Source organism: Phragmites australis, chromosome 20, assembly GCF_958298935.1.
Source record: "Phragmites australis chromosome 20, lpPhrAust1.1, whole genome shotgun sequence".
NCBI classification, from domain to species: Eukaryota; Viridiplantae; Streptophyta; class Magnoliopsida; order Poales; family Poaceae; genus Phragmites; species Phragmites australis.
In genome coordinates this window covers 6,213,268-6,284,169 of record NC_084940.1, presented here as the reverse complement: position 1 = coordinate 6,284,169, position 70,902 = coordinate 6,213,268, and the positions used below count along the sequence as shown (strand labels likewise).

At 44.7% G+C, this 70,902-nt stretch overlaps 6 protein-coding genes across 6 annotated transcripts in view; 3 read left to right on the top strand and 3 right to left on the bottom strand.

Moving 5' to 3' along the window:
• Positions 1-4,500, bottom strand: part of LOC133901872 (uncharacterized) — a 4,704-nt gene extending 204 nt beyond the window's left edge. The window contains exons 1-5 of the mRNA XM_062343407.1: positions 4,029-4,500; positions 1,698-1,807; positions 1,235-1,600; positions 392-1,136; positions 1-235 (exon numbers count right to left, since the gene is read on the bottom strand). The exon at positions 1-235 is cut by the window's left edge and continues 204 nt beyond it. Coding sequence (XP_062199391.1) covers positions 222-235; positions 392-1,136; positions 1,235-1,600; positions 1,698-1,807; positions 4,029-4,263 — 1,470 coding nt within the window. The 5' untranslated portion in view covers positions 4,264-4,500 and the 3' untranslated portion in view covers positions 1-221. The remainder of the gene's footprint in view (positions 236-391; positions 1,137-1,234; positions 1,601-1,697; positions 1,808-4,028) is intronic.
• A 13,361-nt stretch (positions 4,501-17,861) lies between these two features.
• Positions 17,862-19,934, top strand: LOC133901881 (F-box protein At1g10780-like). The gene is made up of 3 exons (XM_062343416.1): positions 17,862-18,825; positions 18,929-19,209; positions 19,306-19,934. Exons 1-3 carry the CDS (start codon positions 18,063-18,065, stop codon positions 19,540-19,542), a joined length of 1,281 nt encoding a protein of 426 aa, XP_062199400.1. The 5' UTR covers positions 17,862-18,062; the 3' UTR covers positions 19,543-19,934.
• Positions 19,935-21,122: 1,188 nt separating this feature from the next.
• On the top strand, positions 21,123-32,724 carry LOC133901407 (uncharacterized). The gene is made up of 7 exons (XM_062342785.1): positions 21,123-21,417; positions 21,468-21,702; positions 21,755-22,042; positions 22,573-22,696; positions 29,686-29,842; positions 30,143-31,166; positions 31,254-32,724. Exons 1-7 carry the CDS (start codon positions 21,123-21,125, stop codon positions 32,722-32,724), a joined length of 3,594 nt encoding a protein of 1,197 aa, XP_062198769.1.
• A 5,116-nt stretch (positions 32,725-37,840) lies between these two features.
• LOC133902524 (mitochondrial phosphate carrier protein 3, mitochondrial-like) lies at positions 37,841-40,823 on the top strand. Its single transcript, XM_062344140.1, has 6 exons — positions 37,841-38,156; positions 39,398-39,759; positions 39,861-39,904; positions 39,999-40,213; positions 40,312-40,436; positions 40,534-40,823. The coding sequence occupies exons 1-6, from the start codon at positions 37,914-37,916 to the stop codon at positions 40,607-40,609; spliced, it is 1,065 nt and encodes a 354-aa protein (XP_062200124.1). The 5' UTR covers positions 37,841-37,913; the 3' UTR covers positions 40,610-40,823.
• A 5,612-nt stretch (positions 40,824-46,435) lies between these two features.
• Positions 46,436-49,687, bottom strand: LOC133902523 (G-type lectin S-receptor-like serine/threonine-protein kinase At5g35370). Its single transcript, XM_062344139.1, has one exon. It carries the CDS (start codon positions 49,634-49,636, stop codon positions 46,823-46,825), a length of 2,814 nt encoding a protein of 937 aa, XP_062200123.1. The 5' UTR covers positions 49,637-49,687; the 3' UTR covers positions 46,436-46,822.
• A 19,977-nt stretch (positions 49,688-69,664) lies between these two features.
• The window catches only part of LOC133901885 (heat stress transcription factor B-4c-like), a 1,772-nt gene continuing 534 nt past the window's right edge, over positions 69,665-70,902 (bottom strand). The window contains exon 2 of the mRNA XM_062343421.1: positions 69,665-70,857. Within this exon, the coding sequence (XP_062199405.1) occupies positions 69,964-70,857 (894 nt within the window). The 3' untranslated portion in view covers positions 69,665-69,963. The remainder of the gene's footprint in view (positions 70,858-70,902) is intronic.

The window sequence follows — 70,902 nt, the reverse complement described above, 5'->3', positions numbered from 1 at the left end:
AATCCGACCTCAGAAGCTCCAGAGTCCGCCATGTGGTTAAAGTTACAGATAACCACAACCCGACCTTTGCAGTACCATAGCCCATGATTGCGATTTATGGTTATGTTTGAAGCAGCAAAATTGCAACCACAGTGGCCTTGTTTTCGGGCTAGATTTTTTTGATAATGCCTGACCAACAGTCGAACCAATCCAAGCATCCGATCAATGAACCAAGCATAACTTCAGGTATGGAGAACTGCATGTTGAGACACAAATAAGATCTATTTTGTTCAATAAACTAAAGAAAGGATTGTGGACTGAAAGCAAACTGATTCGGCATAGATAAAAGGAAAAAATAACTGATAATCCAACATAAAAAAAACGCACTCCAGAGATGAAGTACTAAACTTACCATATGGAGATGGAGCAATTGAAGGGAACTTAGATGTCCTCCTGTTTCTCTTTTTCCTTGGGGGCACCGAATGTTGAAACACAGGCAGTGAGGGTGAAGGTATTGGCATCATTTGAGAAGTTGGTCCAGGGGCTGTTTTCGGAAAGTGATTGGGGGTTGGTAAGGGACGGGGGGGATCTACATGAGCAGGAACTGGTGGAAACGTTGGAGGGGAAGGAACGACAGATGGCTCTGGCGAATGCCTAAACGGGGGCAGCCTAGGGTCCCTATCGATGCAAGGTGATTTTACCATTGGACTACCAGCTGGAGGAATGCGGTTACAAGTGGAACATGGAAAGCAAGGGTGTCTGCTCCATAGAGGGGGTGAAGCCTGAGGAGGGAGACTCGGGTTCATATATGTTGGAGGTGCAGGGTAGGGGATGCTCCCAAATGGTGAGAAGGATGGTGTTGGCGAAGGTGATGGTGATGCAGATGGATATGTAGACGGAGATGGTGAAGGAGATGGACTAGGAGATAAATCTGAGATCTTGTGTTGTAGGTATGATGACAGCTGAACACCTTTTACTTTACCAAATACAGAGTGATTAAGCCCAAGGTTCCTCGCATTAAGTTTTGAGATTAGCTTGGCTAGTTGTTTCAATCTATCTGGTAAAAGATTACTGCTTCCATCTAACACCGATGCCTCGACAGTTGCTGGAGCTTCAACTGAAGAACCAATCTCATTCCTTAACTGCAAAATTATTTTCTGCACATATGTGACAGACAGTGAGATTAAAGCTGGAGCAATGAAGCCCTTTAAATATGCAATTACAACCTCTCTGGAAGCAACTAAATAAATAATACCTCATATGACCTCAAGTTCAATCCAAGCTTTAGCTGATCCTTTAGCTCTGTAAGATTACCCAAGATCTGATAAATGGAGTTGTTCAGCACAAAGTTGAATAGGGGGTCCGCCCATATAGAACCAGACTGCGCAGGAATCACATCAATTCCTCCAGGGAATCTCAACAGCTCAAAGGAAGATGGATGCCCGAACAGTGATGGTGTCAAGGATAGGTTCACCTGCTGGAGCATCATCTCTATTAAGGATGACCTCAGCACACTTAGGGCTGGTAAACTTATTGAAGCATCTTTTGGATAAGGAAGAACACCAAAAACAACATGTGTGGAGTACTTAGAAGTTAAAGGGCGCATTGAAACAATGGAAACCTGTGCAAAAACATATTTGAATTAACCAACAATGCAAGCAGACGAAATAAGAGAGAGAGAGAGAGAGAGAGAGAGAGAGAGAGAGAGCATCAGGCACCTTGCTATTAGGTACACCAATCTCTTCAAATATGTCACTCCCTAGCTTGTCTATGTGAGCATTAAGGAATGATGCTGGCTTTTCCAAAGTGAAACCAACCTTGATTTCAGCTGAAACAAAGAAAAGACTCTTTATCAATAAATCCATCATAATGCCTCATCAACATGTGGCTGTTGGTCTTAAAAAAAATGTAATACTGTAAAGTAGAAATTACATAATAACCACTTTCAAAAAATAAACAAGTTCTAGTGAATATTTGCTGAGTCAGCAAAGATAACGGAAATGCCATGAATAAGTTAATCTATTGAGACAACGTAAATACAGCCAAGCAGCAAAAAAAAAAAAAGGATGCATACTCCATGACGAATGAAAATGGCTAGAGAATGATGAGCTATATATGCAAAAACAACTAGGGCTTTTCCAGGGATGGGCACGCAAATAGGCTATAAAAACCATGGGTTAACTACACTAAACCGTGCCGCGTATGTAAATGATTGGATCTCTAGTTTAAACTGTTAGTATTTACTAGTGAGGATACAAAGATATAAACAAAAAATTGCCCTTTAATTCAACACTAATGGAGGAAACATTGACCATATTGGAAATAGAAAAAAGTAAATAGCGGGAACAATTGACAAAGGGAATGTCAGGATTCAGGGCCCATTACCATATACAAGCACTAAAGTTACTCTATATCAAACATTATAAAAGGTTCCTTAAATACATTACAAGATTATATTTCCCTGCAACATATGAAATGCTTTATTCGTATGATTGTATCTTCTTAAATCCCTAGAATTTAGGGTTCCCAAAAATGCTAGCTGAGGCAGCATGGGTTTATTTATGGGTGAGCTAAACAACTTATGCTAATCAAATCTTGATGGCACATAATGGGGGTTTGAGAACGTGAGTTGTTCAAGCCCCCTCAAACAGGTTGCCAATATCCAAACCCGATGTGAACGTAAAACAATGACAATCTTTTACGTTTAAAACATTCTCTACAGCCCGTTCCTCTCAAAATAAGTACAATTTTCATTTGAACCTTATATATCTTCACATCATAAGAACAGATATCCCTTCACTGAACATATGGAGTTCTTACTTAATAAATAAGCTTAAGCATAAAGCACACACAACTACATAAATATGGAATGTAAACAGCAAATCTTTATGAACAACATATGGACAAAGGTTCTCTGGGAGCCTCAAATGCTATATTATCTTATTGTAAACTTATTCAAATAATACCGTGTAATAGATTAATTATACATGTATCTTCCTAGAAGTGATTCATTACCTGAAGACCTAATGTGTATCTCCACATACTGAGGAACACTTCAAAGCTAAATCAAATGGGTCATGACAATGTTGAGATGAAGCAAATGGCATATTTGTCAAGCATCCGCTCATTTTAGATATTATAAGACCAAGTATCAGAACCATACATTCGAAATGATACAAGCATTGAACAATTCAAATTAGAGCCCTACCAGAGAAAATCAGATGAAGTAAACTAAAATCTGAATCTCAAGACACCACTGCTAGCTTATATAGTAGCAATATAATCCATAAATCCCAACTTTTGTTATTACGACAAGCACCACTAGGTCCAGTTCCATAACATCAAATCACACATCTAAACTGACAAACACCAGCCTGGAAATCTACACGCTGCAGCACCAGAAAATAGATGAGAAAACAGTACCTAGCTACACGCTGTAGCACCAGAAAATAGATGAGAAAACAGTACCTAGCTACACGCTATACTAAGATGTGAAGATGGCTATATTATGTAGCACGACCCGTTATCTGGAACTATATATTGAGGAAGATGTGTGTTTAGATGAGGAGAATTTTCTGGAATTTTTGGGATTTAATTCAAATCCTAATGACATCTCAGAGATTTCATATCAACATAAAAAATACCAAGTACAGCGAACTTGCGATGCCTATGTCTCAGCATAATCCAAAATTTAGAAGCTGCAACATATAATAACCCAATACTAACCAGGCACCACTCCTTTGAAACATAAAACTGTAACTCATTGAAATCCTCACTAGAAAACAATAAATTCCCAACAGCCTCACAGTCAAACGACAAAATTGACTAGGAAATGGTACGAATCCTAGCTCAATGAAGACGGGATCTAAGTATCGAGCACCGGGTCAGAGATCCCGGAGCAGCAATTTATCGCCCCATCTTACCGATCAGCCTCCTCCAGACCTAAGCAAACGCTGAATATACGAGCTGCCCCAACTTAAACCTACGAATCCCCAAACCCTCGCATCAACCGGGATCAGAATTGAAGCCACAGGAGTCCAAGAGCTCACAGGCGAGCACGTCGGGGTCGTCAGAGAGGTACCCCTCCTTCCGTGACGGCACGAGCAGGAACAGCGCAGGGATGAGCACTCCCGCCGCGAGCAGGAGCACGAGCACGCACCGGAAGGACACCGCCCGCCCGATCGCGCCGCAGGCTCTCCCACCCGTTCCTCCTCTGCCTCTGCCGCCGGCGATCTCGAGATCTCCCGCGCCGCCGGAGAGCTCCACGTCGACGGGCTTCCCCATTCCGAGCGCATCTGACTCACCCGGCCACTCCCTCTCTCCTCCACCTCACTACCGCCGTGGCCGCCGCAACCGACCCGCGCCTGCGCTGCGCCTACGGACTCGCGACGGCAGCGGCGGCGGCGGAGCCCGGGTCCCTCGCTTCGGCTTCCGCTTCCGCTCCCGGCCGGTGCGACTGACCAACAACTGTCGGTTGAGTCCGGGACGCTCCTCGCGTTTCGTTTTTTAAAAAAAAACTGTCCCCATACCACCCTCTTCTACTTACTAAAATACCACTCGACTATGTCAATAACATATAACTATCTCAATAACGTACGAAATTTGACTCCATATATTAGACACATCATTAATACTTTGACAATATATAAATCTCCATATTGGTATGAGAGTAATTTTCTCTTTTTCTTTGCTCAATGAGGGCTCTCGCTCTCGGCCTCAGCCAAAAATACAGGGGAATTTCGCATTTCTACCTCAGCGTTTTCCCCCTTGCGTAGCGCGTAATCCAAGCACCATTTTCTGGAAAATATTCGTCCTCGTCATCCGTCTCGTTTGGGCATTGACTCTCAGGTGACGTATGTTTTTAAATATGTATAGTTTATTTGGATAGTTCATCCCTCCTTTTCAATATATATCTATTAATTTTTTTATATATTTATAATTTTTATCTACTTTTTACCTAAATCTTAATATAAATAAAATGTTTCTAATAAATAGTACATCCGCATAGCATAACAGAATTTTCGTGTTGGAGCTCAGGGCGCCTTTTCTTTCCAACCAACAGGGGAAGTCCCACGGCTCCTTCCCTGCCAGCCCACTGCGCATGTGAGGGCATGTGGCTCGCGAGGGCCGCCTGCCAATTTTGTTTTGGTTTCGTTTAAAGAATCGTGTCACTTGTCAACTGGGAGGGTTCGTGCACACTTGCACCGCACCGGTTGGTGCACCTGGCTCGCATTTTTTTTAAACTGGGTTTAGAGTGGCCCGGCCGCCTGATTAGTTTTTGGGTTGCTGTTTTTTTTTCTGGGTTATGTCCGGTTTCTAGTGGGTTTTGTTTCCTACTAACTTGTTTACTTGCGTGTTGCTGGCAGGGAACAAAGGTTTTAGCATTTTGAAGGGGAAAAAAAAAAGAGCTATAAGGATTTTAAGTCCAGGTAAGAGAGACTGTTGTGCAAGCTAGTTGCTATTTTGAAATGAAGAAGGGCATCACGAGATCGTTGTAACAAAATAGTACTAACACGCATGATGATGGATTGATGATACACATTTACGCTCATATGATGATGAATAATAAGATTAATAAGTTGATGGAAAAAATAACCTTCACTTAAGAAAATGTTTTTTTTCTGTTGTTGATGGAAGTGGTGAATGGGCGAATTACACTACACAACCATGCGTAAAGCTTAACAACAACTAGGGATGAAAACGAAAAAGGTAATTCTCGATATTTTAGAGATTATTTTTGAACTTTTTTGATCGTGTAGCTAGAAACGATATATCAAAAAAAAATGGAAACAAGAAAAAATTGCGAAAATGATAGCAGAAAAGATTTAGGCAATTTCTAATCTTTTTCGAGTTCTTCCATTTTCGGCTAAGAATTAGCTCAGAGAATTCCTGTTTCTCCTTCCCGTAGTCCATCTCAACTTGGGCATGGCCTTTGATCCCACAGGCAACATGCCTCCCAGGTTATCACCCTCCCAGCCGAGTCCCCCGTTGTATATTCGCCAAGTCGCCTGTGGTAGGCTGACGATCGATCCCATACAGTCGGCTAGTCCAACCCTAGATGGGTAGATAGTCGCTACTGCTAGAGCGCCTCCCTCCGCATGTCCATAGGCAACCAGATCCCACCTCCAAGATCCACCACTCGAGCCCTCGACACTCTTCACTATTACAGAGCTGACCCTTTATGCCCATCCATTACTACAGGTTCATAAGCCGCGAGGGAAGAATCAATCATTGTGGCTTATGCTGACAGTGATAAGGATCATCACTGCCGGTCGATGGTTTGAGTCGGCAGTGATGCCCAGCTTCCTCATCACTGCTAGCTTAAGGCACCCACTGGCTATGATAGCAGGACATCGCTGCAGACTCATATAACCAGCGGAGGAGCTCTGTAAAAGTCGACATCTCCTTCCCCAGGCCCGAACATAATAGAGAAGAGCTCTGTTATTGTTCGGTGATGGTCATTTTTGGTCACCAAGTTTTTGGGGGCTTTAAAAATTTGAGAAATACTCATGCTCTTGGTGTTCCAAAGTATACAACTTCATCTCCAATATATTTCTAGTTGAATTTTATTTATTAAATTGCTCTAGATTTTGAAATGATGGAGATGAACCTATGACCATGATGTTTTAAAACAATATAGATACAATTATACCTCATTTATAATATAAAAACTTCAATTAGTAGCTTACAATGGAAAGCACATTTATTATTGATTTAAATTAGCTATACTTATGAGTATATTTATTTTTTTATTTCTAATGAATTAGAAAATTAGCCATAAAATTAAGGTATATAGCAAGCTTCAATTATATTTTGTATACTTTAATTAATTAGCAAGCTCCAATATGGAAACTTTAGGTATGAGCATATTTATTTTTGTTTTTTAATGAATTAGAAAAAATAGCCAAGATATTTAAGTATGTAGCAAGCTCCAATTATATTTTTTTATATTTTAATTAATTAGCAAACTCAAATATGGAAACTTTAGGTATGAGCGTATTTATTTTGTTTTTTAATGAATTATAAAATTTTTCCATGATATTTAGGTATGTAGCAAGATCTAATTATATTTTTTTATATTTTATTTAATTAGCAAGCTCTAATATAAAAACTTTATGTATGACTATATTTATTTTCATTTTTACTAATTAGTCATATATAAGGGGGTGAATAATAATAAAATTTTCTATGGATGACATTAACAAACACTCATCGAAAGCAAATGCGAAAGCGTACAAAAGGTGGCTCCTCCACCCTAGGCCAATTGCTGGTAGCAGATCGTAAGGTTATTTATTTGTTGGTGATTGCTTAATCTTCTAGATATTTTGAAGATGGATTTATAATAATGATATAATTGTAGATGGACATAAGATGGATATACGATGCGAGCCGTGTGAGCGCAGATTACAAGAATGCCATGGAGTATTTCCTAGTAGCAGCCGCGATGCACAAGTCAAATATATAATATTAATACATATGTTGTCCATACGTCGATTGCAAGAACAAAAAACAATTTGCCACCACCTAGCAGATACATTCCCACTTGATGCCAAGGGTCTTTATGCCTGGCTATACCTGTTGGATCGAGTACGGTGAAGCTGAGATCGTACAAGAAGGACAACACATTGACAATGAAGATGAAGACTTATGCATCGATATGTCGGCTGACGAATACACCGATATGCCACCTGTTGAAGACACATTGGTCGATGATGATCTAGAGCATATGTTGGCTGATGACGACAGCGACGATTTGGAGTAGATGTTGCACGATGGGGAGGGGAACTTTCACCAATGAAAGAGATTTTTAAAAGTTTTAGCGTATGGTAGAGGACTCTAAAACACCGTTGTTCTTGAGCTGTGAGAAGGGGCACATAAATTTGCATATCGTGCTTTCATTGCTACAATTGAAGGTAAGCAATGTATGGTCAGATATAAGCTTCATAGAGTTATTATTGTTCTTGAAGAAATTGCTTCCAAAGAGAAATGTGTTGGCAGAAAATATGCACCAGCCCAAGCAGGTTGTGTGCCCGCATGTCCAAATGATTGCATATCGATGTTTACCTGAAACAATTAATAGAAGATCTTGTAACACTGTGGAACGATAGTGTGTGGGTATGAGATGAATATAAATGAGAACTTCACCCTACGCGCAATATTGTTCGTAACAATCCAAGATTGGTCAGCCCTTCTTAATCTATCGGGCCAGACTATCAAATGCTACTTTGCATATGTGCATTGCTTGGATGAAACAGAGAGCTTGTTGCTGAAGAATTGCTGAAAAAAGATTTCTTCACAAGGATCATATGTACCGTAGCAACATGAGAGTTTTAATGTGAAAGTTTAGACTCGATCACCTCCTAAGCATCGCACTAGGAGATAGGTATATAAGATGATAAAAAGTCTTAGGGTTATCCTTGGAAAGGGATGCGGGAGTACAACTGTTCTGAAATCTAATCTTAGAACTCTTATGTTTAAAAAGCAATCTATTTTTTATGACTTTGCTTTTTGGCTAGATTTGGTGTTCAACACACAATGGATGTTATGCACATTGAGAAAAATGTGTGTGATAGCTTGATTGGTATGTTACTAGATATACCTGGTAAAACAAATGATACACTCTAAGCACGAAAGGACTTGAAACGTTTGAAACTCAAGCAGGATCTACATTTCGAAGATATGGAAGAAGACGACATATATCTTAGTCCCGCTAGCTATAGTCTGAGCAAGGTAGAGAAAATTGCAATGTGTAAGTACTCGCATGAAATCAAAGTTCCATTCGGTTACTCCATCAACATAGAGAGACTAGTAAACATGCAAGATTTGAAATTAACTGGCATGAAGTCTTATGATTGGCATGTGATCATGACACATATGCTTCAAATTGCAATTAGAGGTATTCTGCCACCGAAGGTCTGAAACTCAATCATAAAGTTGTGTTCATTCTTCAACGTGATATTACAGAAGGTATCAATCCAACGAAGCTAGATAAGCCGCAGAAAGATACGGTTGAGACTTTATCCCAGCTTGAGGTGTGTTTTCCTCCATCATTTTTGATATCATGGTGCATCTCATTGTTCACATTGTGAAAGAGATACAGATTCTTAGTCCTGTGTTTTTCCATCAGATGTACCCTTTTGAGAGATTCAAAGGAGTTCTGAAGAAATATGTTCATAACCAAAATGGGTCGGAAGGTTGCATGACTAAGGGCTAGAGAACCAAGGAGGTCATTGATTTCTGCGTCGACTACATGAATCTCAAATCAATTGGTGTGCCTGTATCTCACCATGAGGTGATGCTACAGTGGAAATGGACAATAGGTGTAAACTCATTCCGCACTAATGACCCTGTTTCATTCACACAAGCATATTTTGTAGTTTTGCAACAATCAGTTGTAGTAGGCTCGTATGTCAAAAAATACCAGAAGATGCTACGCTCAAGAAGGTGGCTCCTCTGATCTAGCCTAGGTGCTAGACGGAGATGTGCCGCCGTCAAACATCGAAGAAGGTAGCTTGAGTACCTACCTCAACGTGGACCAAACCTATATTAATGGAGGCGATGAGGTAATTCATAAAGAGATAGATGTATCTATTGTACATATGATCATATAAGTTCTCAATAATTTTATCGCTTTTGTCTAGATGCCTGATGCTCCGAAGGTTCACGACAATGATCAATCCCATGAGCGGTATCGTGTCTGATGTTCCTCAAAGATGCATACATGATGATTTATGATCATAGAGGACTCACCAGTAGGGGAGCCAACTGCACTAGAAAAAGTTCTAGGACCGTACAAGTTAGTTTGTGGGATAGCTGTTAAGGATCACGTGTCATTAACTATAGATTATGGACTGGCAAACGAGGTGATCCACACGTGGTTCCTGATTCAATTAAGAATGACATCTTGTGACCCATCATATTAGAGAAATTTGTGTTCCCTGAAGAGACATATATGGAAGTATTTAAGCGTAAGGCGCTAATGATCATAGACCTTTCATTTAAGAATTGGAAGGGCACACTGAATAGAACTTATGTGCAGAAAGGTACAACGCCAGATTTTATCAAATGGCCGCAACTGAAAGATCATTTGTAAGCCTTTGCAGATTAAAAGTTGTCAAAAAAAAGCACAAAAGTTGAGTGAGGTGAACAAAGCAAACTTGAAGAAGAACATTTACCCTCACAAAGTCTTCAGTGGTGGGTACATGAGGAAAGAACGACTGTGGCAACAATAGCTAGATGAACAGGGAGAGAGAGGTGTCACACCTGAGACGGAGGGATGGAGCGAACGATCAACACACTTCCTTGGTGGGAGGGGTGCTTCTTACTCGGTTGATGAAAGCTTATGCTTTACAACCTATAAAGACCAGAAAGTGACGCAAACTCTTGCCAAAAGGCTTATGAATGCCCACATGTAGTCTGCAAAGGGCTCTTTCATGCCAGATAGGGATAGGGACGAGCTCGCCTTGGTCCTGGGAAACAAGGAGCACATTGTCGCATACGAGACATTGGTGTGATGGGTTGGAAATATGAATTCTCAGGCGCCGTCGACAGTTACAAGAGTCAAAAGATATCCCAAACAGAACAAGATGCAGAATGAGCTAGGATGATGGACATGTTTGAACTTGCGCTACAACATGAGAGGGAACATACAGATGAAAAAATAAGGCAAGTAGTACAGGAGGTCATTAGGATTGAATGGGGCGCCATTGGGAGCGAATAGGAACAGCCAATAGCGCCTCCTAATATTGTGCGCTTCAACCCTGGTGGTCATCGAAGTAGCTGTTCATCCACGTGAGTTTTAGGAGCTAACTCCATCACTTATCCCGTGGACCATATCACAACACGGACACTATGTGAACTACACATTGGTGCTAAGAACATTACCATCAAGGTCGTTTCCGGCGTGGCTTATCCCTACGACATCATGAACTTTTGCATGGACGTCCGATATCGGGGGCTATGTCATGGTCAAAGTAGACAAGATAGTTGACCATTACCATCATATTGAGGTGGACTACCCCGTATAGGAGGGGGCGAACAATATAGTAGAGAACAAGCACAAATTCATCGTGTGGGAGAAAACCTACATAGTGTTTTCACTAGAGACAAGTCCCGAGAATCTCTACTCTCCATGACACCTCAGGTCATCATCGTCTCGTAGATCTCCCTCTCCTCAACCATCTCATAGAGGAAGTCCACCTCATAGGTCATCACCTTGAAGAAGTCCACTGGCCAACACCATTGTCACGTCCCAAATTCAGTAATCGCGTGATTAAGCTTAATCATGTGTCATTAGCGTCATAATTAAATTTGAGGGAAATTATTTGGCACATTAGAACAATTTGTTTAAAATTATTTGGATAAGAGAAATAAATTGGGGGGGAAAAGAATAGAAATTGCATTGAAAATACCTATTTTCTCTAACATGTGGGTCCCACTAGTGGCCCCACCATCCCCCCCACCAAATGGGGCAGCCCCACCTGCTCCCTCTCTCTCCTCCCTCACTCCCCACATCCTCCAAGCTGCAACAACAGCAGCTCCTCCTCTCTCCCTCTCCCACTCAAGCTCACACCCCCTTTCTTCCCAAAATCCGAGCTTAAGTGGAGGATTCAAGATATGCATGTGCTACCATTGCATTCTCTAGCTCATAAGCTACTCATCTATCAAATCCATTTTCATTTTCGTGGTAGAATCGAGTAGTTCTTGAAGTTCTTGGCGTTCTTGAGTTTTTTAGAACAAAAATAGAGTTTTGGTCGAAAATGAGCTCTAGAGTCGTGTTGATAGTTGATGAGTAAGTTCTAGTACCCTTAGACTATCCCTAACATGTTCCCTTTTGGCTTAAAAAAGATAGCAACTCAAATCAACCAAAAATCCATTCAAGAACGATTTTCTAGGCTGGCCCGGATACTCCAGACTCACCCAGATACTCTGGGTTCAACAGAAATTATTCGTTGAATTGTGTTCAAAATTGGTTAGGGTTTAAGGTGCGAGATTGGTTTAGAACCTTTTGGATAGGGCATATGCACGTTTGTGTAGCACAGATTTGTAAAGTGAGTCAAATCACCTGAGTGGAAAAATCGTGAAGAACTATTGTTGTAAATTTGTGTAGCACAGATTTGTAACGTTTGTGTAGCACATATTTGTAAAGTGAATCAAAGATCTCTTTTGTTGTAAATTGTTGAAATCAGTTGCATGCTTAATACTTGTAATATAAATGTTTATTACTCGCTATTTATTAAGCTATGTTGTGATGTACATATTGGAAGCCATGTGTTTCGATCCTTGGGCACAAAACACATGTCAGGACTACTGAGATGATATTTTGGTTAATCATCATGGTTGTGATTATGAATAATGATCCTCCTGGTGATTAATTAGAATATTATTTAGACGGTTCCCCACAGCGTGGTATCAGAGCCTAGTTTAATGAAGTAGCCTAAAAATAATTAGAGCGTTGTTTAGTAAGTAGTTAACTTCACTAAGCAACTCACTAAAATTTCCTTCGTGCATTTTCATGATCAATATGTATGAACCTGCTATATTATGCCCCTAAGTATAACGTATGTAGTTGTGATTCTTGGTAGGGTGAGATGCATTTGAGAAAGATACGTGTAGTTCAGAAACGAGCATGCCTTCATGTTTCATTGCTTATTTTTGCATCATGCCTTTGATCATGAATTTTCATCAATTTAAAGTATACGGATCCAAATAAGCGAGATCCACCATAGCAAGTAGCATTAGTTCTAGGGCGGAATTTAACCTTCACCTTTCTTCCTTTCTCATCGTCACAACAACATGAGAACCCGTGGCAGTTTGGGAGATCTTCCCGAGGGTTCTAATGAGAACAATCCTCCGTCACCTCCACCGCCGAACATGGCGGGTGTCCTAATGCAAATCGAGCAAAACCATCAAGCTCAGACGACGCTCCTCGAGGCTCTCGTGCCCAACACGGCTGTCGGTGGCACAGGAACCAGGGGTCCCCGAGTCCCGAGGCCAGAACAGCAGAGTGCCACGTGGCGCCCTCCTGCGGGATCACCTTCGCAAGGTACGAGAAGAATAAGTCCCGGGAGAGGGTGCTCGGGGCCATGAACAGTGGTCCCCGAGTACCTGAGTTTCCCGATGACCCGAGAAGACCAAGTGCCGGGAAGAGAGTTCTCGGGGACCACTGTTCATGGCCCTCGACGATCAGAAAAGCCAAATACTACCCAAGATTTGTGTAGCACAGATTTGTAAAGTGAGTCAAATCACCTGAGTGAAAAAATCGTGAAGAACCCAAGATTCAGGCATCCTATGGGATAACAACCCTATGTCCTATGTATTCTTTTACGGATTGTATGAAACTGTTTACAGATGTGTTCCTCTCTTCTTACAAGCTCGATCCTGCCCTATTTATATAGCGAGAGTGGTGTACATACAAACAGACCATGACAACAATGTAACCGATCTAACCCTGATGAAACCAACTACCCCTAACTAGGGTAGGTATGCAGACCCTACACTAGGCAATCGGCATGTCCTGTCCTGTAGCCTCACGCCGCATGCCTACTTGTGATGCCGTCACATATGTCGTGCGACGCCATGCCTGTCTGTAACACCATCATGTAACTTTTAATGGTATGGGATGTGATACTATCCATCTGCGCTGACCAAGAATTCATTCGCTGGAGGAGGTACCTGGGGAAGAAAAACACTTGAGTAGATAGCATTTATTGTGACTTGATAGGTTAAGATAAAATATCTACCCTGCGAGCAGCGCAATGCTTACCTCCACGACAAGGGGGCTGGTTGTGAGAGCCTTGCCTAGTCATGCAATGGGGCCATGGTGTTTAAAAAAATATCTACTATTAGCTGGCACTCCCTTATGCGGACTCCTATAACAGAGGACCCTTTATTTTATACATCGATAGCATGTATTACGAGGGAGAGAGAGGAGAGAGAGGGGGAGGAGAGAGAGGAGAGGACATAGAGAGAGGAGAGAGAGGAGAGGAAAAATAATGTCGACTCAAAGATTCAGCCGATAATCATTTCACGGGTACCACTACCGGCTAAATCCTTGAGCCGACAATGATATCCACTACCCGTTACCTACTATCGGCTTGAAAAGTGGCATTGAATGGGGTTTTAGAGCCGACAGTGATAGGGTTTTCTGTAGTAGTGCTTCCTCCTCCGCCCTCCCCTCACTAACGTGATGCGATGTCGCCCCATCCGGCTCTCTCCACGTGACATGAAGCTACGCATGTAATGCGACGCGATGCCACTATTGATGCCACGAGCCCACGAAGCAACAGAGACAAACTTACCCATAAAACAACTAGGGTTAGATATCACAATTCATCTTTTATGGTTTGCTATTATTTGAAATCTTCGGATCCGTTATCTTCCACTGTCATATACAAAACCCTTGCGTTCCTGAAACAATTTAGTTATTGTAATGAAGCTTGAGGTTCGGTGCTTTCAGGTTTGAATTATTGATTTTTGACTGATACCGGCATATTTCCATCCCGTGAACACTGTTTCCGGTTTTCTTGTATTATCAACGTTTTATTTGTTTTCGACATTATCATTATTGACTTCATTTCTAAGAGAAAATACTTAAATGAATGTGGTTTGAGCCTTTTCCAATGTTTTTGTATGTTTTCATCCCTAACGGCAATACCATTTTGTACCGAAGCACCGTTTACTACATTTCTATACCATTTATTTGTTTTCAATATATCATTATATATCTTGATCAGAGCTAGATTATGCTAGAAACATACACATCAAGAACAACAGATATAGGAACCTAAGATTTCCAGAACCCTGAGGAAAGGTGTGTTGCCTTCTGGAAGGATCTTTGTCTTCTTTATATCATTATATCCTAGGGTCAGAGCTAGATTATGCTAGAAACATACACATCAACAACAGAGATAGGAGTCTAAGATTTCGAGAACCCTGGGGAAAGAAGGTGTGTTGCCATCTGGAAGGAACTATTATTATCATATGGAAGTTGTTAAGAATTAAGATTGTCGCATTGACTAGACAATGTCACCATCACTAGGTACGTATTATACTCTTATCTATGCATTGGGTTTGTCCAATTCACCATGTTTGTGAGGCGATGGCAACCAGCTTATGAGACTAGAGTGCCCTTTAGCTGTCATGCGTATATAGCATTATTTTTATTCCTGTTGATCAATAGTAGCTAAAGCTCTTGATCTAAAAAACCAAACGAGTTGTGCACGATTTCTATATATATTCTGTTGATCAATAATACACGAGTGACGTCCTTGTCTCAGTTGTCAATGCCCTTTACCCTCCTCGCGTGACCCAACAAAATTCTTTTACCCTCCGGCTAAAGAAAATTTTCCTTTGTGTTGCTTGCTCCAATGGCATGGTTCAATCCTAGCAATTCGAGACTTAGCCTGCTCGAGCTGTGGATGGACGCCGGCTAAACTATCAGTATGGAAAATTAGCCGCTCGAGTAGGAACTAGCTTATCATCTAAGGATTTGTTTGACAGAATTTCAACTTCAAAAATTCTAGAAGAGTCTGTTTGGTAGATCTTAAGCTTCAAACTCGGTATCTATAGTACTAGAAATTCATGAAATTGAAGCCAAAGGTACACCAACGTTATTTGATCGATGTCGGAGTATTAAGTAAGAGTCCATCTTGGCTAACAGATCATACGAGGGATATCGCGACCGGCGGATGATATTTCTTGAACACTAGCCCCTCGCGCGACCAGCTATTGCGCTGGCAGTCAGACCCCAGGAAGCCCACGTAGCAAGCCTACGTGGCTATCCACCTGGTGATCAGACCGTGGTTGAGTTCGATTAGACCGCGAGAAGAGTTTTTACTGAATTTTATTCTAATTTCCCCTTTCTCTTTCTTCTTTCTTTTCTTCTTTTCTCTAAGATATTTAGGGTCTTTCTATCTTTTACTGTACCATTTTCACTCTCAAAATATCCAAAATAATAACTAATCGTATAAAACATACCATCATAATGATTATGCATACTTAATCTCGTAATTAGCGTTTTAGGATGTGATAGCTATGAATTACACAACTCCTGTAACATCTCCCGGTTGCGCAAGTTTTATGTGTAGGGTTGCTCAGAGACGTGCTTGTTTCTCTATTTTGCAGAACCTTCTGGATGAGCGTGGAATATAATTTGTAAGTTTTTCAAAAAAGTAAAAAAGACCAGACTCCCTGTTTTGCAGGATTTCACGACCAACAGCGGACCCCTGCCAGATTGGCTATCCAATAACAGCACGCGACAACGCTCGACGACCACTATGGGACCTAACGGCCAGGAAGTTAAAACAACCAAGTGATCGAGAGCTCTTGAACAATGTGGGGTCGTTGCTTGCGCAATACCAGTGGTACGAACGACTCGAGATAAGGACCACAAGGCCTTAAGTCCCCACTCGTGTCGGACGCTAGTCACCGCCGAGGGACTTGTCGTGCTAAGGGATGTCTAACTAACGAGCATTGCGAAACAGTCAGAGCCTACTCGCCTTGACAACACGGGGAAAACAATGGTTCAGACCAGACGGTCCAAAACCCGCAAGGCTCCCGGGTGGTCTTCCAGCCATCGGCGAGGCTATAAAAAAGGACCAGAACATTTTTATTCATAAAAAGATAGATTACAGGCGGGTCGATTACATTTGACCGGGTTAACTATCATATTACATGCTTGTTCTTTCCCTCTCAACTCAAGTGGCTAGAGCCAAGTTGACGGAAAGGTCCCGCCTAACTCCTGCATATCATAAAGATTCACCACCTCACTCTCGAAAATAATGAGGAACCTCAACCGGCGTGGCATCCGAACTGCTCGAAATCAAAGGGGGCACGCATTGGGAACCGAAAGTCTCTCGAGCCCAATGGCAATCAATATTCATCTCTCTTTCCATTTCAGGACGCTTAACCTCCCCATGTGATGTGAAATTTAAAGTCAAACTCTGAAAGCTAAACGGTGTCGACGACCACTCTCTGGGTGGACTATGTTCCCACGGGGTACAAGTGGTACGAACAGACTTGACTTCAGGCACGGGGAAGCTTAAGGGATGTTACCATAGAATTGAGTAAGGGTTATGCTAGCTAACGGGTCTCACGAGGGATGTGACGACCGGTGAATATTTTCCGAACCTTGATCCATCGTCCAACCAACCCTTGGCTCGCACGAACAGCGTAAGGTTTGCACGAACAAACTCCTTACGATATAATATGGTCCCGCGATCAACCTTTATTGATCGCGATACGTTCATACCTAGCCTGTCTAATTGCACTTATACTCCCTCTGATTATAAATGTAGATCGTTTTAGTCTTATCAACTATTATCTAAATATAAGTCATTCTCGAACTTCTATGCACTTTTTTTCTTTTGCTACCCTTGTTTAATAAATGCCACCATTCTCACAAATGAATGAGTTCTCTTTTTCAATACAGAATAAATAAAGGACAATAAAGTTATTTGAACTATTTTCTCTGTGTATAAGTCTAAAACGACCTATATTTACGATCGAAGGGAGTATCTACTTAAGTATTTTTTTACCGAAGCACCTCCTCCTGTGAACGAGCCATTCATTTTCATTTTAAACTAGAATAGAGCTATAAACTCCTAATCTAATATAGATGTGGCAGTTAAATTCCTACTCAAAACTGAACTATAGTAGTACGAGGAGTATAAATTTTTCTCGGATATGCGAAGAAATCAGCCTAGAGTAGGGCTACACTATCAAATCAGCGCAGAAACCCAGGAGCTCCGACAAGTGACAACCAATCCAGGCCCACGGCCCAGCTCCCCGCGTGTCCTCCGCACCAACGCTGCTGCGCCGCCGCCAACGCGGGAATTGCGAAGGGAAAAGAAACCCTCAGAGCCGCCTTCCCTCGTTTCAAACTCGTCGAATCCGAGCGAACGGTCGCCGAAATTTCAAAAACCCCACGCCCAACGAGCGGGCTCCTCCCCCTTTTCAAATTTCAAACCCCCTCCCCCACTCCCATCCCCACTCGAGCGTGCAATTTATCTATCCGTCTATCCAAGGCACCACATCGCATCGCGTGGCCTCTCGTGTGCGTGCTGGGGCATTTCGTCGAGCGGATGGAATGGGACGGCGACGGCGGCATGAACTCCGTCCCGGACGGCGTCGTGCAGCACGTCCTGTCGATGCTCAGCAACGTCCGCGACGTGGCCGCCTGCGCCTGCGTCTGCCGCCGCTGGCGCGACTGCGTGCCGTACCTCCCCGCGCTCTTCTTCCCGCGGAACGCGTTCGACGCGGCCGCCGCCGCCAGGGGCGCCGCGGACGAAGCCATCGGCCGGATGGTGGCCGCCGTCGCGCGCCTCAGGGAGCTCGTCATCTACTGCCCCTTCTCCATGGCGCGCCTCCCCGCCTGGATCGCCGCACGGAGCGCCACGCTCCGGGTGCTCGAGCTGCGGATGGACGCCGCCTCCGACAAGGCGGCGCCGGACGGCGGCCACCTCGACTGCATTGGCCTGGCAGCGAACCTGGAGGAGCTCCGGCTGTGGGGCGTCTCGCTCACTGCCGCGCCGGCGTGGGGGCGGATGGAGCGGCTCCGCGTGCTGGAGGTCGTCGGTGCGCAGCTGCGGGACAGCGCGGTCAAGGACGCCATCGCCGCCTGCCCCAACCTCACCGACCTGTCGCTGCTTGGCTGCGACTGCTCCGGCGCGGTGAACATCGAGCTTGAACTGCTCGAGCGGTGCCGGCTCGACATCCTCGGCGGCAGCAACTGCTCGCTCCTGCTCGCTGCGCCTCGCCTCGAGTCGCTCGAGGTCCAGGGCTTCACCTGGATCACTCTGCGTGGTGGCCACAGCCTCCGCCGCCTCTCAATCGCCAAAAGCACCGGTGCGCCCCTCATATACTAATCCTTATTCAGTAATTGGTCATTGTCCCAAGATAGTTCGTGTATTTTCGATGTGATTTGCAATTTCGCGATGAAACGATGCAGGGAGGGTGCACAAGGTGGACACTGGGAACCTCCCAGATCTGGACCACCTATCGCTGCGCGGCGTTCAGTGGAACTGGGCCGCGGTAAGCTCGGTGCTGCAGTGCGCGAGCGAGGTGAAGCACCTGATGATGAAGATCGAGTTCTGCGGCGACATGGACGCGCTCCAGCCGTTCCCGGAGGTTGATTTGGTCGACTTCTTCAACAGCCACCCCAAGCTCCGCAAGTTTGAGATCCATGGCGCCATGTTCGCTGCCCTGTGCCAGAAAAATAGCCTGAAAAACGTGAGTAAACAGTCATGGCATCGACTTGCTTATTGCTGTATTGCAACATTGTTCCTAATTTGATTCGTATGTCGAACATATCCCTTGTGCATGCAGTTGGATCCAAGGTTCCTTATCCCTTGCTTGGAAGAGGTTCTGATCACTGTGCGCTCGCCGCTCAATGCTGAGCAGAAGCTGAACACTCTCGAGTCGCTTGTTAAGTACGGTGTGAGGCTGCGGACGATGGTCATCAGAATCTCGCAAATGAAGAATTGCCATGATGCTGCTGATGATTTCTTTGAAGAGATTTGTAAGTTCAAGTACATGAACTACAAGAAAGTGCGAATTGAATAAATGGAGATGCTGTTGTGATTCTTAAGATTAATTTGATCGAGGACTTGATTTTTTATTGTATTCCCAGAATAATTTTATTGTCATTGTTGACAGGGGATTAATGTTCAGTCCTTCTGAGTAGCTTATGAAGTTATGTTGGTTGTTTGATACTCATCTAATCCATAGTTTGTGGACTAGAGGGTGTTGTTGTAACAATTTTTATTGAGTATTGTGATTTCAAACCATTGTTGAAATCAGTGTTCATAATTTTGGCCGAATTTCGGTCTTACCAGACCCCCCAAAAAATGGACATATCGGGCATACTGGTATTAGGTTTGAACAAAATTTGGCCAAATTTGAACTAATTTGGAATTTTCAGTAAAAAAACCCAAATTCTGGATTTTTTTGAAGAATTTTGGACTGAATTTAGTGAAATTTGAAATCGGCCATACTGGCTGGTCCCCATTTTTTTTTTCCTAAAACAAAATCCTAAACCTCGGTTGAAATCTTCTGTATTGCCTTTGCAAACATTTCTTTTGTGAACAGGTGCAACCATTCCATTCCGTCTCCAATGTGCAAATGCTCATGATTTCCTCAACTTGTTGTTGCCTCGAGTTGGCCAACTAGGTCGTGCCTATTGAGCTATTACAAGACCTACTATTATAGGTATGGCCTAGGCATAACATGCATAGTTGGGTCTGGGTTGATGCTTTGACATGATGTGCTAGCTTTGCCACCCTGTGCCACCGCTTGCTTTGCAGTGTTGCTAGCTTGGCCTGTCAGGCCTAGTTGGATAAGTTTTGTGCTGTCTTTCTTGACCCAGACACACCTTTCTCCAATTAACCCTTTTTGCTTGGTGACTCAGTTCCAACTTCGTAATAGCAAACAACTCAGTTGTTGATTTCTCTGAGCTGGCAGTGCATTTGGTTCCACAGTCTGAATTAGCAGATAATGCAAGGAGAAAACGTCAATGATTTAGGATCAACCCATAGCAGTGTGAAGTTACTGTGCTACAAATGCAAATAATTTGGGCACATGGCAACTAAGGGCAATGAGAAAAAGGATAAGGGAGGGAAGTTGAAATTGTATGGCTTTGCTATCCCTGATTAAGGTTTTTATTCTATCAAGATTCCTAGGGAGAAGCAGTTTAACACGAAGGCAGTGGGGATAGTGAAGATCATAGAAGGTGAGACAAATGAGAAGAAAGTGGAGGAGGAAATGAAGAATTTGATTGAGGCCAAATGGGATTGGCAAGTGAGGAAACTTTCTTCTGTTGAATTTTTGGTGGCATTCCCTAGTAAAGGTTCTCTAGAAATTTTCTCTAAACTATCTAGTTTGAACCTGAGTCTACATGATCTGAAGGTGCAAATTGTCAAATCCACAATTGATCACGAGGCTTTCTCTCTACTTCAATCATCTTGGGTTAAAATATATGGGTTAAAATCTCTAGGGAGGAAGAGATTGTGAAGGAAGTGGCTTCTCTGGCAAGGGAGCTAGTTGAAGTGACACTATCAATTTGGTTAGAGCTGGACTGGTTTGGGTCAAGATGAACTGCAGGAATGTAGATAATTTGAGGGGTTTTGTGGAAGTTTTTTTTCAATATGGTGGGTTTTGAGTTAAGATTTATATATGAGGATTACAAGGTAAAAGGTCCACCTCCACCTCCTAGTAAGCTTGATAACAATGATGATGATGATATGGGGGAGGATGGTGAGGATGAAGATTTTGAGGATGATTATTGGAGGGGGAGGGATAGATTCAGGAGGCCTGATAAACATAAGAGTGATAAAGCTACTTCTATTCCACCTTCCTCTCAGTCTTATGGAAAAAGGAATGATAATGAGATTCTTGTGGCTGGCAATGCTCTATCTCCTACCAAGGATGGTGGAGAAAATGGTATGAAGTTGGAAGTTTGGATTGTAACATACTTAATCTACTGTTGGAAGGGTGTCCTCAAAAGGTGGTTTCGCTTGCAATTAGCAAAGCTGTTATTGAGGATCAAACCAAAACAACTGATGAGCTGAACCTCATTTCACAAGTTGAAGAATCTCAGGACCAGGAAAGGGTGGAATTTATTAAACCTGTGGATAAGGATTGTGAAGTTGACATTGAGAATGTTTTGTCATCAGAAAAAGAGTTGGTTCCTTGCAGTGTGGACAATGTTCCTATGGGGAGCGGCCTGTCTGCAGCTAAAGTTTTTTGTGGGTGAAGAGAATGTTCTTATGTCTGACAGGGTGCCTGAGAAGGCTGATATCACTGACCAAGAGCCAGGGGAGGCCATTGTAGATATTCCTGATGGTATGCTGTTGGTTCATAACCTGGAGGGGCCTTACTTTCTACCAAAGGGAAAATGGCCTATTCTTACTACATCTGGTGGTGCCGAAATCAATGTGAGTATGGAAAGATGCTCTGCAATGCAAGAGATTGGTGATCATATTCCTAGGGTGGACTCTATTCTGGATGACAACTCTATTGGAGGTCTTGAGGAGGTGATGGAGATGAATCCTTGTGATCAGGAGTGGTCTGTTGCACTAAACAACAAGAAGAAATCTCCTACGTAGAAGAGGAAAAAGGGACATGTGGTTACTTCTCGCGAAAGTGAAAGAATTGTTAACCAAGGGGGATAACAGTGGAATCTAAGGCAGCTAGAAGAGTCCAAGTCAAGAACCTTAATATCTCAGGTATTACTATCTCAACTACCTCATTTACTATTTTTAATGATGTAGATGATGATTATTTAGAAGTTACTAGTGAGGTAGGAATTGTTTTTAATCCTGTGGAGGGGAATGTATTTAAGTGCTATAAAAGTTGAGGAAATAGCAACAGCTTCTATAGCTAAAGCTGAATACAAAGCCTATCTAGAAAAAAGAAGAGATCAAAAACAGTTATCAGAAGAGGATTGGCAGTTACTGTAGATGAAGATGGTTGATAATGAAGATAGAGCCAAAGAGCAACCCTCATACCTTTTTACCAGGAAGGGACCTGGCAGAAGGAAGAATGAGGGTAATAATCATAAACAGAAGAAATGAAATTTCTCTTTTGGAATGTTAGGGGTTTGGGTAAATTTGATAGAAGAAGGCAGGTTAGAGAGTTCATCCTGAAGGAAAGAGTGGATGTTGTTGGTCTGCAGGAAACTATCAAAGCTGACTTTACCGATAGGGAGCTATCTGATTTGGTTGGATCTTCTCCCTTTAGTTGGCATTGGGTCCCTGCCCATGGGACATTCTGGTGGTATCATCTTAGGGGTTAAAGATGAACTACTAGAGGTTGAAGGGAAAGACTGTGGTGGGTTTTTTTGTTAGTAAGGTGTTAAGGAACAAACTTCTTAATTTTAGGTGGGAGCTTATTGTGGTTTATGGTCCCGCACAACATATGAGAGCCTCTGATTTCATCATTGAGCTATCTAGGAAATGCATTTTGTGCTCTCTACCTTTGGTCATTGGAGGTGATTTCAACTTGATCAGATGTTCTAAGGATAAGAACAATGACAATATTGATCAAAGGTTGATGGAAAAGTTTAACATGTTTATTGATCTTCACTAGCTGCTGGAAATCAGAAGGAGTGGGCCTCGGTATACTGGACTAACAAACAAACTTGCCTAGTTATGGTTAACTTGGACAAGATTTTTGTGATAGCTAATTGGGAACAAAGGTTTCCCTTTTGTTTTTCTTGGAGTAAAACCAGTGTTGGCTCTAATCATTGCCCTATTTTCTTGGATTCAGGGCAGAATTCAGGAAAGAGGCAGAAATATTTTTATTTTGAAAAAAAAACAATGGTTGTTGCAAGATTGTTTTAGATATTTATTGATAGCAAAATGGATGGAGATCAGAAATAGATTTAGACAATACAGATACTCCTTGGATATTTGGCTTGGGTGCCTTAGTTCATACAGACAATTTTTTAGGGGCTGAACTGCTAATTTAGGGGGTCAATACAAAAGAGACAAGGCTAATCTTTTATTGCAGCTTGAGGTTCTGGATAAGAAAGGTGAGTCTATGGTTTTATTGCCTGAAGAATGGTCTCTTAGGTATCATATTGAAAAAGATTTAGAGAAAATATGTACCATAGAAGAGTGGTATTGGCAGCAGAGGGGTGATGAGACCTGATTGACAAAGGGTGATGCTAATGCTGAGTTTTTTCATGTAGTTGCTAATGGGAGAAGAAGAAAGTGCACCATTGTTTCTCTAGAGTCTGAGAATTGAACTATCTTTGAAAGTGAAGATTTGGTCCAGCATATTACTGGTTTTTACATGAATTTGTTTGGTTCTGTGCCTGATAAGGATGTCAGGCTGCAAGCTAGTTTTTTTTGGGGGTGGGGGGGGGGGGGGTTAGAATCTGCTCTCTAATGAAGACAAGGATCTTTTGATCAGACTCTTCTCTGAGGAGGAAGTGGAAAAGACAATTTCTGAAATGAAGATTGATTCTGCTCCAAGTCCAAATGGTTTAGTGCGACCTTTTTCAAGAGGTTTTGGGGGCTCATTAAACCTAAAATCGTGAGGATGGTGCTGGACTTTCAAAATCACATCTTGGACCTGAAAAGATTGAACTATGGTGTCATCACATTGATACGAAAAAATAAAGAAGCTAATAACATTAAACAATATAGGCCAATTTTTTTTTTCTTAATTTGGATTTCAAGATCTTCTCCAAGCTTATGACAAGCATTATGAATCTGGTTGTTCATCAATGTATTAGTAAGAGTCAGATAGCTTTTATTCAAGGCAAGATATCCTCGACGGTGTGGTTATGCTTCACGAGACCATTCATGAGTTAAAGAGGTAAAAAAGGAAAGGGGTAATCTTGAAGCTAGACTTTGAGAAGGCTTATGACAAAGTAAGGTGGGGCTTTGTGCAGGAGGTCCTTGAGGGTAAGGGCTTCCCATAGGACTAGATTGATTGGACGATGCAGACTATTCAAGGGGGAGAGTCTGTATTAATATAAATTGTCAGAGGAGCTCCTATTTTAAAACATATCAAGGGTTAAGACAGGGAGATCCTTTCTCTCCACTTCTCTTTAATATTGTGGCTGACTCCCTGGCTGGTCTTTTGGATAAGGCTAAGGGCAAGGAGCTCATTAAAGGTTGTCTTGGACCACCTTTTACCAGGGGGTTTGACTCATATACAATATACAAATGACACTGTGATCATGACTGAAGGTGATGATAGTTCCATTCTTTATCTCAAATTCATCTTGTATTATTTTGAATGGTTGTCTAATTTAAAGATTAACTACCATGAGAGTGAAGCCTATGTGTTTGGTATGGTGGAGGATGATCAGCACATAATTGCCAATATGCTTAATTGCAAATTGGGTAGCCTGCCTCTGAAATATTTGGGAATCCCTATTGATGACCATGTGTTGGGCTTGATGACTTTTGGAAGTGTTGTGGAGAAACTAAGAAAAATGCTTAATCCTTGGAAAGGTAAATATTTGTCTTCAAGGGAAGTCTCATTCATACCAATTCATCTTTGAGTGCATTACCAACTTATACCATGGGTTTTTTTTTTATCTTTTACCGAATGACACTCATATGAAAATGGATACCATATGAGCTAATTTTTTCTGGAGAGGGGCCTCTGGAAATTTTAAGGATCATATGGTGAAATGGAAGGATGTTTGCTGCCCAAAGGACCAAGGAGGTCTTGGGATTGTTATAAGAAAAAATTGAATGAATGTTTGATCACCAAATGGATCTAGAAACTGTATAAAAATTGGAATGAGGACCGGTGTCAGATGTTAAGAGCTAAATACATGTCTGATGGTGACTTTTACAATTCTTCTGCTGCAAAGGGTTCCTAATTTTGGCAAGGGTTACATAAAGGAAAGCATCTTTTCAAATGGGGGTGCTATTCATCATGTTGGCAATGGGAAATTGACACTGTCGGTGAATCAGGAACCGGGGGTCCCCGAATCCCGAGGCCAGGCCAGTAATCCGCCACGTGGCGCCATCCCGCGGAGTTTCCTCCGCGAGGTAAAAAAGATTAAGTCCCGGGAGAGGGCGCTCGGGGCCACAGTCAGTGGTCCCCGAGTACCCAAGTTCCCCGATGATCTACAAAGTCTAAGTACCGGGAAGAAAGTGCTCGGGGAGGTATACGGTGACCCCCAAGCACCCGAGTTCCCCGACGATCAGGAAAGCTAAATACCGGGAGGAATGTGCCCGGGGCAGCGAGCGGTGGTCCGCTGGGCACCCGAGTATCCCGAGGACCCACTGAAGGAAGCTCCGGGAGAGAGTGCTCGGGGCTGCGTGCAGCAGCCCCCGAGCACTCGGTCCCCCGAGGATCCGTACAAGCGTGCCCGGGAGAGAGTGCTCGGGGAGGTGAACAGTACCCCCGAGCACTCGGTTCCCCGAGGATCAAGAAAGGGCATTCTCGGGAGAGAGTGCTCGGGGAGGTGAACAGTGACCTCCGAGCACTCGGTTCCCCGACGACTCAGAGAGCCCCCTGACAATGGCCCCCGAGGGGCCCACTAATGAGGTGTCAGCCAGTCAAAGGCCCAAAGCCGCATTTAAAGAGAGCGCGTGGCATGTCACCTCCAACTGCTCCCGCCACGCTCGGTGTCAGTTCCTACCACATTCTGGCAGAAGGGCGTGGGGTCATTAAATGCATGGGTCCCATCCTGTGCCATCCGGCCCGTCTCGGGATAACGTCGTTAGGGCCGAGGCGTTCCGTCTGCCACGCTGCTGTGGCAGGAGAACAAGATAGGGCGGGCACGCCGGGCCGCTCTGCGGTTGCCCGGTGGGCCCTCTCCACGGCGTCCGTTGCCAGTGCATTTATGGTGACGGATGATCGGGTGTGGGACGCATTTTCCACCCCCGGTCACTTCGCACAGAAGTGATGATGATGCCCTTTCCATTTATGGTATCTTGGAACTCGTGCCCCCCTCCCGTTCGGGGCACGCTACTGTCGGCGGGTATTTAAAGCCGCCGGCAGCACGGACAGAAGAGAGGTTTTTTGGAGAAGTTTTTGAAGCAGCGAAGAGAAGAGAAGATCGAGAGCACCCAAAGCCAGCAGATACACGCAGACCGAAGAACAAGGAGCCCCAGGCTCTAAGATAGATCAACATTCTTGTAACCAGTAACATCCTTGAGGGACATTCTCAAGGCATTTATAGTATACATACAGGAGTAGGGTGTTACGCCTCCGTGCAGCCCGACCTGTCTAAACACCAGCGCATTTACTCCGTTCCGCACTAGATCATTCCGCCTCACCGGCCATCGCATTCATACCCTTTTATTTCTCCGGTGAACATATTCAGGATCATCCCCCCGGCCGAATCTCTAAAAAGGGGTCCCTCAGGATCCCTGCGACAGGAGTTAACCCTCCGACAGACACAGTCCTAGAATAATGTTTGGTTTTGACAAACAACGCTGAGGATTCAATTTCCTAGGATTTTCACTGCATGTTCTAATCCTACTACTAAGGTGGCAGACTATGCTAAGGAGGGTTGGAGTATGGATTTTCGAAGATTTTTTGGGGAGTTGGAAATTCTGGAATGGGAATCCTTGCAAGTTCCACTGAATGACGTGTGTCTCACGGGTGAGATGGACAGTATTGAGTGAGCCCTTCCTCTCTCCAAGAAGTTTACTAACAGATCCTTGTATAACTTTCTTTCCTACAATGGTATACAACAATGATTATTTCAAAAACTCTGGAAGTGCAAATTGCCTTTGAAAATCATAATCTTCCTTTGCCAGTTGTTTCAGAAGAAAGTTCACTCTAGCCATCAATTGAAAAAGAGGCAGAGGCGAGGTAGTGAGTTTTGTGTTTTGTGTAGGTGCACTGAAGTAACTGATCACATCTTTTTCAATTGTGTGCTTGCTCGTTTCTTATGGAGAATCTTATCGGAAGTTTTTGGCTGGGAGGGCTAGCCAACATATATTGATAACCTATTGTAGTAATGGATCATTAATAACTTTGGCGTTCATTACAAATTAAGTCTTTTTCTGTTTGCAGATTTAGCTTGGGCTCTCTAGAGCATGAGGAACAGGATGGCAATCCAAAAATAGGATGACATTAAAACAGGATGGCATTAAAAAAAAGGATGACATTAAAACAGGATGTAATTTCTTACTTACATAGGTGGAAGCTAATTCTTAAGGCGAATGACAAGGAGAAGGTGGACCAAATCTCAGCAAGGTGCTGCCCTGGATAAAGAACTTCCATCCCTTTTCGTTACATATCTCGGATGTTATGATTCTGTAATAGTGTAGTTGGAGGGTCTCGTATCTAGTCGTTGTGAGAGGTTATCTCTTTTTAACTTTGGCTTAAACCCGTGTTTCCAGTGATGTAAGACTTGGTTTCGCTTTCAATATAAGCAGGATAAATCCTTTTGTCCAAAGAAAAAGCAGTGTGAAGTCAAAAACAGTAGGTTTATATGTTTTGTGGTAGACCGAATTTGGTTCAACGTCCATTTCATCATCATCACATACATACCTTGCCCACTGACTTGAGTGAGTCAATCTGCTCCTTGGATGCATCCGCTACCTGGTAGGCAATAAAGAACAAGAATAATTCAACGGTTGAACACATATCGTATTTACCAGACTCATCTTGCGGTATAGTTTCCGTTCGCTGATCTTTTTAATTATAGAATAGGCAAGAGAGCTACTTAACACTGATTCCAATTATTAATTTTATTTTCTCAACCATGAGGAGAGACACCTCAAGCATTTTTTAAATTTAAGGTAGATCGAACGCTGACTAACTAGAAAACTCGCTCTTCTTAAGGAGGTAACCACAAACTGGTGCGCTCCGGGTTCAAGCCTAGGTGGCCACCCTCTCTACTGGAGACACTAACCAAATGAGCTACTACTCAGTTTACTGATTTCAATTATTGCTTGTTCAAAAAAGAAATAACTAAGTAAGTTCTAGAAATTGGTGGAACATGTATATTTTCTATCTTTATCAAATGTTTAGCTCATGTTAGAATCTTGGGGGAACATGCGTTCCTTGTGTCGCAAAGACACAAACTTGATAATTTGTGCAATTTGTATAATCTTAAACAATCAAGTTTCTTATGCTCAAATAAGATCCAACATTGTTGATTTGAAGCCTCGAGGTATTTGTCGTACCTAGTCGCGTGACACTTCGTTTGGATAAGAGACAGCTTGAGAATAAAAAGAATAAAAATAAAAAATGTGCTAAAATGATCAACTCTGTTATAGTCACTTGATCTAACTAAGTCTTGGTTTCATATGTGAGCGTTTGCAAAGCATTATGTCTTGAGTGCTTTTTTGTCTAGTTTGGGATTGAAGTTAGCTAGTTCTTAATGCTTGTATTGCCTCAGTATGAGTGGATTCTTATGTGGTGATCTTATTTAATATGATTCGGCTATGTGAATCTAAATGAGGCCCTTCAGTTTAGCTTGTGTAACTGTATGTTTTTGAACATTTGTGCAATCGGGAGCTCCTCATTCCACTCCTCATAGCCCTTTGAAGTTTCTAGCTCTTGCAAATGCTTTTGAAAGCTATTAGATTGCATGTTCATGCATTGCATGGTACTTTTATCCTTGATGTTTGCATTGCCAAAGAGGGAGAACATTCGCTATACACAAAAAATTTGCTATACACAAAGAATCTTGCATAAATGAAATATAATGAACCTATGCATTCATCAAGGGGGAGCATTTGAGTTTTCATCACAATTTTTGGGGTTTTGCAATCTTCTTATGCCAAGTGACATCTTCTTTTGCTCTTTCTTGAGTTCTTGGTCACTTGGATGAGTTTCTTGGGTTTTCTTCAAACCAATTCTTTGTACTTTGTGAAGTTGTCAATACACTCATCAAGGGGGAGATTGAGAAATCAAGTTAAAATATCCTTGATTTGTATGTGATGAGTGATTTAAAATGGTGTTAATTTGGTTTGATAATTTTGAGATTGCATGGGCATGGTTATGTACTGCAGTCAGGGGCGGATGGACCATTATGGCGTGGTATGGCGCCCGCCATACCTTGATTTTAGCCCAGCCATTAAGCCTACTGACTCATATGAATATTACCTTTAGTATTTCAGCAGCCCAGTAAGACAGCAAGGCCGCAAGGCAAGCCCACAAGCCAGTTAGTCAAGTCTGTATCGATTTAGCACTCCGCAGGCTGCAGCAAGTATCAATTCTTTATTTCCTTCCGTGACGATACGGCTGCGTTTGATCTTGCACCATTGCACGCAGCGTGCGGACGGCGGCGCCCTGCGCGGCTTGGCCTCAGCGGCGCCTCTTCTTGCCCAGTCGTGGCCGCCGCGCTGGATGTGGAGCCGTGGAGGGCTCTTGCGTGAGGTGGCTGTGGAGAGCTCCTGCGCGCGGTGCGACTTGTCCTCGACGGCGCTCGGTGCGGCTCGGCCTCGAGGCCTCGACCTCATCCTCGCCGGCGGTTCAGCAACATTGAGCTCCTCCCGTAGGCAGTAGGCAGCGCTCGGCCACCCGGGAGCCCTGAGGGCTGAGGCCACAGGCCAGTGCAACTGCGCAAATCACAAGATGCTACCTCAAAACCAGAAAATTAAGGGCAAATCTAAAACTAGAGGTAGTTGGAATTTGAAAACAATTTATTTGTTGTCGAATCATTAAAATTAGTTGTGCCATTGTTTGATTATTTGCTTTTTGTTTATGATTTTACCATTTTGGTACGCAGATATAAAGAGCTATTTTAGCAGCTCGAACCTGGGTGCTCATACAAGCGGAAACAATGCGAATACTGTACAAGGAGAAGAGCCCCATGGCCAAGAGGATGTTAGAGTTGAAGTCATAATAGCCGCACAAGAGGAAGAGGTCCAAGAAGAAGTTCGTGCTGAGATTGAAGATGTCCATGAAGAAGCAACACCGGCAGATGTTGAAGTTGGAGGTATCAAAGAGTTTAATCCGGATCACATTATTGTTGATCCAGGACTTCGTATTCCAATTGATAATTTTCATCCCAACATAAGAGATAAAGTTAGAATGGCTTTTGTGGCGAAGGGTCCGACTCAACCAAATGGTCCTAATTATCCTCGTGATCAATATGGGAGGAGCTTTCGTGAAGCATGGTATGAAAAATATCATTGGTTAGAATATAGTGTGGATAAGAATTCGGCTTATTGCTTCTATTGCTTTCTTTTTAAACAAGATCCCTTGGATGAAAAATTTGGTCATGATGTCTTTACGAAAAAAGGGTTTAACACTTGGAAGAATGCATACAGAATATTTCCTCTTCATGTTGGTGGCCCTAGTAGTGTCCACAACCAAGCAAGGACTGCATATGAAGATTTTCAAAATCAAAGGACAAGTGTGAAACATAAGGTTACAACTTATACCAAAGAAGCAATAGCCAAGTACGAAACTCGTTTGGATACATCTTTGGGTATTGTAAGTTATCTTGCATTGCAAGGTGAGCCATTTCGTGGACACGATGAATCCTCTTCTTCCTTGAATAAGGGAAACTTTCTAGAGTTTCTTGATTGGTACAAAGAAAGAAATGAGGAAGTGAGGCTTGCATTTGATGAGCTATGTCCTATAAATGCCCAAATGACTTCCCCAACAATTCAAAAGGAACTTACAAAATGTTGTGCAGTGGAGATCACCAAAGCAATAAAGGAAGAGATGGGGGGTTGTCTATTCTCTGTTCTTGTTGATGAATCTCGTGATATATCGGTCAAAGAACAAATGGCTGTGGTTGTGAGGTAAGATTTTGGTTATCTTATGTATTTATTCTTTTGGTTGAGAAATTTTTTTGTTCTAATCAACTAATTGTATCATTTGTCATATAGATTTGTTAGCAAAAAAGGAGAATTAATTGAAAGATTTTTGGGTATCAAGCATGTCACAGACACAACATCAGATGCATTAAAGAGAGCATTGGTTGAGGTGCTTGGTGAACATGGACTACTCATTGCAAAAATACGAGGGCAAGGGTATGATGGAGCTTCTAATATGAGGGGAGAATTCAATGGCCTTCAAAAGATGATACGTGATGAGAACCCATATGCTTTCTATATACATTGCTTTGCTCACAAATTGCAGTTGGTAGTTGTTGCCGTCTCAAGATGTTGTTCATCTATTGAGGATTTCTTCGACTATGTGGCCTTGATTGTGAATACCACTAGTTCATCTTGTAGAAGGAAGGATTTATTGCTTGATAAGCATCGCAGAAATCTTTTGGCTAAGTTGGAGAGTGGTGAGATGTCAACAGGAAGAGGGAAACATCAAGAAACATCCTTGGCTAGACCTGGAGATACAAGATGGGGCTCCCATTACAAGACTTTACTTCGTATTGAATCAATGTGGGATTCAGTGATAGAAGTGCTTGGTATCGTGCAAGAGGATGTGCGTAATCCATGTCGAGCAGGAGGTTTGGTGCATATAATGGAATCTTTTAGCTTCGTGCTCATCATGAAGATGATGTTGCAAATCCTTCGCATTACAAATGAGCTATCTCTTCTCTTGCAAAGAAAGGATCAGAATGTTGTTCAGGCAATGTCTTTGGTTATTGATGTGAACACACGTTTAATCAACTTAAGGAACCATGGTTGGGAGCCACTATTTGAAGAATCCAAAGAATTCTGCAATGCAAATGATATTCCAATACCAAATATGGATGAAGCGGTACCAAGATGGGGCCGATCAAGAAAAGGGGGGAGAAACAACATCACTCAAGACCATCATTATCGTGTTGACACCTTCTATGCTGCTATAGATGCTATTATCACCGAGTTGGATCATCGCTTTAATGAGGTATCTACAGAATTGCTTGTTAACTTTTCTTGTCTTGACCCAAGAGACTCCTTCTCTAAGTTTAATGTGGATAAGCTAGCTCGGCTTACAGAGATCTATTGTGCGGATTTCTCCTTTGATGAACGTAAGGGTATAAAAGATCAACTCAAAACATTCATTATTCACGTGCGAAGACTCGAGGAGTTTAGAATTTGTCATGATCTTGCAAGCCTAGCCAAAAAGATGGTTGAACTTGAAAGGCATATTGTATTCCCTTCGGTCTATCGCCTCATCGAGTTGGCATTGCTTCTACCGGTGGCGACGGCATCGGTTGAAAGGGCCTTCTCGGCAATGAAGATTATTAAGACCGAGTTGCGCAACAAAATGTCTGATGCTTGGTGTAATGATTTGATGGTGTGCTACATCGAGCGAGGGATATTTAAAGGACTTGATTTTGGTAAAATTAAGAAAGAGTTTCAAAAGAAAGGTAGGCGAATACCATTGCCTAGGTCTCCTAGGCGCAATTAAAGCTTCCATATCGGTATGTCTTTTGTCTTTTACTTGCCTATTATATGTTTCTATCTCAAATATGATACTACTAAATTTTTTGATGTCCAACTTTCATTTTATATATTTACATGTGGATTCTATTTGGTGATTATATTTAGTGTCATATAATTTTATTACTATATAGATAACTTTTATTTTACACTATACATTATTGTCTATGCTACCGACTCCGCCATACCTAAAATCTAATCCTGCCTCCGCCACTGACTGCAGTTATGATCATAACTAACTAAAGTTACGGAGAAAATAAAGTTGACATGTTTTTCTCCGAGTACAGGAAAATTATACACGCCAGATGATCCGGTGCTGAAGAAAATAAACTCACCGGATGATCCGGCGTTCATATACATATGCCAGAGCATTTCCACAAAGAAACAAAAACTTAAGTACACGTCTGATGGTTCGATGTTGGGCATCAGTGAACGTCGGAGTTTTTTTTGCAGAGAGGTTGCAAGTCGATTATGGTGAACTTGCATGCACCAGATGGTTTGGCGATGAACATGTATACGTTGGAGTATTTCATCCCAGAGGCAAAGATTAAAGTATACACCGGATAGTCCGGCGATAAATGGAAGTGAATGCCGGAGCTTGTCTTGCATAGAGTTTGCAAACTGGTTCTGGTGGACTTGTACTCGCCGGATGGTCCAACATTCAAAGGGATGAACGTCGGAGCATTTCTTGCGGAGAGGTTGAAAGGTGGCTGGTCCGAAGAAGAAGTACACATCGGGTGGTCTGGCGCTCAGAAGCTGTGAACAACGGATCATCCATCATTCATGATTTCTCTAGGATGTGTCTTAAGCTGAGGATTTCAATTTGGGATTAACTGGAGATGGTTTGGAGATATGTGTTTGCTTGTCTTGTATTGTGCAGGTGGTGGATGCAACTTGGCGGCTGACGATAGGATGATTGGGGCCAAATAGGGTGCTTGGTGCCGGACGATCGAGCAGGCCGAGCGGAGTCAAGGGTGATCCTAACTGTGCACATAGAGGTCAAGTAAAGCATGGAAGGAAGGATAAAGAAGGCGTATCGACGCAGTCAAGCGAAGGGGATACCAGTGCAAGTGACAATATGGCCCAGAGGGATTAGGAGTGAGAGAGACTTACCGGTGGTAAATATCGCAAGACGGAGTACACGCGTTGACATCGAGATGATTGCTTTAGGTGAAAGCAATTGGCATCAAGTCATGCTTTGAGAAACGTGCAAACGATTTCGTGATTTGGCCTCAAAATCGTGGAAGGATGGAGTGCACGTGGTATCATCGTGAAGCTAGCATCAAGGCAAAGTTAAGTCATGAATGCACCACAGTCGTTTGATGGATGAAGCGAAAAATGGACCAAAATACACTGGTAATAGGTACGAGGTTATTGGAAAAAAGAAGCTTAAGGGCTAAGCTACATTCCTAGGCTTATAAATAGAGGGTTAGGGCTGTGTGGGAGGTTTGAGCTAGCTATTGGAGTTTTGAGTGCTAGGTTTTAGAGGAGAGGAAGAGAAGAGCTTAGTCTTTGTAGTAGGTGAGAGTTTTTTGTGAGTAAAACATCTTGTAATCTGCTGAAAAGAGGGTTGTCCTCCGCAAGAAAGAAGAGATTGTTTCATACGATGCTCGTATTCATCTCCTTCTAGTTTTCTTCTATTGTCTCTCTTGCTTTGTTGCAAGTTTTTCCTTTTTGGTTGTGATTTTTGTTTCTACTTGAAGGCTAAAATTTTTCCACCTTGGAAAATTGTTTTTCTTGTTGCTAGAGGCATAAAATTTACATACAAATGTATAAAAGTGTGTTTTGAATTCCCTTGACTCTGGATCATAAACTTGGAGAATCTCTTCTTCTGCTGACCTTTGCTTTGGATCAAAGACTTCTTCCTTCAAGTTGCTACCTTTTGTAGCGATGATCCGTGAGATGATCTTCAATGAAACCTAGGGTTCATATACATCCACGAGAGCTATGATTTTTTCTAGAGATCTTCATAGTAACTTGATTCTCTCCGGTTTTGCTTCCGCTATTGATTATTGAGGTGTGTTGGGTGATAAAAAGGAGAAGACCATCTGTTTCGAAAGAAACTAATAATGCGCCTATTTACTCCTTCTGGTTATTCTTCATTCTACACTCTCCTCTCCTCCCTCTCTCTCGACTGAGTTGGAAGAAAATAGCCCGCTGACATTGGCAGGGCCGACACAGCCAATTTATAAAAAAAATGAGCACCGAGGGGGAGGACATCCCCTGAGATTTCTCAAGAGGATGCCAAGCCACAAACCCGAGCCAGTGAAACCGTGCTCGACTGATCATTAGCACCGTGAGAGGCTTGGCGGCGTAGCCAATTTATATACCCAAAAGGTCTCATCCATTATTCAGGCCAGACCTTTTGAGTGAGATCACCTAGCGTCGCAACGAGGAATATCTGAGATAAGGTGAGATCTGGGAGAAAAACAATTAATATGCCCTGTCAGCCGAGGCCCACTTGCTCTCATACATTCAACGCGAGGGTTGTCTAAGAACATTTAATATGCCCTACCAACGATCGTTTCTCTGTCATGCCATCGTCGATGCAGATTGTAGCTTGGTCGAGTTGGGACCTCGTGGAAACTGGAGGCAGGAGTCAAAATCATAGATTCTGTACGTGAGGGCCGCCTTCAAAATTGGGAGAGGGTAGATAATGGCCTCGTATCTTCAGTGGAGTATCCCATCCACATCTATCTTGTTTACGACTTCTTAGACAAAGGGGTTTTATTTCATTAAGCTAATGAAACTATCTCAGACTCTACATCTTTGGACATACTCAACTGATTATTATTACAAATGTTTTTTTTTCTAGCTATGTTGTAGACATCCATCTACTACATACACACCACACATACTCCAACAACAAAGGTTTAAACAATAACAAATGTTCAACAGTAAACACCTATTCTATTGCTAAATCTCTACCTATTGTTTATAAAGATGTCCATGGTGGTTGTGTCCAAACATCGGCACACTACCTCAGAACGGGTTATTACAGAAGGATTTTAAAACATATCACAGACGGTTATATGTTTCGTTTGTGCAAAAGTGTATGTAATATTGATCTTGTTATAGACGGTTACAACTCCGTCTATAATAGAGATACCCATAGACGGATTTTCTGTAAAACTGTTTGTGAGTCGTAAAAATCACCAATGTAATTTGTAAAAATCCATCTGTGAGTAGTAAGAGTCACATACGGTTTTTGTTGAAACTTGTCTATATAAAGTGTCACAAACGAATTTGTAAAAAAATCACCTATGTGACTCTTTCCCCTATAAGTAAATTTGCTTCCTAACTGTTCTCATGATATATAAATTAAACAACATCACATATTATTTTCATATCACACATTGACACATTGTTTAGAACTTTAACACATGTATTTACATATCACAAAGGTTAAGAACATCACACAAATACAAACCACACATTGTTCAGAATATATAAACCTAGCTAGCTATACACAATCTCTATATATACATATTTTGCTTCCAAAATGCTTGACATCGTTGGCGATGCCGTCTTTCAAAAGGATGAGATGATCAACATCATTGGCGATGTCATCTTCCAAAAGGATGAGATGCTTGACATCATTTGCAACGCCATCTTCGGGAAGGTTGAGATTATCAATATCACTAGTCGACATCGTCTTCCAGAGAGATGAAATAATTGCCATCATCTCAGCCTTATGTGTTTCAGCATAATGTCAATATAAACATCATCTTCAATGAGCATCTCGTTGTCATTCGAATCAGGCTCCATCCTGACTAACTCGGTAATGTGCTAAAACCAAACTGCATTGCTGCTAAACCGTCAGCCATGGTTAAGCAAGAAATACGTGTTCAAACTAATCTTGCAGTTCAAAAAAATATCTCCATTGTGACAAACAATAATAGAGAAAATCCCATCTGCAAGAACAGAATGGAGAACGCGATTCATAGAAAAACAGATTCAACGAAGAGGCCCTTCACACCAGGGAAGAGCACGAAGTCTGCATGACCGAAATCAATGCCAAACATCTACATCGTGGAAATAGATATAGGGACAACCCTATCCTAGCAGCGCTTGATAGCAATGAACTGAGCCATTGTATATCTACAATGGAAACGCCATATTGCTCTCAGTTACACAGATTGAAGTAACCTCTAAGAAATCCTAACAAAACTACGATGGCAACCCTACCATTCTCACCATAGTGCGGTGAAAGGGATTTGGCGCCCCAATCTCGCTCCTCCGATGCAGAAAAAAACCCTAACTGTGTGTGTGGAAGATGGATACTCGGATGGCAAAGAGTAGAGTGAGCAAGATGAACACTGCACGTTTTATATTTAGGGGAGATGAGCAAGTTGTGTGCATGAGAAACCAAAAGAGCTAGGGGAGACGAATGATCAAATTTAAAATAATACCTAAGCTTTTAAGTATATACGGGTTTTCAAAAAAATCCATCTATATCCATCCTACATACACAAATAGATCTTAAAAAAACTGTTTGTGGCAATATCGCAAATGAGTTCTTCTAAACCTCATCTGTGTCTGTAGGAATGTAGGATAATAATAAATAGATTTATAAAAACCGTCTGTGAGTTCAGACAAACCCAAACGACAATTTTATTATAGATATGTCTATCTTAGCAACACTCTAAAGGTATTTTATCAGTGACGGATTTAAAAAATCACTTGTGATATTCTATCTGTTTTCACCTGGGTCAGATGACCAGAGTCGACATAACTTGTACAAGTTAGTAATGAGTAATCTGATACATACACGTTGTGTTGAACACTCAGACTCCGAAGAGTATTCGATCCCAGATTGTAGAGTGTTTGTCCCGTTTCAAACAAAGGTTCTAGAGCGTTTACCACTTTTACGTTCGGGTGCAACTAATCTCTCCACGGATTAGCACATCTGTACATGTGACCGATTCCAGGAAAGAACCCAAGGCGCAACATTTCCACACGCCTCGCCCGTCGACCGCCGCCTTGCTTCCCAAGCCGTCGTCGCGGTCAGACCCGATACGCACTTCACCCAGCACCCTCGCGCGCGCGCGCGCCAGCTTCCCCGTATAAAACGGCAGCTGCGCGCACGCAGGCAGCTCCAAACGACCAGGAAACCACAACTTCCAAGTCCCAACGCACCAGCGAAACCGTGCGCGCATGCCGGCCGGGACGATGGCACCGCGCCAGCCGCTGCTCCCGAGCTTCCTCTACGCGCCGTCGCCGAGCGGGAACGGCAGGGAGGCGCCTGCGGCGATGGCGGGGGCGCCGAGCGAGCCGCTCGGGAAGATCGAGATGTTCTCGCCCGCGTACTACGCGGCGTGCGCCTTCGGCGGGGCCGCGGCGTGCGGGGTCACGCACGCCGCCGTGACGCCGCTCGACGTTATCAAGTGCAACATCCAGGTACGAGCGCTGAGTGACGCGGGAGAAACGCTGCTTTCTTTGACGCTTTGGATGCGAAAATTCTGTGGTTGCCTCGCTAGGGGAAAATTCTGTGGTTGTGCGGCACGGGGGTTTCGTACAAGTCAACTTTTTACTGCTGGCATGATAGGATCAACTATAACTTTTGAATGGAGATCGGATTTACACGTTTACACTCATTTGCTTGTTTGCAACAAAGGCTTTCCCCGATTCAGATAGATTCTTGACGTTTTTGCACCTCAAAGTGCATATTGCGAAACTTTGTTTTGGTACCTCGACAGAGGTCGATCATGAGCAGACTTTTCGTTGAACCGAAGCTGTCAAGGTCGGGTCTCGTGGTCGAAGCCAGCTACCGAGAATGCTGGAACGTCAGGGTTGAAGACGTCCCTGAGCTCGTGAGCACGTCATCAGTGATGTTAATTCTTGGTTTCAAAAGGTGATGTTAACACGGAGACGACAACTCAAACTGAGTCTGATCCAGCTTCTTGTACAATGGTATTCCTCGGCCCAGTTAAACGTGGCCTAATTCTCCTATTGCTTTGGCCCGGCCCGCGTAAACATGCACATATTACGTACTTCTAGTACTGCACGCTACACCAAAATTCTTCCTGTGATCTAAACCATCCAGCTTAGTTTCGAAAAAGATACTGCGTCCTCGACTCCTTCTCCGAGCTTGTTTTTACAGTCCTTGGGAGTAAAACGAGGTAACACTAAATTATATCTTTGGAGGTACCGAATTTGGTGGCTCTAAGCTAAAATTCATGGTAAATAGGCTCTTTTTTTCGTCTTCATAGATATCCACACTGCAATGAGCAAATCTCCTTTCGTATTTCCCAGCATTCTGTTAGGGAACTAGAATAGAATCAAGGATAGGAGCAAGCACGAGATCGAGGAATGGAAGAATCGATCTAGACGGGGAGACCCATTTCCATTACTTGTGATAATGGAATAGTCTTAAAGCCAGATCACAGGATACAGAGTCTGATAGCAGATGAACAAGGAAGAGAGATTCACTACCCGGTAGCGCGTATTGGGCCTTATGCTGGGCTTACTCTTTCAGCCCATTACGGAAGGAGCTCCTCCTTGCCAGCCTTGTCTTGTGTTGCTGTTCATCGTCAGACAAACGGCCTGACATATTCTGATCTCTTTTTTCGGGATTCTGATTGTGTCGACAACACAGTGTTCTGGTTTCTGACATGATGAGATGCGACATGATCTCGCAGATCGACCCTGCCAAGTACAAGAGCACCTCATCGGCGTTCGGCGTGGTCATGAAGGAGCAGGGCCTCCGCGGCTTCTTCAGGGGCTGGGCGCCGACGTTCCTCGGCTACAGCGCGCAGGGTGCGTTCAAGTACGGCCTCTACGAGGTCTTCAAGAAGCAGTACACGGACATCGCCGGCCCGGAGTACGCCGCCAAGTACAAGACCCTAATCTACCTGGCCGGCTCGGCCACAGCCGAGGTGGTGGCCGACGTGGCACTCTGCCCCATGGAGGCCGTCAAGGTCAGGGTGCAAACGCAGCCGGGGTACGCCAGGGGGCTGAGCGATGGGTTCCCCAAGATCGTCAGGTCTGAGGGCTACGCAGGGTATGTAGGATACCAGCTCCGACTGTCTGTTTTATGCTTTCTTGAATTTTGATCTATAGAATGGTGAGTCTAAACTGATCGATGTTGTTTGTGAACTGCAGGCTATTCAGAGGATTGGCTCCCCTTTGGGGGCGACAGATTCCTTGTAAGTATGCGTTTTCAGGCAGGATTGTAGTGTAAATTTTGTTTTCCCATTGCATATGAGGTTTCCAAACTGAACTTATCCATCCTCGCCGCAGACACCATGATGAAGTTCGCAACATACGAGAACATCGTCGAGATGGCTTACAAGCACCTCATCCCCACGCCGAAGGACCAGTGCAGCAAACCTCTCCAGCTCGGAGTAAGTTTCGGAAGCGGCTACATCGCCGGAGTCTTCTGCGCTACCGTTTCACACCCAGCCGACAACTTGGTCTCATTTCTGAACAACGCCAAGGGTGCCACCGTTGGAGACGTAAGCTCACACTGCAGGAACACATCTAAAATTAACTGAATTTAGTTGCTCTTTTGCTAATGTGTAATCGCCGTACGTTCTTTTACTTGTTTCATCAGGCTGTCAAGAACCTTGGCCTCTGGGGACTCTTCACACGTGGTCTTCCTCTTCGCATCCTGATGATTGGTACCCTGACCGGCACGCAGTGGGTGATCTATGATTCTTTCAAAGTTATGATTGGAGTGTAAGTCTATCTATGCTTCTACTAGTACATATGACCAAGATTTTCTATAGGTTGCCTTTCCTTGTCAAGGCTTCTAAAACAACTGGTGATTTTGCAGGCCAACAACCGGTGGAGCGCCTGCTCCGTCTACTATCCCAATGGAGGGGCTGACAGAGCTGAAAGCATCCGGTTGATGTTCTAAAACTTTGACAGAGAACATACTTTTCTATCCCTACAAGATTGGTGCTTGTAATATTTTTTTCTACCTAAGGTTTTGTCTCAAGTTGGTGATTTTTTATCAATAGGTTAGTTACAGTTGTCTGCTGCAAGAAGCACATACAAAAGGTAGAGGTTATGTGTCCAAACGTCAATAAATCATATTGGATGAAATCATATTTTTGCACTGAATTTATTTCTTATGGTGATTTGATCACACCACACTACACACTCTAATGTAAAATGTACCGATATTTTATTCTGTATATATCATGGTGCAACAAATGCTCCAATATCAAATGATGTTTGTCACACCCCCAAATTCCTATTTTGGGTTGTGAGCATTTTAAAACAATAAAATAATATTTTTCCTGAAATTTGATAGCTTTTCCAAAAATTTGTTTAGAGTTTAAAAAGAATTTGTTTTGTGTGATGAAAAATGTATTTATAAAATATTAGAATACGTTAAGGAATTTCAAGGTTGGATAAATTCTTGTTCCATTTTTCCCATATTATCCAAAAATCCTCCGTGGACAATCTCATCTCGCATCATTTTGATCCAACCCAGCGTGCACTGCTTTTCCTCAATATTTTTCTTTCTAGCATGTGGCTCCAAACGAGCATCAAGCCATCAACCTTACATCACATTGGATTTCTAGCATGATGGCACATATGTGCGCTAAAGTCAGCCTAAACCAGTTCTCTTACATGTGCATGTACCTGATTGTCTCATCCACTTCCAAACGAAATCGTCCTTTCGCCTGGCAACCAAGATCAACCAACAAAGCCTGAGTTAGTGCTCAGTCAAGACGCATTGACATTCATTTATCCTCTTTCAATTTCTAACAATTCATAGTGGAAACCGCCGCTTAGATGGCCATAATGGCAATTGAAGTCGGCTACCAGTTACTTCTCATCGTCAGCCTCATATTGTCACGCAGTTTCGAAGTTCAATACGACCTCAAATGCAAATCTTAACAATAACAAAGTTGTAGGTCTCGTCGAGAGTTTCGATATGAACCTATGGAAGTCCCCTTTTGGATAATAAATCTAGGAGTTATGGGCCCCGAAATCAGTGTTACGCAGATAAGTCTGAGTTCAAACAATTTATCTTGTGGTACATTTTTGAAAATCAAGGTGGTGTTTTAAGAAGTTCCAATGAATACCAAAGTTGTAGGTATTTTCTAGTAATACAATTTAGAGTCTAGAAACGTCCAATTGGAGTCCGGACGATGGAGATATTATCCTCGGAATAGAGAGCTACGAAAAAGGAAAATGTAACCGACTCAAACTCGAATCCGATTCGTGTTCGGCTTGGACTCCACCTCAACTAGCCGCCTCTAACCCTATAAATAGGAGTTGCACGTCCTCTCATATCCCTATTCCACGCCCTTAAGCCCTAGACGTCGCTGCTGCCCTGCGTACGCCACCGTTCGCCGGAGCCGCCACCGCCGCTGCCCATGATGCGCTACCTCATCGTCGTCTCCACAAATCCTTCTTCCCCGATCATCGCAGCAAGGTGATGACCCCGGACTAGCCCCTTACCCTCCTCCTTTGCCTTGTGTTATCATCCCATGTGATCCCTAGCCAAACCCCCATCACCTCGAATCCACCGTCGCGCCGCTACGGTCGTCGCCGTCACGGGTAGGCACACTGTCACAGATGGCATCGGCGTTCCCGGGCCGATCAGAGCTCGGATCACCGCGCCCGTTAATCAGCACGTACCCCTGGATGTCCCACACACCCTCACCAAACCGTTTGTCCATTAGAGCCCCGACGCCACCAGGATCACGATCGCCATGCCCGCTGCCCAGTCTGGAGTTCTGCGCGTGCAATGTGGGTTCAAATCGTGTTCCCCAGGGAACTAGCACTCTAATCCATGAGTCCTTTGGCTGAGACGTGCCCCTTCTAGTCCTCAACATCCTCCCAAAATTGGTTTATCCAAAGCTACAACAAAGCCCCCATTCTCGATGTCGCAATCCCTGCTACCAAGTCCCGTACACGTTCTGCGTACCTGAATGTCAGCCGCATTCCCCGGCGAACCGGAGCTCCAATCATCGATCTCTTTGACAGAGACATGCCCCTGGTTATCCTCAACAATCTCTAAAAGTAGTTCAGCCAGAAGAGCACTGACGCCGACAATTTTGTGGTCGCTACGCCGTTGCCCCCATGTTTGTGAGTGTTCTGCGCGTGCACCCAGAATGCATTCGCGTTCCCCGTCAATCCTGGAGCCGTTTGGATGCACCGACCACGTCACGGTGTGTCCCATCACATCTTCTGTGCATCCACAAGAAGGTTCCCTCGCATCTGCAGCGACACCACCAGGAACGCGATCCTAACTTCCAACGTCGTTGCGTAATCTCACCAAAATTCCAACAGATCGATCTCCTTCTCAGGTGAAGCCCTATCCAAACCATCACTACAGAATCGTGTTCTAGAAAATATGAATATTTTATTCAAACCGTTTCTTGAATATCATAGCCAATCTCCGAGGACGTGCAAGTCTTATTCGCTGTGTCTGTGTGCGGTCACCTCCGTACCTGGGATCGTTCGTCTCTCTTTTGCCGCTACCTCGGAACTTCTCTGACAAGACCAACCATAAAACTGAGCTCGTCTTCTCGCATTCTACGCCCGTGCTCTCCTTGATTTGTTGAAACATCATTGTTGCCCAATGTCAACATCAGTGATCACCGTTGCTATCGCCATCTAATCGTGCACTTCGTCGCCTTCAGCTCGCCGGTGTGCGTGTCCCTCTATACCTTAGGTCAAACTGAGCCCTTCATGAGTTCATGGCTGCGATGCGACCCTGTATGTACCATCTCCGTCAACCCTGGGCCTTTTCCCTCACTGGCGATGCCGAGAGCCCGCCGTCGGTCGACTCCTCCATGCCAAACTCCCCTACTCTACTCTCTGATCTCGTTCTCTTGGTGAGAATCCCAAATAACCCCTCCGGAGATCCTTTATTTCTATCTTTACTTCCTGTTTAGAATGCTTACATGTTAGCCCATGCCTTCTATAGTTAATTCTGTTCTAACCCTTATTATTCAAACAGAATCATCTATTCAAATCTTGTTCAGCGAATTTCATTCAAATCCAAGCAACACTCTATGAATTCGCCTAAATCTTGTATCCTATCCAACCATAGAGTTTCTTATGAAGTGATGCCTCTGTTTGATGTACTGTTCTTAGTTATTTGTGTTTTCTCTTTTGTCGGTTGTTCCTACGAGTAGATGACTACATTTCAAAGCAATACAAGGATCTCCAAGAGCAACAGCTCGAAAATCGATGATTTGCAAAGTCAAGACTTCGAGACATATCAGAACCGAGTTTACGAATATCACTGAGCAGCAGCCAAGCAAATGTCCTTGAACATCTTGCACCTATTTTAGGACTTTTATATTAATTGTTTGTCCTTATTGGATGCTTGTCTAATTTGGAATCCCATAATTAGGGTTTACTAGATTTTGTATGATTATCTTTTTCGTCGTTGATGAGTCATGGGAAATGAAGGGTAGATATGCTAGTTACTGTAATGGTTGGGGTAAATGTTAATCTATCTTGTAGTAACATGGTATAAGGATCCTAACAGGATGATTGGTATGTGGATGGTGCATGAAGGCGCATATGTTGTGTCGCACGATGGGAATGTATCTATTCCTGTGTGGGGTCCTAAGGACCGGTTCTTGAAACCTGTAACCTGGCTGAACAGCGCAACCACAAGACTTATATGGGTATGACCTGACCAATTAATTAGATGTCCTCCTTATTCTGTACGCACCAGTGGACGGTTGAGTGGTACAAGAGGGGGCCTCTGCAGTGGATAGAATCTCTGTTAATGGTGAAACTTTAGTGGGTGCATATGGATTTAGAGGCACTTTGTAAGGTCTTGCAGTGAGACCCCGGCTCTACACCCTAAAAGTATGAAGCAAAACGGGAATCACGACCCGTGGGTAAAGTATGCAAACTCTGCAGAGTATAAAACTGATCAATCAGTCGTGCTCACGGTCAAGAGCGGCTTAAACTTCTTCTTGATTAGTTGGGATCAAGGTTCTAGTATGGATGTTCGGGTCGCTAGGTAATGGGATTACCTGGTGAGTTATGGTAGCCGTTTATGGAATATCTGGTGAGTTTGGTAGTCAGATGAAATCCGATGAGTTGTTCTTCTTGTTTAAGTTGTGTCTTCAAACTTAGTAAATATGATGCCTGATTCTGGGAGTTATAGGTTAAGGTTGCTTAGTGTAGTAAACTAGTGTCTAACCCTTTTTTGACTTAAGCCTCATGCCATACTTTTCTATACTTGCGGAGTACGATATATACTCACACTTGCTATTTCCAATAATAAATATTGCTCAGTTCGAGAAGACCTCATCAAGATCAAGGAAACTAAAGGCTATATGAAGACGGAGTGTTCCGAGTCGCGTTGCCACCAATCAATTGCTTGTGGTATGCCCAGAAGATCCTTAGGACTCATCTTGTATTCTTCCGCTGCTGTCTTGTAAACTTTGGTATTTATTTCAATAAAATTATTTTTGTTCGATATATAACTGTACATCACTGATAATGTCACCGCATGTATGATGAAACTGATCCTGTTATATATGTATAATGCACTTGGTTATTCTTTTAAAAAATCGGGTGTGACAGTGTTTTTTTAACAAGGCACTATATCTCAAAGGATGAACTTGAACTTCAAAAACGTGTTGAGGCAAGGACAACTCTGTTTGTCGATGTGAACTTAGATGACAAAGGGTCAATTTACCAATTTGGGGGCATTTACATCAGCACGGTTGATTCTAATTCATTTTTTTAGAAACATTAATATAGCTCGCAGACATATGTACACACTCACATCAACACACTTACGTACTCACACAATGCTTACTAAAGATTGAAGATGCGCAAATTAAAGATTGACGAAGTCAACATTGACACAACACTGTCGATGAGAACTTTATTTACCACTGAAAAAAAATCTCCTTGATAAAACACATAATTAGCAAACCCACCAACCACGCACCTAGTCTAGGCTCGGGTAATGGTTCAAAGATAATGAAGCACGGTCTTCAATTTTACAGAAATAAACAAAATAGCATAATTGTGTAGGCTAAACGTTCTTAATCTTAAGGCTTTAAAATAAGTTTGCTAAAATGATTCCAAGTCAATTTAAAGGAGCTTCTTGTTGGCTAAGGCATCCACTTGAGCTATTCATAGGACTTAGATTGAGTGGACGCGTAGGTTAAGCTATTTTATTTGTGACTTTTTTATGAAATAGTTGTGAGTTGTGACCTTTCACTTCCTGATTCCTTGATAACTCGGATGGCAGTTCATGCATTCTAATAAATTACTCTGGAAATATGTCATTGCTTGTAAGGAACGAAAGATACATTGTTGAATCATCAAAAGCCAATATAGATTTGTGAGTCCAGCTTTATGGTATGACTCGTTCTCATTGAACTTCCCAGATGTCTAAGTTTGAACTTCCTTCACAAATTCTTTTCGTTGACTCGAGTTGTTAGTGCGCGATGACTAGATGATTAAGGCAGTTAGTGTTAGGAAAGCTAATTTTACAGTGTCTGATGGTCATATTAAGGGTCAGCTATTTGTTGGCTCGTGAGCCCTGACTTGCTGCGACAATGAGCAATCCACTCAGCTGTGACAACGAGAAATCATTTTATTATTTCTGTTTTTTTTTATGTCCTGTTTCATTCGTTTTAACTTCACTATGTTGTCTTCCGCTCACATTCATGTGTACACAGCGTTACTGATCACAAGGAAATTAGGGAAACAGATACAGAAAGAAAATGTGCATTCAACAATCTGTATAGTTATAGATATTTTTCTCTGCTTCCACGTACAATTAACATCTCTACATCAATCGACCTTCTATACCTTGCCGATCATACAAATCTACCAATGCAAATGCATCGTAAGAAGGCCATATAATAATCATAAACCGTCACAAGCAAGCCACCCACAGCATAGCTAGTCTTAACTTAAACCTACTGCAACTTGTTTGTTGTCTGTTACGACCATTTCTCTGTGCTGTTGTACCTGCCGTGTCCCTTTTACCAGCTGGTATCATGCCATCGCCTTGACCAAGCACTACTAAGCCAATGCCGCGTAGGCGCCACGGTGTAGAGGTCGATCGATGACACGTCAGGGGAGCTGAATCTTGTGCTGCTCGGCCAGTGTTAGCTTGGCGCTGACATGTCCTGCAATGACTCGTTCAACTGCGAGCCGCCGGTGATCGACGACGTGCCGCCCGCGGAGCCCGGCGTGCCGGCCATGACGACCAGGGAGGTCGGCACGGCGTAGCCCCTCCCGTAGAGGCGGAGGAACCCGAGCGCCTCAACGCGCGGCTCCGGCGGCGGCGTGATGCCTTCCAGCATCCGCACCACGGCGGCCATGCTAGGCCGCAGCGCGGGGTCCTCGTGCAGGCAGCACAACGCGACGCGCACGGCGCGGGAAGACTCGGCCTCGTCCACGCGACCTTCCAGCCTCGAGTCCACGAGGTCCAGGTACCTCCCCTGCTCGTGGAGCTCCAGCGCCACCATCGGGAAGTACTCGTTGTCGCTACCGCCACTAGCGGTGCCGCTCGGTGTCGACGCCGCCGCGCTGCTCCACCCGGACGGCCAATCCGACTGCTCGCCGCTGCCTACGATGGCGACGTCGTTGGCCTGTTCGCCCCTGTTCTTCCTCCCGTGTATCAGCTCGAGCAGCACCATGCCGAAGCTGTACACGTCGGCGCGGTCCGAGATGGCAGCGTTGCTGAGCCACTCCGGTGCGAGGTACCCGCGGGTGCCGCGCATGGTGGTGAACATGGCCGACTGCTCCGGCGACATCAGCTTGGCGAGCCCAAAGTCTGCGATCTTCACCTGGCCGCCGTCGGCCAGCAGGATGTTCTCCGGCTTCACGTCGCAGTGCACGATCTTCTGGTTGCACCCGGTGTGCAGATACGCGAGACCGCGCGCAGCGCCCAGAGCCACCTCCATACGCTCCCCCCACTCCAACACTGGCCCCGTGCGGCCGAACAGCGACCGGTCAAGTGAGCTGCGGTTCATGTACTCGTAGACGAGCAGCCGGCGCGAGCCCTCCGCGCAGAAGCCGCGGAGGCGAACGAGGTTGACGTGCCGGATGTTGCCGATGATCGTAATCTCAGTGCAGAATTCCCGCTTTGCATGCACGCCGATGGCCTCGAGCTTCTTCACTGCGACGAGCCCCTCGCCGCCGGGGAGTTCCCCTTTGTACACAGAGCCGAACCCGCCGGAGCCGATTTTTGTCCCGAAATTGGCAGTCATCGCCGCAATTTCCATGTAGCTAAACCGCGTCGGCATGCCCGGTATGACGATGTCTTCATCTTGCTCGTCGTCGTCAGCCTCTGCATTACCCGTGTCTCTCGACGGAGACTTTTGACGACCTAGGTGCACCTTCTTCACGCCGGTGTTCTTGGCCTTCTTTTTCTTGCCGTTCATACTCTTCCACCTCCTCCAACATGCGTACCATGCGATCACGGCGACGAGAAGGAATGCCGCGATGGATGGCAGGACAATGGGGACGACAGAGCGGTTCGCCGACGACGAGTTGGCCTTGTTTCTTGTAGCATTGTGCGCCGAATTGAACGTCTTAATGTATCCCAAGGCTGTAGCGGAAGAGCTCCAATACAGCGAGCCGAGCTGCTTTTCTTGGACCAGGTAGCAACTCAGGGAGGAGTTGTCGTAGAAATAGCCGAGGCAATCGCAACTCGCGTTGCAGAGGCCTCGGCACGCGGGGTGGTTGACGCCGGTCTTGGTCGGAGGATCAAACTTCGTGGCGAAGTAGGCAGTCTGCGACTTGAGGGCGAGGTAAGAAACGGACGCGGTGCTGTTGCTCCGGCACGAGGCTGGCGACGCGAGCGCTGAGCCGTCCCCCGGCGTGCACGCCCCAGGGGTTGACACGGAGGCAGCGAAGAGTGGCGGGCAAGTGCAGGTGGAGCTGTTACCCGCCGGTGAGCAGAGCCCGAGGATTGGGCACTGTAGTGGGAGGTCGCAGTCGACGGCCGGCGCCACGAAGTCGCTCCCAAGCGACGCCGAGGAGTTGACCAGCGCGTAGCTCTTGATTCGCAGCCGGCCGTCGTAACCCAGGTTCAGCACGCGGAAATTGGCTGCCGGGAGGTCCACCCGGAACACCAGGGCGCCGTCGGCGGCCACCGCGAACAACCCCGACGCGTTCACCGACAGGGATGCAACCGCGACGTTGCGGTCCTTGTACGACCGGATGTCGTTCGACAGCCGCCAGTACGTGGCCCCCTGCCACGTTAGCACCAAATCCGCGGCCGTCACACCGAGCCGGTAGTCCCCCTCCGAGAGATCGGTGGCGCTCCTCGCCGCCGAAAGGTACGCACCGGCGAGCAGCTGCTGCCCCGGAAGCAGCGTGTCTGTGGCGTTATCGAACGACTGCCACAGCGTCACGTTCCCGGCGTCCAGCAGCTGCAGGTTCCCACTGTCCTGCAGCCGGAGCGCCGCGACGGGTGACCGCAGCTGCGATGGCGTCGACCACAGCACTGTTCCATTGGTGTCCGACACAGCGAGCCCCTGCGCAAAGAGCTGGATCCTGCCGGTCGAGGTCATCGGCGAGACGCGGTTGGCCGACCAGACCGGCGTGCCATACGGAGCGTGCAGGACGACGAGGTAGAAGTTGGCCTGTTGCTTCCCGGGGTTGAACACGGCCGCTCTGAACGCGCCGTTCTTGGACTCCAGGAACGCGCCGCCGGTGTCGATGTACTCGTACCAAGAGGCGGTGAAGTTGGGGTACACGAGCTCCGTCGCCACCGACCCCGCGTCCGCGCCGCGGGCACAGAGGAGGATCAGAAACAGGCCCAGGCACGCGAGCGGGCGCGGCGCGAGAGGAGTCATTTGGGTGGCGTGCGGCGCTAGCGGATGCGCCCAAGAAGCGTAGGAGTGCACGGCACGGAGGGAGGGAGGGACCGAGGGAGGTGTAAGCGATCGGGAACGTTGACCTGGGTGCATGCCTTCTCTAGTTGGCGGGAGGAAACCGGCATCTGTCTCAGCACAGCAGGGTCGTTGGGTTCAGACTGTTAACTTGCCGCGGTTTGGACTGGCGGCGCCGCACCCATTGGATTTTTATGATGGTTTCTGCAATATCTCTATTTATTATATATATATATATAATCTGTTTTTTATAATTAACATTTAGTGTTTATAGCTTAATTTTTTATCTCACTATCATTGTGTGATAAAACCAAGCATAATCTTGATGAAAATACGTCTATTCTTCCCTTTAAATCTCTACTATATAAGTAAATTTATCAAAATATATAAGCAAAATTATATGATCCAAAAAGCAAAAATAGAACCGTGTGAAGCAAATCATACCCATGTGTTTCATATAAAAAAGAGGACAAGTATGAACATACGAAAAGTAGAATTTCATCAAATACAAATGCTTATATTTTCTAAATCGTGTATCTAATTTTTGATCCGTTTGCATGGTTGTAGTCCTTACATTTTTATCAACAAAATGAGATCCATCTTGGTTATATTTTGGTTTAATTTTTTAGACGGACAAAAAATTGCCTACATCAGAATTGAAAAACTGTTAGACTAATCGAATTAAAATACTTAAATGGTTTTTTTTGCCAATATTAGAACATTAAAAACATTCACTTATTCAACTCAGTTATTCACCCTGTTTCAATGCATATACATTCATACTCTCTTCACAACATCCACATCAGTGCTTCACTTTATCAACCATCTGTCGGATAAGCAAGTTTTTTAAAGTAATGAGCAAATTTTTGAAAAATCGTAAGCAAATTATAATGCACTCAGAAACATTTGTTTTATATGAAGTTGATGTTAGAAAAAAATCACTTTATCAACCATCAGTCACATAAGCAAGTTTTTAAAAATCATGAGCAAGTTTTTGAAGCACTCTTTTTATATGAAGTTGATGTTGGGAAAAATGTCACCAAAATACACTCAACTGAGGTCTAGTTTTGAAGCTTTTACCGTACGAAACACAATAGTGTAATAGGATTTTAATTTAGATGCTCGGTTTGGAAACTATGGTTTTTTTAAAAGTTTTGAAATGGAGTTGCATGTGAATGACATCAGCAATTTTGTCATCTTTTCCTTCTCCATGTATGCAACAGCACACCAGCCGATGACATCCAGTGCTGAACGAACGGCCGATCCGAGCGTGGATGCTGCACAATGAGGGAATGCATGCTCGCAATTTAGTCTTTAGGCTATTTATTATCTTAATATTTAAGGTAAAAAAGAGCATTCACATTCGCTTTCAGGTTTACAAAATTATCATGTTAATTTGAAAAAAGAAAATGATCTAGACCATTTATTATTATAAACATCCAACGGTCTAAATTTATCCAAATAGTCCATATCAAATAAGATTAATAAATAGTTAAATTTGGAATTAAAAATTATGGGAGATTAGCAGTTCAATTTCCATATAGTTTGGAAAGAGAAATATTTAAATAAAGAGTCCAAATAGAATAAAATTAATAATGGTTGAGATTGGGGTTAGAATAGGAAAAAGAAATCCAAAAAGATACCTTTGTTTGGTTGTTCCTTATCTTCCTACTTGACCTGAGCATGTTCGTTCATGTGATTCATTTGGGATAAGGAGGTGCCGGCGTCGCCTAACTCCACTTAGTAAATCTCTTGGTTTGGACATGCATGAGTTTTCACATTGTGGGTTATCTTTTAGATTTTTACCTAATAATTTATTCTTCTAATACGGTCAGTCGTTCTTCTTTGTTCAGTTCTTTGTCTTGAAAATCCTGTCAAAAACGAAAATTGTATAAAGAGAGTTCATAGCCAATAACAAATACAACTCAACACTATCTCAGGTTTAGAAGGCTTCACGAAGCCCTGTCGATGAAATGATGAAGCCATCAACTAAAAATAAAAAGAACTCACATGAGGGGAGGGAGGGAAGCCCATCTTGCTAGCTCGATGCCACCACCACGAGGACGACAACACAATTGGGCATGAAGAAGATGGATCAAAGCCAGATGGCAGAATGGATGGATCCTAGTGATGACATGACCACAAGTACACAAGGATTAGGGCTATAATCCCGACGACAAGCCCCACTACGACGCTTGCACACCATGGGTAGCCTCCATGCTCGGTTGGACACTACAGAATCTGGTGAGAATGATACCGCCATTGATGACCATGCGAGATTGACTCGGCCACCATCGGTCATGATTTGGACAGATCAGGCCAACTCCGATTCCTTGACTAATTTGGCAAGCGATAATCAAATCTGATGGGATAACAAGAACTCAATTATTTTCTGATTTTTTAAGTAGTCCCTTCGATTATTTTTTACAAACAACAAATCATGAACGTCAACCACTAAGGAGCAAATAGAAGAAAAAACGAAGCAAGGACCTGCATGCCACCGTCGACGCGTTGTCCTGCTACAGGATTGAGCAAGTAGGGAGCTCGAGATTCGCCAGGAGACGGCCGGCGTAGGCCCATGTGAACATGCCAAAAAGACACATTCCACTCACTGAAAATGTGTGCTGAGCACACATGTTGCCGGCGATGCTAGAAGAACAAGAGAGCATGTACAGGTCAAGCTAAGGTTTATAATTGAGAGCATCATAAAACTTCGATGAAGGAGAAATGATGTATACATCACAGAGTTAGCAGTGGGGTTAGACTTTCGGTGTCCAATGGTGAGATACGAGGTTGTGGGAGATGGATTAATGGCAATGGCTCAAGGCATGGTTCATGGTTGACGGGCATGGGAAAAAGAAAATTAAGAACACCTGCGAGGTGCGGTTGAGGGAGACGAAGTGCAAGGAATTGCTTGATTTTTTATCTCCATAGCAGGCCCCTCCATCTGTTCCACGCACGATAGAAAATTAAAAATGTTAGAAAACCAAATAGCTTTTGTGAGGTCCATTCTTTTTTCTCATCGATGCTATCATTTTGGCTGATCTTAGTGCAACGATCAGAGTTATACATTGATTACAATAGAGTATTTTAGGGATTAGTATTGACACAATATTATCAATAAAAAAATAAAATTAGAGAATACATTTACTTAAAATAGAGTTGTAGAAGGAAATACAGTTTAAACTGAGTAACGTGATAGAAGCCATGAAGAGTCCAAGGCTTACATCTGTATTCAAATTGAGTATGTCTCAATGGTAGAAATATTGATCAGTATTAGCTTCTAAAATTAAGATACACAAAACTTCAAGCTAGAACACAATTATGGCCTTTCCCAATTTGCTAAGAGATATGCATGCCACATTATGGAAGAGGCTTGCGATGGCTCATGTATGCAACGACAGTGGTGAAGAGAGTAATACATCAACAGTTGTGTTGCTGCAAAAGAAAAGAGTTGAAACAGGACGCATGCAGCTTAAAACTAGTAATTTTATTCTTGGTCATGGGTCAGTATATTAGAAATACTCATGTGAGTTTGAATCGAATATGACAAATGCAATCACAAGAGACTATCATTTCCTTTGTTTTAATTTGGATGACCATAACTCTATTCCCAATCTTTAGATGACCGGAGAGTTTAATAAGTAGCAAAAACAGCCAAAGGAAAAACAAAACAAGCAGTCGAGCTGATGGTATGGTGCCACCAGTGCAACAAGAACAGCCTTCAGTTTATCTTGCAATCGAATGCATTATGATTCTCTAGCCGTGCTATTTGTGCAGGTCATCTTGCTATTAGCTGTGCTATTGAAAAGCAAAATATCTAAACAAAGAATCCATATGGATTTTTATAAGTAGAGATTGCATCGGGATAGATTGCATGGATTCATGGTTGGGTAGCTGGGAATAAACATCTTCCTAGATGGATCCAATGACCATCGCTGAGCAAGATGAAGCAAAAGCCACACTGGTGTGGCAGGTGAGCCAAAGGAGGAGCTGATATGGGGTGTGCCGATGATGACGATCGCATGAACATGTGCGCTGCTCAAGTTCTTGCACGAGCACGAGTTCACGGTGAAGGAGGCCATGATGATGCTCATGTCAGCAATGTTGTGGCACAAGTGGTTTGGCATTGACAAGCTCATGGGCGTCGATCACGGCCTTTCGGAGATGCAGAATGTGGTGTTCTATCGTTGTATCATCTGTGAGGACCACCCCATTGCTATTTACTACAACATCTAGGATGAGTTCTAGACTAGGAACAAACTTAATCTCGTTGTCGGAGAAACTCATGCTGCCACACATCTAGCGCGCCATCCATGATGCGCAACGCGACGCATCATTAGTGAGGTGTCCTGTAGCCCCGATCTACATGTCATGCCTGATGAACTCGATCTAGTAGTTGGAGAAAATTGGGCCACCGCGACAACTCGCACGTCATCTCTGAGGCAACACACTCCACATCGCAACATCCCGATGTCGTAGGACATCGCTACTACCGGTGGCCAGATTGTACCGTTAGGGCGTGCAGTTGTGCTGCTTCTCTATCTTCTTCAAGTTAATTTCTCAACAATTTGACTTGTGGAATAAGAAAGCAGTGGGCATGGAAGACTCAACGATGGCGGCAAGCTGGCAGGGACAAGGAACTAGAGAACATCATCCAACGCAGTAGCACAAATCTGACCTCCATGGTTCCAGGCCACTACATATCGCGTCGACGAATAGGGGCACCCGTGAGCAAGCCGACGTGCAGGAGCTCGATGAAGCATCCATGGCCGATGGGTTGGTGGGCGGGAGCTCTGAGAAGCAGCCATGGCCGGATAGCTAGCGGCTAGGAGCTTGGAGATGTAGCCATTGCATGCAAGATTGCGGGTGGGAGCTCGACAGTGGCGTTCGTCAACTCCATGGGAGTATGTAGAGCAATTAGCTGGTCTAATGAGGAGTAAGCGGCTAGGATTCACTTGCTTTGTTGAAGAAGATGTTTGAGATGTTTTGCATGAAGAAGATGGTGTTGTCAAAAGTAAAATAAGGTAGCAGAGAGATAAAAGGGATCGGTTAACAGATTGGTTTTTCTTATTTCACTAAACATGTAATAAGCTAAATAGCTAAGCACTTAATAACCTAGAGGAAAAGGACATTGATTTTTCAAACACAGTGTGTTGAGGGAATCTAAGATTGATCCACATGCATCCATGGATATAATTTCTAGGACTTTTTGCCTGGAGGTATAGGTCTACATGAGTACACAATTGTTCAATTTAATAATCCAACTAGATTATTAATATGTGACTTATAGAATAAGCCAATAAATTTAAAGTCAAAGTTTGAGTCTAAGAAGCATTTGCATTTCTTATGTCAATGTGCATAACTGATCGAGGTCAGGATCATTTACAAAAGAAAATGATGTATTTGAATGCTGAGTAGACACTAGACAATACCCTACTGGAAACAAAAAAAAAAACTTAAGTGAAGTTAACCTCCATCGCAGTGCTAAACAAATAAAATAAATCTAGTCACGCAATTTGTGCCGACAACTTTGCTAGTTATCTTATATATGAGGAGAAAAAGGTGCCACCACGTTCGCACTCAAGACCAAAAAATTACCATATTAATCTGAAAAAAGAAAAAAGATTTAGACTACTCATTGTCTTGAACATCTAACATTTTAAATTAAACCAAAGAGTCTATTTCAAATAAAACTAATAAATAGCTAAATTCGGAATTAAAAATTATAGAAAATTAGGAGTTCGAATTCTATAAAGATTGGGAAGCAAAATATCTAAATAAAGAATCCAAATAAAATATAATAAATAATAAAAGACTAATTTTTAATCAAAGATCATCGTGATAAAATATTGTTACGAGGTTAGCCACGCTATTAGTGTGGGTCACAGTGCTAATTATCTTAATATTTAAGGAGAAAAATGTGTCACCATGTTTGCTCTTAAGACCACGAAATTACCACATTAATCTTAAAAAAGAAAATCTATTATCTTAATATTTGAGGAGAAAAATGAGCGATCACGTTCGCTCTTAAGACCACAAAATTACCACGTAAATCTAAAAAAGAAAATAATCTAGACAACTCGTTGTTATAAACATCTAACTATCTAAATTAAATCACAGAGTCCATTTCAATACGACTAATAAATAGCTAAATTTGGAATTAAAATTTATAGAAAATTAAATATTCAATTTTTATAAGGGCTGTGAAGCAAAATATCTAAATAAAGAGTCTAAATAAAAGAAAATAAATAATAAAGACTAATTTTTAAAAAAATATTACCGTAATAAAATATTGCAGCGAGCCTAACCCGTTATGATTGTGTGACACCTTGCTAGTTGGGATGGATTAGATAAAGAATTGAGCGGGTTGAGCTGTCGACGACCATTGAAAGGAACATGTTTTGAAGCGCAGATGCCACCTGCAGAGAAGTTGTCAAACAGAGTTACTGTTGTGCATTGACTTGTGCTCATCATACAAGCTAGTTCGGCAGTGCGGTGGAAGTCAGCGGGCATGTTCCATGTCTAGCTCTGCAGAATCAATAGAGAGATGCAGTCCATGAAGGATTCATCATTCATGCAATCAGATTTCAGGGTCGGGTGCAGTTTTATGGCCGAAGAGGCAAGTGGAGCTAAACTATGGATAACACCAGGACAATATACCCGTCAAGTCGACGAAGCTAGTACAATCAAAGACGGTGAGACATCTGTTTCATTGACATTTTCGATTAGCCAAGTGATGTGCGCCCGTTGCTATAGAAAAATTTTGAATTCGTGAAATATCTTCATAAGCGACGTGTTGATAGCGGCCAGCTCCACGAAATGGTACTCGGCGTTTATGTTGCAGTCTCCCGTGCCGCTCCCGCTCGCCTGGTCTGCAGCCCCAGACACCGGCATTGCGGGTGACGTTGCTCCACCGTGATCACCCGCCGCAGCCGCCGGTGTCATCGGACTGTATTGGTAAGGGTAATGGTTGTAAGGACACCTAGGGACGGTGGCTCTCACGTGATGGTTGGCGTTGCCGCTGAAGTACGGCTGCTGCTGCGGCACCGGCGGCGGCGCGAACGCCGTCGACCTCTGATTCTGCGTTCCGCAAGACGCGTTGCCCGGTGGGTGCACGGCTCGATAGTTCTGGTCGTAGTAGCAATTCAGGAACACCTGCGGCCTGTAGCCCATCCCTGGCTCCTGGCGCGGTGGATTCCCCGAGAAGCACGGCGGCCTGACCGCTTGGCTAGCCAGGTTCGGACGTCGGAGGCGGCATCGTCATGGTCGTCCAGCCAAACAAGTTGGGGTTCGTCGCTGCAGAGTTCGGCAGAAATTGCACCGGTATTGGTGGCTGCTGCACCGGCGCTTGGCCATTGTATGTGCCTGGCCATTGCGCATGCCTGCCGGTCGCTGCATCGGTACTTGACCGTTACACGGTGTTGGTTGACCCTGTGCGCCATAGTACCTTGCCGTTCCGGAGGCATTGCCGGCGCCAAACACCGGTGCTGACCCAATGGTTATGCTCTGTTGACGGCCCTGCTTCATGGCGGTGGCGCATCGGTGTGTGTGCTCCTCCATCGACCACTTGCCAACTTGTCTCTCTGAAAGCTTGGACTCCGCCGTCCCTTGACTGTGCTGTGCTTCTTCGCACGCCGAGCTGGTGCTTGCCTCGTCGTCGTTCCATTTGTGCACCGGGGATACTTAGATCCTACACATGACGTACTCATCCAGCTGCAGCCAGTAACCAAATTGTTCAGCGATTAACGACTATTTGTACCACGTCAGAATAGCAATGTAGTACGTCTGTGCATGTATAAGTACCCGCAGAATCTAAAAGAAAAGAAAAACGTCGCGAAACTCACCGTGTTGTTGGGGCCGGTCTTATCAAGCTTGATCTCGTACTCCGGGATGGTGAGCTCGCGCGTCAGCCACCTGGTCCTCTGCTCGTTCTTGGGGGAGCCCTCGAAGTAGTTGAGCACGTTCTTGCAGAACCTGATCTTGCCGTCGCCGGCCCTCTCCTTTGCCACCACTTTGGTGGCCGTCGACGCCTTCCACCGCCCGCGGCGGTCCTCCGTCTTCCGCGACGGCCTCACGCCGTTCTGGTACATGCGAGCCCGCGGCGACAGGAAGAACCACTCGTCCTCGCCCCTGCCCTTGTACTTCTCTGACACAATGTCACCGAATCAGCAAATGCACGAAGAACATACTAAGCTAACTAGAGAGAGAAAGCCTACGTCATGGCGTCGCTAACAAGAGCGTGCACCTACCGTAAATCATCGTGTCCGGGCGACACTCGTACACGTTCGCCTCGATGATCGACTCGCTGAGCTCCGAAGGCCTGCCCTGCGGCCTGGGGAGGAGGTAGTACTCGATGAGCTCTTCGTCCGTCGGCTTGAACCGGAACCCGGTCGGGTACTTGCCCTCTTTCTCGTCGTCTCCCCTCCGGCTCCGCCCCTCCTTTTCTCCTCCCCTTCCGACATGTCGGTTAGCCAACGAAGCTCCGAGGCTGACGCAAACACGCGATGTGCTGATGTGCGCCTTTTTGAATTGGACACGCTAGGCCTTCATCGTGGAACAACGTGGCCCCGTACAAGCGGAACACGAGTCCGCTCCGGTTCAGGTTTTGTTGGCATGGAATGTGTTTGGAACCGATCAGGACTCCGCTGCAGTTTATGTGGTTCGGCCTTCGGCCCTGAGTCGTAGGCGGATTCAGGCCCATCTCAACCTTCCGTGGCCTAACACTGACCGTCAGAAGAAATTGAGCAAAGGCCATCCTATTTTCTGCCCAAGAGTTGGGCTCCAACTTCAACTTGATTAGCATCCAATCCAAGGCTTCCACAGCCACGTGGCCCGGTCGCCCGCTCGTAGAACTCACGCACGGGCGTAGGGCCTACAAACGTCGTCGCGCTCCGCTTCCGGGTTCGGCCTGACGACCTGCGCGTGGCGTGATCGGCAGCATTTAGCATGGTCCGCCGTGCGGCGCGGCCCCGGCTGGCGTTTTACCATTGAAGGCGCATCTATTGTTCGGTACTAGTACTCGCGGCTCGCGAGTCGCGTCTTGTCATTTGCTCACCTTGTTGTGGCAGCAGGGCTGCCGCATCTTCAGTCGCACTGCTGCGTGATGGTGCGCCTACTGTTCAGTCCCTGCCTGCCGCTATATTCGCATCGATCACGGATGCTTTGCCACAGTGACGCTGGGCCGGCCAGGGCCAGCCAGCCAGGGGCCATATCAATCCATCGCAGGAGCCTGGCGGTTGCTATAGTAACTAGCGGATTGACGTGCTCAGGTCACGCTCCTTTTTTTTTGACATAGTACAATAAAAGAAGATTAAAAATTGAATTCATCACTTTTAGACATTTAAATATTTATGTATGAATTTATCGATAGTTAACATATTTACTTAATTATAAAAAAAACAATAAAACTTTCATACATACACATAATTTTAACATATAGACGACAGTAATACAGACCTAACTAAATTTGTTTTTTTAGTTTTAGATATTTTCTATACATCTTAGATTATTTCAGCCAATTTATCAATATAACTATTATTACTTTCGCTATTTTTTGAAATTTCACCCAAAAAAAATGTATACATGCACATACGTATACATATATGAATATATATAAGTATATATACACATGTACATATATACAAATACATATACATGACCATATATATACACATACATATGTCTAGGACTCGTATGGACAGCAGCTACAGTGCCTTACCTATAACTGTTCTGCCTCTTGGCCCTTTAATATATGTAATATACTAGTAGCGCACCTATTGTTTGCACTTGGTGAGTTGAGGGTACTACTAGTATATGATCTTGTTCATTTTTTTTGGGACACGAAAAAAATGTATTAACAGTGGAGGGCATGGATGCTTGCATTTGACGCCGTAGATAGGACAGTCATACTCATCTGAATTCTGAAATGGCCTACCTCAATACCACATCCATTGCTACTGGTTGCAGAGAAACTCTTAGCAACGCTTTACTCTCCCCTGCGCTTTGATTGACTTTTCATTTTTATAGCAACCTTCTGGAGCGCCATTTGCCTTTGAACTCCCTTTCTCTCTCTCTCACCCCTCACCCGCAGACAAGCAAAAGCGGGGAGGGAGGGAGAAAGAGAGCTCAAAAAGACTCGAAAGGCATGGAGCTAGGGGTGGCTGGGCCGTGCGTAGCGTAGGAAAAGCGCGCAGCAATGCACGAGGAAGGGGACTGACACGCCCACTCTCACAGTCGCAGTCAAAGCCTAATCAATATTCCGCGAAGCTTTTAACGCCATGAATCCTAGTGTGCGGTCAGGTAAAGCAGTTTTTAGTCACTGCGGATGGGATTCGGCAAAGATAGACCCTTGCATGTCAAACAGACCTGCATTTTCGAAAGCAAGCGAGGACCTCACAAACCTGCGCATGCTTAGCTCTGACACACGTGTTATGGAAGAAAGTACTTCGAATAAGCATGCGAATGCCCAAATGGAAACAATGATTTCGTGTATCACACGGGCGAGATTCAAGAGAGCCACAGAAGAGACGTGAAGAACTGTCACGGACATGGGTCTGAGGAACTGGGCTTCTAATCTAGATCGATAGGCTATCTCCTAGCCCACTCAGATGAAAAAAAGGCAAATACTACCTAACGTAGCAAGGAGCAGCGAACAGAAGGATGAGCTGAGCGTTGCGGCGTCGGCTCCCCTCTTTCCCATTGCTCCTCTACCCCGAACTCTCATTTCTCTAACCCATATCCTCTGCTTCTTCCCAATCTAGTGTTATTCCTATCCTTGCTTCAAATTCTGTCACTTGTATCCGCAAAACACTTGTATAAGCTGGTGCTTTGTGTTGGAATTGAACCTATCTCTTAAGTTTGTGTGCTGAATTGAGGATTCACAAGTGGGTACAAAACAAATGGCATCAGATCTGGCGTTCTGTGGGATTTTGAACGCAGAGATAGCATGGGAGATCGTTGGTGACTGTAGGAGCAGCCGATGTGAGGATAGATGCAGTGTTCGATGGAATGCCTATTGATGGATTTTGGGATAGGATAACTCCAAACCGCACTTTGTGGTCACGATTCACTAGGTATTGAAAGTACACCTAGGCTCTATGTGTGAGTTTTGATGATTGACGATAAACAATTAATGGACTAATGTAATCACTGAGTATTTGAATAGGTGAAAATCTCATTGATGAATGCATTATGGTGTTGGCGACCCCTAAAAATGAAGAAAGAAGATGGGGTGCGGTTTTTCCTATTTCAAGGTTCTTTTTTAGTATTGAATTGAGTATAGAACCGTTATACTATTAAGAGTGGTGCAATGTAATAGCTTTGTGATGAACTTAGTGCTCAAATTAGTCTTTACTCATATTAGAGAGAGAGAGTTCACAACATGGACATCGGGTCAAAAGTTTCTTTGGTAAATCAGAAGTTCCAATGTATATATCGAAGTTCTAACTAGGTCGGATAGTTCGAAATTTGTAAACATAAGTTTCTTAGGTTTGCCTAGTTAAAGGCATCGGAGGTTCTGATGTTACAATCGAAAATTCTGATCAGATCCGAGTTCCTTTTTAGATTGGATGTTCCGATCCATACATCAGATGTTCCGATGTAGTGTTCTTACCATATCTGAGTTAGAAAGTGGGGTTTGGAGCTGTTAAAATGCATACAATGAATGTTCGGATCGTGGGAATCGGATATTCCGATGTGTATTGAAAAATTGTCCAATAACCAGTTCTCTGAGATGGATTGTTTATACTCCCTCTCACACCTCCACCTCCAATTCTTGCTCATTTCGATTCTCAGCCATCTTCTGAAGCCAAACCCCCTCTTCTCTTCAAAGAAAAAGATTCACCTTTTGGGAGAGATTTGAGAAAAAGGGATTAAGTTCTAGAGAGAAAAGATTTGATATTTGAGTGCTATGGTTCATTTGAGAGCTGAGCTTCCAAGCTAGATCGAAGTGAAAGAGTATGAGGATTGATTAATGCGGGTTGTATTGCATTGAGCCTCTCAAGCACTATAAATAGAGTACAGAGACTTGAGGGCAAGAAGCCTCCCTAATACATATGGCAATCCGAAATTACAAATCCTAACTACCAAATATACTTCTAACATCCCACTGCAGTTGTAGCAGGAGCATCACAAACCGTCAGACTAGAGAAGAAGTCAATGGTAGTAAGCTGACAGACTGACATCCCCTGTAGTCCTAATGTCACTGCGTTGTAGGTGTTGCGACTGGAGTGGAGACCGATGAGTAGCTCATGCATATGGTAGCCCATTGTGCCGAAGTCGAGGTAGCCGAGAGCGAGGCGAGTAGCCATGGTTGAGGATGTCGTGCGTGAGATAGTCGTGATCGACGTAGCTATAGTCAGGGTTGCCATGGTCGAGGGAGCCGTTGGAAGCCACGTGCGCAAGAAGGCACCATGGTGACAGGCGCAGGGAGCCCGACGGAAGAAGACGGTGACACGAATGAGGCAATCGTAGAAGAGAAGGCCGATGCCAAGGTCAACGCAGTCGAGGCTATCGAGGACGAGGTGTGCATCGGGTTTGTCAGGCCCGGGAATGCGTCGGGGATGAAGGCACGCATCGATGTTACTAGTACCGGGCGCACGAAGGTAGGGGGCCTAACCATGCGCCAGTGTCCGAGGGACCAATAGAGAAGGTCTCGACGGTCGCGATGTGTAAAGTGACGAGGAGGACAGTGCCGACATGGTACGCAGATGCCGGAGTAGACGGAGAAGTCAAGGAGGAGAATGCGACGTTGGCAACGAGGTTGTGCTGGACAAAGACGGTAGAGGGAGATGGAACCAGCGGCCTAGGGCGGCAACGCCGGTGTCTAAGAGAGCGTGACAACAGTGCTCAAAGAAGTTGGCAAAGAACACTCGAACAATATGACAAAGACCAAGGGCACCAACAACTAAGGCGATGACGCGACAAGCAGGAGGCATCAGTCGACCGAAGCGTCGTGGCGCGCGGGAGGGCGATGAAGGGCGACTGTCGGATCCTCTATTAGATCGAACCACGCCTGGGAGGGCCCAGCGGCACTATGGAGACTCGGACCACAGACGGCAGCACTGCGACCCGAAGGCGACACAACGGCAGCCTCGGTTCTTGGGAAGGGAACGCGTGTACTCGTGAACGATGGTAGCTGTTGTCGATCGACCGGGAGGAGCTGCGCATGATCGACTGATTAGATTGAGGGCGGACTATGGCGGTCATGGCAGAGGCATCCCGGGAGGTGGAGGCGACGATGAACCAGTGTGGAACGCCATGCGAAAAGAGTGGTTGGGTAGCGACACGTGAGGGCATCCCTTGGAGCGTTGCACGCTAAGCCGTGCCGCACTGGTGGTGGTCGAGGATGCGCAAACATGGTCGAGCAGTCGGGTGACGCGGACGGAGGACGGCCCGTGCACATGGAGATAGGGACCAATGTGGATCCAAGCTTGTGACGCACGGATGGAGACGGCTCGGGATGATGCGGTATGGATGGGCAACATCGGTCCAACACGTGTTGACGGCGGGCGCGTGAACAAGAGACGCGAGAGACGGGCATCGGTGGTGCATCGATGGGCAACGTGCATCCACGTGAGTGGACCGATGCCTTGCCGCCACGCGCTACGGAGACGGAGACAGGCGACGATGCGATGTGATCCAATGTATCGCGGTTGCCGCACGGGTCGACAGACGACTCGATGTTGGGAAAAAAAAAACTCCCGACACATATCCCAATTCAAAATTATAAATTCTAACTACTAAATATACTCTAACATGATGGGCCATCTCCAAGCTCACTCGGATGAAAAAGGCAAAGACTACATAACTTAGCAAGGAGCAGTGAACGTGATGAATTGAGCATTGCGGCGTCGGCTCCCATCTTCCACATTGCTCCTCTATCCGGAACTCCGATTTCTCTAATCCATATCCCCTGCTTCTTCCCAATCTTTGTATCCCAAAACACTTGTATCAGCTGGTGCTTTGTGTTGAAATTGGAACTATCCCTTGAGTTTGTGTGCTAAAATAAGGATTCGCAGGTCGGAACATAACAAAAACCTATGGATTTTTCGGAACGGAGATTGCCGGTCCTGTATGGTAGAGTCTGTAAACAGCATAGGATGGAATCGCAGGATTGGGGTCCATGCTGAACTGACAATGATTTTTTAAAGGATCTGTCTTCTTCTTAGTTTGAGAAGCAACTGATGAGTGTATGCATCAAACTATTTTCGTCAGAGTGTGTCGAGTCTATTTCTGATTCAATGTGATGCCCACAATCTAAGCGGAAGCTAATGCATGCATGCACGTGTATGCAGCATGCATGCAGTGGTGCGACAAAGAAGGTAGATTTCAAGAGTAAACCTCGTCGAGCATGAGAGGTTTGAAAGAAAGGTCTAAGGCCATAGTACCTCACAGCGTGTCAAACCAGCTCCTGGACAGACCACTTGACGAGCAGTGTTAGTGTACTTATGGGTCTGACACTAATCGTCTATCCTGTGTGCCCTTGGCTGCCAACCTCTTGCACGGCTATCCTCCCTTGATCATCACATAAGGCACGGCCCTAGATCAAACGGCTACGAGTATAGCCACCTCGACCGCTGGCATCGCCAGCTTTTCCTGATCATCTTTGCTAAGAAAGCCTGATCGGATCCATCCATCCGTTGGGCTGCGCAGGGATGCTACAGTACTGTAGCACGCACCAGCCAAGCCTGGCTGGTCAAAGATTGCTTAGCCTGCCTAGCTACGGACTCCTACTCAGCACTCACTGCACACACCAGATCAGGCAAAACCGCAAAAGCAAGAGAGAGAGTGGAAGAAGATACGGAGAAAATAAAATGGAGAAGCGAATTGCAGAAACGGAGGGGCAATTGAAGGAAAGGAAGGGTCGACAGAACCTCGAAAGCCGTGCACTCATGCCTCTTCACTCGCTGGCCTAGTCAGTGGTAGGCTTATTATGAGAAGTGATTGCGCAACAGGGACGAAAAGCCTTTCTCCCCTTGTTGGTTTCGAGTTTTCATGGCAACGGCCTTGGAATCGCGGCCGTTGATTGTTCCGTCCTCGTCAGCTTCTGAGAAGGGGTAGGGGCTGGGGTGGGGTGGGACCATGGTTCACTTACCGACCGGCCATCTCTGGCGGTAACCAAAAAATCATGGTAACCATGATTATCGGTTAAAAATTAAAAAAATTACGAGAAAATTTATTCGGTAATTTTTGAATTTTTGCGAAAAAATCGTGTTTTTTCCCTCTCGGTAACCGCTCGGTTTTGGTCGGTTACCGAGCGGTTTGGGTCGGTTACCGAGCGATTTTCTCGCATTTTTGATTTGGTCGGTTACCGAGCAGTTTGGGTAGGTAACCGCTCGGTTTTCTCGATTTATCGAGCGGTTTTATCGAATTTCAGCGCAGTTCAAAAAAAACTAAAAAAGGGTTCAATCTTGTAAAATCAATAACTAATTCATCTGAGCTTCAAATAAAGTGAAACAAATTTTGTTGGCTTCCTTGTAACATGATCTACATGATAAAAGTATTTATACTCATAAAAAAGTTCAAAATTTTCTGTGAGAAATTTTATTTGTTAAACCAAGATAAATGCATAGTTTACTCTTTGCTAATCCAAAAATCATGAAACTAATTTTGTTAGTCTTCTTACATGATCCTATATCTTTTAAAAATATATGAACTCATGAATTAGTTATTGTAACATGCATGATTGTATAAATGTGTTGCGACTAGATTAATTCATAACTGACCCATTACACCTCAAAAATTAGTGAAATCACTTTCATTAGCTTATTTATATTATGATTTACGTAGAAAAAATAATAGTAGACATGAAAAAGTTAATTACAGTGCTGTTTCTTAACATATTCACTTTATGCTTGTGAACTTTGTAAAAATCATAGAGAATTTAATAAAACTCTAAATAAAGTGAAATCAATTTTAAAGATTATCTTAAAATATGTTTTATACAAGAAAAATATGTGTTTGCATGTTACACTTTTCCTTAATGTGAGTTAATAATTGAGCCGCACGCTTCAAATTTTTTCATTTTTTTTCAAACTTTCTCCCTATAAAATATGATGCAAACGACATTATTTTTGAAAAACATTTTCACAGAAGGTCTTAGAATTGTTTGTAGTTTTTTTAAGATTTTTTTTGAATTTTTTTTATTTTTTCGAATTTTTTGAATTCAAATTTCGGTTACCGTTCGGTTTTTGAAACTGGACCGGACCGGGAAGGTCGGTAACTGCGATTTTTGGGCGGTTATCGATGGTTTTTTAACCCTGGGTGGGACAAGAAATGCAATTTGGTATGTTCCTGTGCACGTATATCGTATGATTCATCTCGGCTTTTTAATTTTAGACTGTTTATCTTTTCTATCTAATATTTATTTATTTAGACCCTTTATTCATTTTTAGATTTATTATATATTTTTTATCTACCTCTTTAATATAATTTTTAATACAAATAAACAATTCTAATAACATATACGTCTCATTTTATTGCAAAATTTTTAGGGCTGGCAATTGAACTCATGGGTTCGGGTACCCACAAGTTTATGACCCGACGAGTTCGGGTTTGGGTGGCAAATTTCGCCCATGGGACCTATGGGTCGGGTACCCAAATCTTATCGGTCGGGTTCGGGTTTTGAATTTCGCCCGCGGGTACCCACGGGTCGCCTGATTACCCCGAAATCATTAACATGCACAACATCACAAGGCCCAGCCCAACTCCATCAAATGCATTGCACTCCCCCCGCGCGGCCTGCCAGCTTGCCCAATGCTCCTTAGTCCCTCCCCGAAGCAGCTTAGCCTGTTAGCCGCATTGGGCAGCTGGTCGTTGCCGCCACCGTCGCCTCCTTACTGCCCGACAGCCACAGCCAGGCCTCCCCACTGCCCGACAGCCGTCCCTTGGCCTCCTCCTGCTGCAGATCTGGCGGTTCGGCCGCAAATCCATCTCTGACTGCTTCCTTTTCATGTACGCGGCGAAGCTAGCGAGCTCCATGTTGGGGACGTCGAACCCAAAGAGCTCGTCTGCTTCCGCCGAGTCAGAGGTGAACTCCGGCGACGTCTCCGCGAGGGACGAGATCAGGCAGGTCGGCTTCTGCTCCCCCTCGTCGACCACGGGATTGTACAGCTCGGCAAGCATGGGATCGAACGCTGGCACGCGACACAGCTGGTCCTCCTCGTCGTCCTCCATCCCATGGTCATTGTAGCCCACAATGCGAGATCCAGACTCCTCCGCCTCGAGATCGAGGACTACCGCTGACGAAGCTGCGGCGGACGCCACCTCGTGCTTGCTCCTGGGGTCGACGCTTGAGGCTATTGAGCCATGCGGGCACGTTGAGGTCGCGCGGAGGTGAGGAGGAGGACGCTGAGAGGAGGCAGACACAATGGTGGCGGCGCACGAGCAGGTTGGCCGAGTGGACGGTGGCGTCGCAAGTCTAACACAGGAAGGCGTCCTGGACAATCCAACGGGCGCTGAAACCCGATGGGTGCCAAACAGGCTCAGGTTCGGGTTGGAGTTTCCGCTCGATTAGTAAATTGTGTACGAATCGAGTTAAGGTTGTCAGGTTTCTGAGTCGAGTATAATTTTACTCCACTAAACTGGATCGGACCCATTTCCAGCCCTAGACATTTTCATGTTCTGGGGTGGTGCCGCCTTCGACTCACCGCCGTTGCAGAGCATCTTCTCTGAGCGGCCTGACTGGTGGGGTGGAGAAGGACGAGGGGAGGTGATTCAGATTTGTTTACGCATTAAATAATTTTGTCTTGGACTACTGTCTCCGGCAGGGCCCACGACGATGCAGCCGGAAACTGGTGCGAGTACTGCAGGCAGACTACACCGAAGCTTGCTAAAGCTACGAAATCAGGTTTTCCACGCTACTAAACCTGATAATGGTAGGTGGCTGCCACGTATACGCCACTGAAATGCGCCATGCTATTTTAAATTCTGTGTATCCTTGCAAATTATTTGCTCAACAAAAATATTTTAGTGTTTTGACCTATACGTCGCGTACTAGTGATGCACATATAGTTTATTTTATATTGCTGAAACTATAATAGTATATGCCGATATTTTAAAACTAAATTTAATTTAGGAGTATCTACAAAACACGTGTTTGGTTTCAAAAGTAATAGCAATTTAATTTTGGAATGTTAGGTCAGTTCCAGCATTCAAGATTCATCCTCTCACATCTCCCCTTCAATCAATACTCCTCTTCAACCCGTGTTTTTCTTTTCGTGCTGCCACATGCATAAGCAAAAAAAGCCATGGTTGCCTTCACTCTATGAGTGCATGCTCGAAATCTCACCTCAATTTTATCAAATGTTTCTACCTTTTCACAGCTGGTGTCTCCATATGTCTTTATCACCACATGGATGTATGGCTCCTTAGCCATCTTTTCTCTTACTTGAACATCCTCCCTCATGCTATAGCCATCACCTTCAATGCATCATCTACTATTCGCATAGAAAACATAATTATATGCTCTAGTGTGTGTATATTGATAGGTTCTCATGATGGAAATGATTATTTTGTGAGAGCACACTCGGCCAATGCTACAAGTGTGGCTTTGAAAACGCGCATCTGTGTGAGCTTTGATGTGATGGTAGCATTGTCGATCTCGATAGGATATTTGTAGTTGTTACACAAAACTTTGCGCAGATAGAGAAGGTAAATGGTTTTATTGAATTGGCAATGTCTATGTGCGATATATACTTCTTTCAATTGTTTTTCATTACATTCTAACAGTAGTTGTTTCATGGTATAATGTTCTCTTTCACCATTGGTGCTTGAATATTCTAAGCATATATTATTAGAGCACTTATTCTGTGATATTGATTGCGCGCAAAACTTTTTTTCTTGGAAATATTAGTGTCTAACTAATCAAAGATAGCGAAAATACCATATTAGACATCTCCAGCATGTAGTTTAAAAATTCATCCACTATAACACTATTATAGTATTTTTTATTTTTTTTATCTCTAATGTTATCATATTTTTCTTCTCTTCTCAAACCCTCAGTTATCCTCTAGCTATAGTGATGCAATCTTCTTTTTTTTTCGCTCGCAACTTTCTTAGCATCCGGCTCTTATCCGTATCCCTATAAAAAAAAAGTCTGCACAGTGGAAGTTTTGCCGCTCCTGCTGGAGTCGGCCTTCCGTAGGCGTGTTTGTGAAATGCAAAAGAAGCTGTTACAACCCGAGTTAAGTAAGGGTGCTTCATGTAAAAGAATTGGCGCAAGCTGCCTCCAAGCTACGAGTACTGGCTAGTTGCAGCACCAGGCCGTGGTGGACGTAGGGAAATTTGTGCGAAGAGAAGACGAACTGGACATGTGGGGCCGAGGCCTGCAAGCTGCGGACCGGGGGAATCTGGCCAGAACTATCACGTTCCGAGGGAACGGAAGGCGGTCAGAGTCCGGACGCCTCCCTTTTGGATTTTCGGGGATATCGTGGGAACCCCGCGGGTTGCTGCTGCAGCCACAGCAGCAGTAGCAGCGGCAGAAGCCAGTAGAAGAAACAGAGCCCGATGCCAGCCCACCCCCACGACACATGACCGATTCTGCATTCAAGCCGAGACCACCAGTACACCACAGCCATCTGCCATCTCATCTCACGCGCACCGGTGCACCACCCACCCGGAGAGAAGTTAGGCGAAGCCGGCCAAGATCTCTTGCCCGGTCTTTACGCTTCCGGCTCCAGATTAGACCCCTCTCTCTCAAGATCTGGCGCCAGACGACTAATCATGACGCTGCCGTTCTCTCGGTTCTCCCGCACGGACAGCCTACTACTCCCTTCTCAACCTGCTACGGAGCCACCTAGGGCTACTGCTAGCTGACTGTCCAGTACTGCTGCGGCCGCTGCATGCTAATGTCACGGCATCCCGGGAACATGACTACTGTACGCATCGGCATCGGTATCACTCTACTCTCGCAATCTGATGGATCGAACACTTGTGACATGTGAGCTGCGATGGCGAGTATAGTTCCAAGCCTAGCCTGCGCAGCTGCAACTGCCTTTCACATTTTGACTCCCATGAGGCCATGAGCGCAAGTATAAGGCACCAGCGGGGAGAACGAAGCGCAGAAAGCGGTTCAAACGAAACATCTCTTTCCGGACTCGTCGTCCAAAAGATTGTTCGCTCTGGACTCATCAGAGCTACTGCATGCGTTACATACTTCTGTACAAAAACTTGGATGGCTTGGATTAGCTCTCCGCATGAGGGCACTAGTTCTGAGTGCTTGCTTGGCACAGTAGTGCAATTAGTAGAACCCTAAGCAAAAGACAGCAACAAAAGAACTAACTGATCTACCAGTGGAAACGGAACACGTCGAACTAGAACAACAAAACGGTCGAACTAGAACAACAAAACAGTCGCCCCGCCGCTGCATGCTTAGGCGCTAGGCGAGTGAGTGAGCTAGCTGACTAACTAGTGCTAGCTGGAGACGAGGCGCCGGACGGCGCCGCGACGCTCAGGCTTAGGTCGGTGTTCTCGAGCGCCAGGCGCGGCTTCGTGGCAGGCGACGTGGGCGGCTGGTCCTCCCGGGAAGGCGGTCTCTTGGTGCCCGCGCCGCTCGCGGCGGCGCATAGGTGAACGCCGAACAGCATGGTGGGCGCGGCAGAGCGGGTGGCGCAGCTGCTGCCTGCCTCTCCGCCGCTCTTGTCGATCTGCTGCGGCGGAGGGGACGGCTCCTCGGCGATGGTGAGCGAGCTGCTGGACGTGGTGCTGCCGCCGGAGTTGTTGAGCCCGGTGGCCACGGCGGCGGGCTTCTTGCGCGCCTGCAGGCCGAGGCCCTGCAGGAATGCGGCCGCGGCTGGGCTGGGCGCCACGGGGCGCACGTGGTTCTGCACGAAGTAGATGATGTCGTTGTAGAGCTTCCGCATGTGCGCCAGCTCCTGCAGCAGCGCCGTGTTGCTGCGCCGCAACCGCTCGTTCTCCATCAGCACCGCCGCATTAGCCGCGCGCCCCGCGCCGCCGACCATGGTGGCAGGCGACGGCGATGGCGTTGGACCGCCCAACGCCAGGAGCCGCGTGGCCACCGGCGCAGCGGCGTGCGGCTCCCGACAATGCGGGTGCGGGAACGCGACGCCCATGCCGTGCGCCGCCATAAGCCCGTCGTCCCCCACGAACTGGTGGTGCGGGGCGCCGGGGTGGAACAGGGGGAAGTGCGGCGCCCCGAAGAACGGCGGAGGCGACGCCGACGACGGGGACGCGGACGACGTCTTGCGCCGGTGGATCTCGCAGAGCAGCTGCTTCTCCCCCTTCCTGAAGAACTCGTTCGCGAACTCCCACCGCTCCGGGACGACCTTCCGAAAACCCTGCATTGCGACGTTGCCACCCTCTCCATCAAGACCCATCCATGC

Bases quoted from the DNA above. Each gene is read 5' to 3' on its own strand.
- LOC133901881 (XM_062343416.1), top strand. From the start codon at position 18,063: ATGGAATGGGACGGCGACGGCGGCATGAACTCCGTCCCGGACGGCGTC. The intron at 18,826-18,928 runs GTGCGCCCCTCA...GAAACGATGCAG, and splicing joins CTCAATCGCCAAAAGCACCG to GGAGGGTGCACAAGGTGGAC. The intron at 19,210-19,305 runs GTGAGTAAACAG...TTGTGCATGCAG, and splicing joins AGAAAAATAGCCTGAAAAAC to TTGGATCCAAGGTTCCTTAT.
- LOC133902523 (XM_062344139.1), bottom strand. From the start codon at position 49,636: ATGCACCCAGGTCAACGTTCCCGATCGCTTACACCTCCCTCGGTCCCT.
- LOC133901407 (XM_062342785.1), top strand. From the start codon at position 21,123: ATGGTGGGTTTTGAGTTAAGATTTATATATGAGGATTACAAGGTAAAA. The intron at 21,418-21,467 runs GTATGAAGTTGG...TACTGTTGGAAG, and splicing joins CAAGGATGGTGGAGAAAATG to GGTGTCCTCAAAAGGTGGTT. The intron at 21,703-21,754 runs GTCTGCAGCTAA...TATGTCTGACAG, and splicing joins GTTCCTATGGGGAGCGGCCT to GGTGCCTGAGAAGGCTGATA.
- LOC133902524 (XM_062344140.1), top strand. From the start codon at position 37,914: ATGCCGGCCGGGACGATGGCACCGCGCCAGCCGCTGCTCCCGAGCTTC. The intron at 39,760-39,860 runs GTATGTAGGATA...TGTGAACTGCAG, and splicing joins AGGTCTGAGGGCTACGCAGG to GCTATTCAGAGGATTGGCTC. The intron at 40,437-40,533 runs GTAAGTCTATCT...GTGATTTTGCAG, and splicing joins TTCAAAGTTATGATTGGAGT to GCCAACAACCGGTGGAGCGC.